Source organism: Harpia harpyja, chromosome 9, assembly GCF_026419915.1.
Source record: "Harpia harpyja isolate bHarHar1 chromosome 9, bHarHar1 primary haplotype, whole genome shotgun sequence".
NCBI classification, from domain to species: domain Eukaryota; kingdom Metazoa; phylum Chordata; class Aves; order Accipitriformes; family Accipitridae; genus Harpia; species Harpia harpyja.
This window is the reverse complement of record NC_068948.1, coordinates 3842943-3901519: the sequence shown is the minus strand read 5'-3', so window position 1 is coordinate 3901519 and position 58577 is coordinate 3842943. Positions and strand designations below refer to the sequence as shown.

Here is a 58577-nt window from a genome sequence, read left to right as displayed (position 1 = left end):
GATCTGCCCAGCCTGGTGGTAGAGCTGAAGGAGGATTTGGGAAGGTTGAGGAGTGTCAGGGAGCGTGAGAGGGAGATAGATCGGTGGACCCGCACCCTGATGTCCCTGAGGCAGAGGCAGCAGATGGAGGCTCCGCAAGAAGCGGAGGTTCCCCTGCCCTCCTGCCACCAGGCAGGAGGGGACCTGAGAGATGGAGGGGAATGGATACAGGTCCCTGCTTGGGGAGGCAGGAGAATCCCCTCCCAGTCTCCCACACCTTCCCAGTTGCCCCTACGCAACAGGTATGGGGCTCTGGGACTTGAAGACCAGGTCAATGAAGATCAGGGTGTAGGTGAAGCCCTATCTAGGGAGGTGCCTAGGCTCAGTGGGGCAGCCCCACGTATGCTCACAGCCTCTGAAAAAAGAAAAAGGAGGGTAATTGTCGTAGGCAACTCCCTTCTGAGGGGGACAGAGGGCCCGATATGCAGACCTGACCCATCCCACAGGGAAGTCTGCTGCCTCCCTGGGGCCCGGGTAAAAGACATTACCAGGGAACAACCTGGTCTGGTTCGGACCTCTGATCATTACCCATTGCTGGTTGTGCAGGTTGGCAGTGATGAGATTGCAGAGAGGAATCCAAAGGCAATCAAAAGGGATTTCAGGGCACTGGGATGATTAGTGGAAGGGTTGGGAGCACAGGCAGTGTTTTCCTCAATCCCTTCAGTGGCTGGGAAATACATTGAAAGGAACAGGAAAACACACCTGGTTAATATGTGGCTCAGAGGCTGGTGCTGTCGGTGGCATTTTGCATTTTTTTGATCATGGGGACGTTTACACGGCACCGGGCTTGCTAGCGACAGATGGTGTCCAGCTGTCTCAAAGGGGTAAAAGAACCCTCGCTCGTGAGATGGCGGGGCTTATAGAGAGGGCTTTAAACTAGGTTTGAAGGGGGTAAAGGATAAAACTGGGCACACCAGACAGGAGCCTGGAGGCAGCGTGCCGATGTTAGGGGGGGATTCGATGACCCAGCTCAAATGCATCTATGCCAACGCACGCAGCACGGGCAATAAACAGGAGGAGCTGGAAGCCATCGTGCAGCAGGACAGATAGGACTTAGTCGCCATCACAGAAACATGGTGGGACAACTCCCACGACTGGAGTGCTGCAATGGATGGCTAGAAGCTCTTCAGAAGGGATAGGCAAGGTAGAAGAGGTGGTGGGGTGGCTCTCTGTGTTAGGGAGTGTTTGGACTGTATGGAGCTATACGATTGTCATGACAAGGTGGAGTGCTTATGGGTGAGGATGAGGGGGAAGGCCAATAAGGCAAATATTGTGTTGGGAGTCTGTTACAGACCACCCAACCAGGTTGAAGAGACGGATGAATCATTCTACGAGCAGCTGGCAGTAGTCTCAGAATCGTGTGCCCTTGTTCTTGTGCGGGACTTCAACTTTCCAGATGTCTGCTGGAAATACAACCCAGCAGAGAGTAAACAATCTAGGAGGTTCCTGGAGTGTGTGGAAGATGATAACTTCTTGACACAGTTGGTGGGTGAGCCAGCCAGGGGAAGAACCTTGCTAGATCTACTGTTTACAAACAGGGAAGGACTGGTGGGAGGTGTGATAGTCAGAGGCCATCCTGGCTTTAGCAACCGTGAAATGATAGAATTCTCAATTTTTGGTGAGGCAAGGAAGGGGGTGAGCAAAATCACCGCTATGGCCTTCTGGAGGGCAAACTTTGGCCTCTTCAAGGCACTGGTTGAGACAGTCCCTTGGGAGATGGTCCTTAAGGGCAAAGGGGTCCAGGAGGGATGGACATTCTTTAAGAAGAAAATCTTTATGGCTCAGGACCAGGCTATTCCCATGTGCTGCAAGTCGAACCGCCGAGGAAAACAACCGGCCTGGCTGAATGAGGAGCTTCTGCTAGGAGTCAAGAAAAAAAGGAGAGTTTATCATCTCTGGAAGAAAGGGTGGGCAACTTGGGAGGAGTACAGGGATCGTGTTAGGTCATGCAGAGAGGAAATTAGAAAGGCAAAAGCTCAGCTAGAACTAAATCTGGCCACTATTATAAGGGACAACAAAAAATGTTTTTACAAATATATTAACAGTAAAAAGAATCCCAAGGAGACTATCTAGCCTTAAATGGATACAGAAGGGAATGTTGCCACCAGAGATGAGGAAAAGGCTGAGGTACTTAATGCTTTCTTTGCCTCAGTCTTTAATAGGGAGACCAGTTATCCTCAGGGTACTCTGCCCCCTGAGCTGGAAGGATGCAAGATCATTACCCTGAAGTTGTTATAATCTAAATATATGTGAATATGCACGTATATGTGCAAAAAAAGTGACATATAGAGCAGAAGTTAATCAACTAAGACTTCAATTCATTACTTTATTTTTTTTTTTTACATTAAAAAATTACAACGTAACAAGGGTTTGAAAAGCCAAGTAAACCTGATTTCACACACGCACACACTTGCTAAGTCACAGGATTCAACTGCTTGAAGTGATATTTTCTGATTTTCATCAGGATATTTTATTAAACAATATACACATTAAGAGCCTCATGACAAAGCCAGACACATTTTTTCCCAATCCTTAAGATGTGCAACTGAATATGCAAAGATTCTTGTGGAACTTTCAACTTTCCCCTCAGTTACATGAGACGTAGTTTTGTTCATTTGACTGCAATTTCATTGGATGTGTCCACCTAGCAATTGTCCAGTGTTACACACCATCTCCCCCAAGCAAAGTGAACATATTACATAGTATTGTACGTTTTGGTTCGTGGGGCCATAGGTAATAAATGGATCCCTTAGCAATTTCACCCACCCAATGGTATAAAACCTGATGAAGCTGGAATCAAGATGCCACAAACAATTACAAAGAAATGGAGAAGCAGGTCACTGAAAAAAGAATGTATAGCATCTGTAGTACGTAAACTTTATAATGCAAGATTCTTCAGCACGTTGAACTGCTTGAAGTGGGACGGATCACCAGTGCTACTGGCAAAGCAAAAGCAAGAACAGGACAATTTTAAGGCAAGTCCCAGAACAGGGAGCTATTTACTTTCTAGGCACAATTTCAAGCTATGTATCAAGGCTCCTGCTTTATCCTTTATACTGTCAGTAATTTATATAGAAGAGATTAACAATAATACAAAAAATAGTCTAAATATAATTTTTAAAGAACCCACTTTTAGCTGAATTTCATTACTTGCAGCTTGTATTTCATTACTTGCAGATTTATAAACATTTCTTAGCACTACTGTTGTCAGGCCCACATAAAGCAGTTCTAGATCTATATTGCTCTCATTTCTTGAAAGTAGTTTTGGTCGGAAAATGGTTAAATTCAAAATAATTCCTTCTATTACAGATCTTTCCACGTTTAAGCTCTGTTGTACTTGAGAAAGAGGCAACCTCCCTCATTCCTCTAATGTCTTTGTTCAAGGGATCATTAAGTTAACAGCTTTCCTTCTACAAAAAGTCTGTACAATAAAAAGGGGCAGAGCAAGACCTTACAAAGACAACTGTTTTCAGTTAATTAACTCCAATCTGCAGTACATACATTTTAATCTCACACAGGAGGATACAGTCACTTGGTCCCACTCATCGCTGCAGAGGACTAGATACAATCCTCAAACATCTACACTTAAGTTCCTCTAGAATCAATGCATTAAGAATTGGAGATGCATATCTGAGGGCAGAATTTGGCCCACAGCTGTTAGTCAAAAGTGTTGTTTACTGAAGATTTAGAACTTACCTAAATGCCATATGAGATTAATACTGCCAAACACAAGACATGCTTTTGTGAGCCTGGGAAGACATTTGGCAGGGGTGTAACAGTGCCTCTGATGTGTTATGCTGTTGTGTGCACCAGTCCTTTGAATCACTTGCATATGAGGAATGTGTGTCTGAAGTGGGACACAAGAGTACAGCTCTGTTTATTAGGACAAGCTGAAATATAAATTAAAACTGAATAAACCACTATTCCCTGAAAACTGGATTTAGAAGGCTAGGTCTCATTTGAGATCAACTTTCACCATAATGCTCCTCCTTATGATTGACAACTGCACCTAAGTATATACTTTTTATAAAAACACACAGGTAATTCTCCAAACTTTTATCAAATAAAAAGGGTTTAACAAAAATGGATAATTAATCTCATAAAATAAATTACAGTAGCATGACATTTGGCTTCTTTAGTGTGACCATGTACTTTTCCTCTTACCTTGCTGTTAAGACCATTACAGATCCAGTTCGCGTCTCTGAAAGTTAATGAGATGTCTGTGACAATAAACGTATAAAACTGCTTGCTACAAGCAAATGTCTGATATCAGTTTCACCTGGTCACAGATTATATGTAGACAGCCTTCTCTGGCCCCAAATAAATATTATATAGTATTCTTGCAAGTTCCAGCATAATTAGACTCAAACAGAAAACTCAGGTCCTCCTTTCTTTGCTCTCAGTAGAAGTCGCCTGATTCGAAATCCTGCAAAAGGATTAATCCACAGGAGTGAAGGCTGACCCCCAAAAACAGATTTCATTCCTTCCCAACGTAGTCTCCGCTCCCATGTTGGCTTTTCACTCTTCAGTCTTTCAATCTCCTGTATACAAACAGACATGCAGTGACGCACTGTTAAGTCCAAAGTTTAGTAAAGTCTAATAGCAGTTATCAAAACTGATGACTATTTTGCATTCTTTTAATGTATAGCTAGTGAGCCGATCAGTTTCTTACTGTTATTTATTTAGTAAGGAAGAAATAAGAATGGCTGATTTAGCCCTGTGGGTACAGGGCAGAAGACTTAGAACATAAAATGTGTAGAAGAAGGTTGGTCTACCTCTTCCTCCCTCAAACTAAAATACAAAATGACCAGAAAAGCTGACCTTACAGTAGGGGATCTGCACGCAACGTACCTGCACTAGAAGTTGTTTACTCGGTTAATGAAACCAGACAATAAGGCTTCCAAGAAGGCTCTTGTACTGCAATTACTGAAGCTAGGCTTACTCTCCCAAACACATTATTTTGATGATCATTTTTTGTACTTCCCACTAATGAAGGCTGCGTATTTACCAATTGTTTTTCACAGTTACTCTTCAGTACAGAAATACACTTTTAAACAGCCTCACATGAGAAAATTCTGAACAGCCACAAGATTCAAATTCCTTATATTTCCTGTCACTTATCCATCACAAAACATCCTCTCAAGGCTTAACACTGCAGATCTACGGGCAAGGGAGCCAAAGGTCCCAACTACACTCACACTCTAATAAAGTGTATAAAAGTAGAGGAAAGTGTGAAGTGTTGATACAAGATAGCTAGTTTAAGTGTAAACCTGAGAAAAGCAGACATTTCTCATGACACAAATCAGGCGTGATAGCTGAGAAGTGAAAGTCCAAACTGAAGTCAGAAGCTGTGCAATCTTTGTAATTGAAAAACCTAATTATAAAATTCATGTCCGAAAAGCAAATAATGCAAGAACTTCTGTTAGAAAGCAAACCCCAAGAAAGTATTTCAATCCTTACAACTGTAGAAAATAAAAATGCTGAGGTATTTCAGATTTGGGGTTTTGTCCAAAATAAGAGCCTCCCCTCATGCAAATAAAACATCTAAACACATCTTCCCAGAATAATCATTACAGCATACAAAAGTAGAGGTCTTTACCGTTTCATCATTGCATATTGAGTGGATTTGGGTGCCAAACATGACTGCAGTGAAAGTGAGAAACAGAAAACCCTCAAGGCACAAGAAGATCATCAGGATCACAGTTACAGGTGGGGAAAAGTCACTGCATTCTGTGAAAATGACATACGTAGTTATAAAAAAATAAATTAAAACAATCTATAGAGCATATTCATCCCCTCTTCAACAAACAGCAATAAAAGCTAAATATCTGACACTTGAAACAATATTTCACAATTAAAACAAAATTCTAATTTCTAGCACTGCAGCAGCTTTATTTGCTGCCCAGAGAAATAAAGAGTTTTCAGGAAGTAACACTTTTGTCTTCCTATACAGCATTTGGTACTGCATTACTGCAATTCTGCCTCAGTATTTCAAGGATCACAGAATGGTTTGGGTTGGAAGGGAGCTTAAAGATGACCTAGTTCCAACCCCCCCTGCCATGGGCAGGGACACCTTCCACTAGACCAGGTTGCTCAAAGCCCCATCCAAACTGGCCTTGAACACCTCCAGGGATGGGGCATCCACAGCCTCTCTGGGCAACCTGTGCCAGTGCCTCACCACCCTCACTGTGAAGAGCTTCTTCCTTACATCTAATGTAAATCTACCCTCTTTCAGTTTAAAACCGTTACCCGTCGTTCTATCACTATACTCCCTGATAAAGAGTCCCTCCCCATCTTTCCTGTAGGCTCCCTTTAAGTACTGGAAGGCCACTCTAAGGTCTCCCTTCTCTTCTCCAGGCTGAACAACCCCAACTCTCTCAGCCTGTCTTCACAACAGAGGTGCTCCAGCCCTCTGATCATCTTCGTGGCCGTCCTCTGGACTCACTCCAACAGGTCCATGTCCTTCTTATGTTGGGGCCCCAGAGCTAAATGCTCAAATAAATGTTTGCATGTAAGACAATTTAAGTACTCGGAACTGCACATATGTAAAGATGAGAGCAGCTTGAAGTTTCATGCATGACAAACGCTGTAAAAACTATCACCACTGTCAGTTCTGACTTGCTAGTTATTCCAGATGTTCCATTTTGCTGTGATTGCTTTATTGCTTTTTCTTAATTCACCACACAAAGTAATCAGGTTCTGACTTACACTTAAAGTCACATCTCTGGAGATCCTCTGATCAACTGATTAACTCAATTATAGTTAGACAAAGAAGAAATGGGATAGTATACAGGAAGCAGAATGCTTCAAGTAAAAAAGGACTAAGATTCCATCCATTTAATGGAATATCAATCAAAAACCAGTCACATGGATTCCCCTGTTGCTTCAGGTACCAGGAAGAACATATGATCAACCATCTTCTGTCAAAAGCACAAGATCAGAATGAGCTCTGGCACATTGGAACATTAAGAAATGCAAGCCAGAGGCCTAAACAAACAACTGGGACAGTTTAGGAAATTTCTTTTCTACAGGAGCCCCACAGTTGGCTCCAGTAACAGAATGAGGGAGAAATTTAAGTTTCAGCTGTCGTTCACAGAACTGTGGTGGGACACAAAAAGCCCAGCTAGCAGCTCCAGGTAATATAGCGCTGAGGTGATTGACGACCAGCTATCTGTTTCCTTCCTATTACAGAGGTAGTAAATTTTACTATGTGGAAAGGGAGTGAGAATGCCCTTGACAACCACAGCTCTTACAGTGAATGACTAAAGGAAAGAAAAAAAATATATATTAAAAAAAAAAAAAAGAGAGATGGGTAAACAGGTATGAAATATTTTCAGGACCTCACTTTAAAAAGATCTAAGTCCTGTAATATTTCATACATGGGACTGAAATAGGTGGAACGCTATGACTTTCCCTTAGTATCTGCTAGATTATGACAGTGAAAGTTAAGTATTTGCTTACCAGTCCACTGCCCTCGGACACAGGAGAAAAACTGAAACCCACACAGTATGAGCGCATGAGCTGAAATTAGGGCTATATACATCTGGAAATAAGAGAGAGTGCTTACTTTTGACTGCTGCCAGGTAGTAAACCAGACATTCCTTTCAGCCAGCCTTCACGATTGCACAGCGAATATACTTTCCTATTTCAATTTTTAATTCAATACAATGATGTAAAAACAAATTCTAATTAAGCTTGAATCTAAAACCATGGGCAACAATGAAAGTTTAAGGATTAGCTCCCTAAATCACAGTACCATTTCATTAATTGTTACTACATAAACCACAGCAAAATTAAGGTAGTTTAAAATAACAGCACTTTACAAGATTAAAATGAGTATTAGTAGAAATATCTTCCTGCTTGGAGAATATCTTGCATAGAAGTAAAAATGAAAAAAAAAACCCCCAACACAAAACAATTGTGCTCTTAAGCCGTTACTCACTACTAAGCACAACCAAAATTGTTATAATCAAGGTAGACTCATACTGAGATCAAGCTGCTGTTGATTTTCACTTACCGTAAACAGAACAAAAAATCTCTGATTTTTCTCCCCCACACAATTATTCACCCACGGGCAGTGGTGATCCATCTTTCGAATACATCGTTTGCAAATACTGAAGGAAACGAAAAGAGACTTCTGTTGAGAAACAATACTTTGCATTTTAATGTAGAAACAAGGGTATCCAGTGATCATAAGATGATGAGCTGAAATCTTTCTTGACAAACTGAAAACAGTGATTTTGTACACATTTCTTTAAAGAAACTATTTGCTCACTTACAACTCAGCTTTTGATTGTTACAAAACTGACTGTGTACATAAGATATTCTTCACATAAGAAAAACAATATTAATATGAGAATCACTGCATATCCAAACACACAATCAGGCGAACCTGGTAACTTGTGTTAGACACTTGCAGCACTGAGTGAGCAAAGCTTCAGTTCTTTCTAGATTTATTATTAAAAAAACACCTTTTCCTTCTGGAGAAGCTTTTTTAGACAAAGTAATTATTTCAAGTTTACAGACTTCCAAGTCGTAAATTTAGTTTGTGAATCAGAAAAAAAAAAAAAGGAAATTCACATCTTCAAGAGAGAAATTGTCACTCTTGAGGTTTCAACTAGCCACACAATTCTAAACATACACAATCAAAATCTCAACTAAAGAACAGCTTACAATGTCACACCTCACTTCCTCAACATAAACCAAAAATACTGAAACTGTAAGCAGCACGCATTCTTTGCCTACTTGTTAATGAGTATTTAAACACTACTGTTTGTTGCTAGTTCAGCAACTAAATGCTTAGTTTCTGCCCAGTTTTGAGCCAAGGTTATTTCCAAAAAGAAAAGTCAAATATTTCAATAACTTCATTCTATATCTGCTAGGCCATACAGCACCAGAGGGCTCATTTCTCTTATATTCAGGTCCATCTGCAGCCAAACATGAACAGTTATACAAGAGAAACAGAACAATTGCAACATGTGTTAAAGTTCTTCCATAAATCAATAGCTTCAGTAATGCTGGTATTTCATTTTCCTAGCTTTGTACTTAAGATAGCCACACACTCAGTGTTCCAGATTTTCCTGCAGAACATTCAAAATATTAAGCATTTTCATTACAGCAGGTACAAAGCCAAATAGACCTAAAAAATGCAGGCACTATTATTCAAAATCGTTTGGTTTTAATGCATGCTTATTTATGCATGGTATCTATGAGTGCTGCAGTGACAAGCCACAAAGCAAAGCTAAATGATTGTCACTAAAGTGAAGAAAAGGGATGCGTGTGGGGGGGGGGGAATCAATGCTCTGAGGCACAAAATAATTTTTAAGTCATCACATATGCATGATTATAAGGTAATTCAGCAAGAGGCAGAACATACTCCTGTGCAGGTTATATGGAAGAATCCCAAATCTCTCACTGCTTCTCTGAAGCTCCCTTTGTCCTGAGCTATCATAACTCAGCCCCTACATTCCCACTGCCTCTTGTTTTATGGACATTAAAGATGATTCATCTTCTGATGCAAATTACTTTTTAAATAGTGCCAGTTACACAGGAAAATCCCGATACCATAACTAAACACCACAACCATTCTCTAGTGCAGAATGAACAGGTATCATTCACGAGAAGGCACTCAGAAGACTCTCCAAAAAGGTTTTCATTTCACAGCCTGCTGCCTATAAGTTCAGCCTCTCCCGAGCTCTGTGGGAAGGTGAGCTAACTCCAGTTACCACAGCCATGCAAGCCTCCTAATGTAACACAGAATATATACTGTCACTCTAAAAGGAATATTAATGTGAAGTACTGAGTAAAATCACATCCAGCCTCAATCAAGCCAAACACTGGAGGATGTGAGGTGGGCAGGACTCATTTTTGCTCATTCAGTATTTCTCACAAGCCCACGCAGAGCTCTCCAAGACATCAGATGTCTGGAACCCTGCCTTCATTTCTAATCTCACACCACGATTTAATTTCCAGCCAACAAACTCGCAGCAATGCTTAAAACAGTGGTTCTGCCTTCTTCCTAACCCCGTCACTTGTATTCTATTCCTTCCCCCGTCCAAGCACAGATGTTCATGTGGCAAGAGTTTGGCGGGGAAGTCACTCCATTAGCTGCAACCTGGGTCATCTCACTCTGCACGAACACTCACGCCTTACACAAGAGGAAGGAGCAATACAGTAGTGAGAACAAGCAGCTGTGGACAAAGGAAGGTCTTTTCCAGCTTGGCGCTGCTGCTGAATGCACTCAGGCAACTGCAGGTGCAATTACAGTTTTGAATGCCAAGGACAACATTCAGAAAGACACAGCTAATGGCTGAAGAGAAACTGGTCTGGATAACAGAAATTCCCAGGAAGACTGATGCAAACATCTCAGTGACTTGATTGTGAATAAGTTCCCCATATGCAAACACAAGCACAGAATATGCTAGAAATAATGACAGCTGTGCTCCTTCAGTGAAAATGAAATAGCATTCACTCAGAATAAACCTCTTCCTTATGCTGAAAATGTTAACTGCTTAGTAAAATCTTAGTTTAATGTATTTCACTGAGGCTAGATATTTAGCTGCAAATAAAAGCTTCTTGTTCTTTTTCCCCCATCACTGATGTGTATTATGAAACTATTTTTCTTCCTTAAAAGAACTTCTGCTGCAGTGTTGCACAACAATTTTCATAACTACATCATAAGAGTCTCTTCTGTTAATAATTTACTACTCAAAACATGCACTGTGGCTTTGAGTGTAAGTATTTCCCAACAGGAACCAACATCAATTTCCATTTTCAAGTCTCTTCTATCAGCAAATTGCCACTTTGACTACTTGGGACTAGACCATCCTTTTAATGTCCTTGGAATGGGTTTGTAAGCCAATAAAAAGTTGGCAGTATAATCAAACAAACCTTTTTTCTATTTGGTTTAGCACTTCTGCAGTGCTAAATCTATAGCAAAGAGTCAGATTTTGGTAGCTGGTTTCCAGCCCATTTACCTGTCTATGCAGTATGTATTCAACAATCAAGAAATTACAAAAAAAATCCTTTGTTTTACTTAAGAAAAGTTAACAGCAACTACTAGTAGCACCTATTGTACAAGTAAGAGAGACAAAGACAATTAAACCAGATATCCAACTGCTGAGAAAAACATGACAGCAGGCTTAAAGGACAGCGCATACACTTTCAGGCTTTGGCTTTCTCTTTCAGATGTTCTGTAAAGCCAGTTACGCACTGTGCAAGCACGAAAACACATCCTTTGCCCTTATGTGGAACATCTCACAGTGTATTTTACCAAGGCATAAAAAGTAAAACAATTCACAAGACACGCAAAGCTTGGTCCCTTAACCAGTGGTTAGTGAAAACAAACCCTTTGAAAGTATGACAGACTTCCTTCACTGTAGACACTACCCATTCTTGCTCTGCTTTAACAATAAATGTCACTCAAATTCTTGCTATAAACAATGTATTTGAAGTCCCTACTTAGTTTATTTTTATTCATCTTCCAGGAAGAAACAATTTTTCAATCAACACCTCCTTAACTGGGATCACAGGCTACTGGAACATTCAAGATAACACAGTGCCTGCTGAGGATGATGGCCCAGATGTACTCAAGGGACTCTGCAGGGCTTGTCTGAAACCTATATAGCTGTTAGCTCCAGGTCTAACAGATAAGCACTGCCCACACAGAGCCACGCAGCTGCATGGGCTCTAGGCTGTCCAATACTCCAGCTTTTTGGCTCATACGCACAGTGCAACATAAGATGTCTTCATTCAGGGTTACTTCCAAATTAGTAAATCCTATCAGGACAGAAGATGTGGGAAATACTTTAAAGATACCCGCAAAGTCTCTGTAGGAACCAGCCTAAATCTGAGATGAGAAAATTAGCGAGATTCAACCTACACTTAGCAGAGGCTCTCAGGTGTCCCTTTACCGCATCCCATGAACACAATGCCAGGAAATCTGAACAGCCTGCACAAAGCTGTTTTGGATCCCCAGAGATTAACAGCTTATATTCTGCCACAAGAAAGCAGCTGCACCGCTTCCACCCTCAGGCCCACGGAGCAACTGGTACAGCTGTGTTCATGTAACGCTCTACCAGAGGTAATAAAGCCAGCCAGAACCAAACTCATTGCACTGGAAGGCAGGCTTGGTATCTGCATCCATGCGAAAGCTAACCTACAACACACATAAACTAACTGAAGATAATTCTATACTTGACTATTTATACATGCAACTTTCCCCTTCACACTCCAGATACAAAAACCCACTCACATCTGAGAGAAGAACAAGATTTCAGTGCCAAGGCTGAGTATAATGGAAATAGCTTCTCAGCCATAACTTTCACACAGATAAGTGACATACACTGAGACATTTAACTTAGAAACCACAAATTTACATAATAATTTGAGAGTCCTGACAAGACTTCACTCTGTTCTTTTGACGGGCACTCACTCAGAGACTTATATTTAATACGCCACACAATTCAATACACATCACTCCTCATACCTAGAGAGAGCCACCAGAAACATTTACATATTTATGTAAGTCTTAATTATGCAGGCACATCTAGTTTCAATTCTCACACAATAAACATTACAAATGCATATCCACAGTGCCTGAAAACTCAAAAGATTGAGAATTAATTAAAAATGGATACATTTACTGTCTCTTCCATAGCATGTTTAGTTCAAATTATCATCACTTCTGTCCTTACTAAAATGAATCTTCAATAAGCAGAAGTGCATTTAACCAATTATGCATACAACTTTGGTAAAATAATCTGTCAATTCACATATAACTTCAAATGACGCACTACAAAGCCAAGATGACACAAATTAAAATGATAGTTTAAAAATAATCTGTATTTTCTTAATTTAAGATTGCAGGAGTCATTTCTTAAATCAGCTTCTATCAGAAATTTCCTTGAGATTCTTCCCTTTGCTCTCCATTATCAACACTATGGCACAATAATTAGAATGATGCACAGGAAAAAATATTCACAGATCAAAAAGTATTTAAGACACCACAGTATGATTACTTTTAAAAACTCTCAAGTCTCTTGCTTCTTTCCCCTCAACCACATTCATTTTTGGCCATAGTATATTATATTTATAGAATACTCTGCAATGTATGAATTTGAAAGAAGAAATTTGTGGGAAAAAAATTAACACATAAATATTAGGAACATTAGTCCAAGACTCAATATGCATAACTGCTTTAAAGAAAACTATGGCATACCTGCAATGGTGTGCACGTTCAGGTTTGATACTACAGCACTTTGGACATTTGTAGATCACTTCTCCTGGTTTCAGTTGCAAATTATCCATGTATTCTTTAGTGGCATTTCCTTTGGGTACAGCCCCCTGAAATCATTTCCATTAAAGGACAGAAAGCTTCTTAAATGGTATGACAGTGTTTAAAAATACATTTTATAGACTTTACACCAGTAATTTCAGGATAATTGCTGAAATAAGTTCATTTATTCAAAGCTAGTCTGCCATAAGCCAGGATCATTTCCAAAAGAATAAATTACCTCTGCTTGACCTCAAATTCAGTTTCATTTCAGCAAGACTCATCTATGGCCAAGTATTAGCATAATTCTGATGGAATCTACTGTCACCAGCATACATAAAATGAAGAGGAAGACACATCTTTACATGCAGATACAAGCACTACAGGTACAGTATTTGCTGAGAAGTTACTCTGAACAAGCACTACTAAAAGAGACGTGCTTTCTTAGAGCAGCGTATGTTAATTGTCGTGATGTTCGATTATTAGGCCAAGCCAGCCACAAAAGTTAAATTAGCAACAACTACTTGAAAGATGTTATTTCAACTCTCTGAATCCAAGATTTAGCCACCTGCCCCACACACACAAGTTTTTGAGAACCAACAGTCATCCTTTTTTCCTTTATACTTAAGCTTTTAGCTTGCACACTGTCACCATGAACCGCCACTGGCTTCTTTATTCTACACCTAGTATCCCCTGCTGCCTTCTGCTACTGTGTTAGTGTAGCTACATGGTGAACAGTTGAAGGAACTGATCCAGAAGAAAAATAACCCATCAGTAAAAGAAATTATTTCTTAGTGATTAGTTCTCTGAGCTGTTCACCACAGAGCCGCATTAGCAGCTGTTTCAACACAATGAGGAAGATGATGAACAGACAGGAATAGTAGGCAGGATTGCTTCTTCCAGTAACAATATTAATCTAGAACCTCGCAAGACTGGAATCTAACTTTGGATTAGTAAGAAGAAAATAACGGACAGTACCACTGTCACCTTGCTTATTTATAGAGTTAAAAGCTCATCTGTGACAGTAATCGGTTTTGAAATAAACTGTGATGCAAAATGAAAGTGCAATTGCCTTTCTGTACCAACTCCTCCAGGCCAGCACTTACTTCACACAGGGATAGCCTTCTCCAGGTTGGCTTAAATTACCTGCAACATTCTATAATTATTTCTCATTCAAAAAAAGCCCACTGGCAACATCATAATTTTACACAGACACCTTAAGGAAGTTTTCAGGACAGAAACAAGAAACCAGCAGGCACTTCAGATTAATTGCAAAATACCTCTCTACTTAGGCAGAAAGTTTTTGTTGCCTACGGACCAGAATAAATTTTGTGTTTGTATTGCCTGACGCAGCCCAAGTTCTGCCCCAGATGAACTCTTTGGCTAAGCGGTGCTTCAAACTTGAGCCAGCTGGCCTTTGCAGGGGTACTAACTGAAAGAGTTTCTTCAACACTCATGTTGTATTGCTGAAGTATTTTTTGCAATATAAATGTTCTCATTAAAGTTAATACTTTGGTATAAACATGGTGAATTATCTCAGAGAGAACTCCTGAAGCACAATTTTACCTTGCTCCAAGTAAATTTATGCTTATAAAACACATCTCACATTCACCTCTTCATCTGTCACTAAGGATGTTAACTTCAGGCCATGCTTTTAGCATTTTGCTGATAAAAATATGCTCTACTTCAAAAACATCTTTCGTCGTCTCAGACAGTCACCAATTCCTTTCAATTAAAAATCTATTTTTATAGTTATAAGAGGAAATTTAATTCACGTATGTTTTGAGGCAGTTTATTCCCTTTTTCCTTCAATCTTAGTTTCTATCACACAGTCATGTCTTCCATTTTGGGAGTCAGCAGGAAAGCAGTGGAGGAAAAAAGGTAGTGATTCATCTCAATTTCTATCACGTTTTATCCATAAAGAACAACATAGGTCTAGAAAGACACATAGTTTTACCAGGAGATATTTTTAAGCAATCTATCCTTAAACCATTAACTTTCTTAGCTGTCACAGTCTGTAGAAGTCATAACATTTCATCACTGGGTGTGGGCTCATAAGCAAATCAAAGACGTAGAAAACCATTAACTACAACACCCTGCTGTTTTTTTGAACACTCCCATAACTTCTACATACACTGTTAGCGTCTCAAAAATCTGGAGAAAATAGATGGTTTTCCCCTCACCCTTCTCTCCCCAGATATATTCCCTAAAAAAAATAATAGATTTTAGTCCAAAATAAACAAATTAATCTCCTGAACTCTTGAATTGGAAAGTCCTAAGAAATAAGTACTTTCAAGACCTCTTACGCCTACGCCGTTCCAGTGTGGGTTCAACTTAAATCTCCCTTCCCACTGACTCCAAATACCTAAACACAAAAATGCATGAATCATGTAGGACAGTAGTTCTTACTTTAGGCCAATATGTGACTGACGTTTTTCACCATGTCTACCTCTAAAAGTTCTTTCATGTGCCATAAATGGAAGATACATTTCAAACGACACAACAGGATGAAGCTACAACTTCTTATGAAGTTTTGAAAATATATCTGACAAAAAAAAGTAAGAAAAATTAGGACAGAAAAGACTAAAGCTTTATTAGCTTCTTCAGAACCTGGGTTAATATTTTACAAATAAACTGTATTTCTCATGACCCTATCTCTCCCTTGTAAATTAATTTTATACTGCCTGCTCCTCAAGTCAAAAATTATTTATGGTTTCATTAACAGAACAAGAGGAAAAGTACATATATCATCCCTTCACTTTGAGGGTTTTGAATTTAACACTACTTTTCCTAGCAGGAGAAGACTGATATAATTTCTCCAAATTTCTCTGCAGGTGATGAGCCACATGAGAGAACAATCCAACGTCAAGGAACGATCGCATACTTACTGGATCAGTTAGCATAGTTCTCAGATGCGATGACAAAGCTAGTACTGCCAAGCAGTTAAAGAGAACACCGTTGATCACAGAGTACCAAAAGTCTTTGGAAGGCAGCAACATCACAAAAGTCACTACGAAGTCTGCATAGACAACCAGAAGCCATGTCATTATAGCACAGACCATACCACAGCCATCTCGGATGAACCAAACCCTCTCTGCCATGTCGGCCTCTGAGGAAGAGGAATCGTAACTGTCATTTTCAGCAAGAAGCGGGTGGTGCTCAACATCACGGAATCTGTGCCCTGATGACTGCATGGTTTTCTGGCCTTGCCCTGCAGGAAGTAAAGATACCATTATTATGCATGAGGAAACTGGAAATATAGGTGGCTCTTGTTTTTTATTTCTGTAAGATAAAACATATCCAAGTGTAAAATAGATTACTGAGGTTTTTTTTTTTGATCTAAACCTGAACAATTCTACGACTACATAAAGATCAAATATTTCCATAATCAAAAGATACTAATTTAAAGTTTCATCAACAATTTTGTAAGCCATTTACTGAGTTTTATAAACCCATAACTTTTATTTTTATATCACTGTATTGGGTTTGCGTGGCAAGGTTTTGGTAGCGGGGGGGCTACAGGGGTGGCTTCTGTGAGAAGCTGCTAGAAGCTTCCCCTATGTCCGACAGAGCCAATGCCAGCCGGCTCCAAGACGGACCCGCTGCTGGCCAAGGCCAAGCCCAAGCCCATCAGTGATGGTGGTAGCGCCTCTGGAAGAACAGATTTAAGGAGGAGGAAAAGTTGCTGTGCAACTGCAGGCAAAGAGAGGAGTGAGAACATGTAAGAGAAACAGCCCTGCAGATCCCCAGGTCAGTGCAGAAGGACAGGGAGGAGATGCTCCAGGCGCCGGAGCAGAGATTCCCCTGCAGCCCGTGGGGAAGACCATGGTGAGGCAGGCTGTCCTCCTGCAGCCCAGGAAGGTTCACAGGGGAGCAGATATCCACCTGCTGCCCGTGGAGGATCCCACGCCAGAGCAGGGGGATGCCCGAAGGAGGCTGTGACCCCCTGGGAAGCCTGTGCTGGAGCAGGCTCCTGGCAGGACCTGCAGATCTGTGGAGAGAGGAGCCCACACTAGAGCAGGTTTGCTGGCAGGACTTGTGACCCTGTGGGGGACCCACGCTGGAGCAGTCTGTGCCTGAAGGACTGCAGCCCGTGGAAAGAACACACGCTGGAGCAGTTCGTGAAGAACTGCAGCCCGTGGGAAGGACCCACGTTGGAGAAGTTCGTGGAGGACTGTCTCCTGTGGGAGGGACCCCATGCTGGAGCAGTGGAAGAGTGTCAGGAGTCCTCCCCTCCCAGAGAAGGAAGGAGCGGCAGAGACAAGGTGTGATGAGCTGACTGCAACCCCCATTCCCTGTCCCTCTGCAGGGGGAGAAGGTAGAGAAAATTGGGAGTAAAGTTAAGCCCGGGAAGAAGGGAGGGGTGGGGGGAAGGTGTTTTAAGATTTGGTTTTTATTTCTCATAATTCTACTCTGATTTGATTGGTAATAAATTAAACTAATTTCCCCAAGTCAAGTCTGTTTTGCCCATGACAGTAATTGGTGAGTGATCTCTCCCTGCCCTTATTTCGGCCCGCGAGCCTTTCGTTATATTTTCTCTCCCCTGTTCAGCTGATGGTGGGGAGAGCGATAGAGTGGCTTTGGTGGGTACCTGGCGTCCAGCCAGGGTCAATCCACCACAATCATGCAACTTCAATGCTTGACAAAGGGATTTTAGAATGGTTTCATTTCCATCTTGTTGTGCCCATAAACCATTCTTCCCATTTTGTTAAAAATGCAACTTTCTTCTTTTATCTCAAACTAAAATGGCAAAGTCTTCGTTAAATTACAGCTCATGTCTCTCAGAAAACAGCAAATTATGGCACCAGACTGTTGACTTTTCACACTGCTCCAGCAACCCAGGGAAGAGCAGAAGGAAGAAACAGAATGGAAATAAAGCCGTTCTAGTACATTGTTCACAACAAAAAACACAGCAAGTTAGAAAGCAGCTAAATTTGTTGACAAAAGTGCTATTGTGTTGAAAAAAACCACAAACCTGTTACAAAGATGTATTGGATAACTGACAAAATGGTCTCAGACCAGACCAAGCTTAAGGGAAATAAACAGCAGTGGTTAAATTAGCATGGCATTGGATTACACGAATCAGATTTTCAAAGAACACATTAATTAATTAAGTTCATGAAAACTCTTTTAGGGCTTTGTTGTTGTTCCAATGTGGAACAAAAACAAGACTTGAAACCTTAATTCTGTTTTCATGAAAACTATTATTTTCCAGACATCCCTAACAAGCAAAGATATGGAATGGCAGAACTGAAGTGCTATCAACAAACAGGAGACAAATTAAAGCTGAAACATTATGCATCAGGAATAGCTTGCTCCTTTAAAAGTATACTGTGTTCTAAAAATTGTATTGATTCATGCTATTAAAGGCCATGTCTGAGAGAAACTTGAAAGCCTTTATATTGATTGATGACAGCCACGCAGAAGTCTCTGGTTTTTACCCTTATTAATGGTAGCATGTATGACTGGTAGGAAATATGGCACTTCAATTTACATCCCAAGACCTTGAATATAGGATCACTTTGTTAATGTAAAATGGTCAAAGTGACCGTTACCAGGTAAAGAGACTCACACTGAGATAGTTTTCAGATGAAGCTATGTATTTCTAAACCCTTTAAAAAACTCTCAGTCCCATCTACCAGGAATCAGATAAACATATTCTGCCCAGTAAATCTTTCTGATCCTTAAGCCTTAATGCTAGAACTTAGGCAGGAATAATCCAAGAGACTAAAAATGAAAACAAGTATATGCAGATTGCAGTGTAGGGATCCTAGAGAAACAGTTAAAATAGCTAGCTGAGATACTCATAGGACACAGTTAAGTGTGGGCTACATTCTCTGGTTGTGAAACAGAACAAGCTGAAGTACAGCTCTGGTGCTTGGATCTAGTGGCAGTACTGCAGAAACAGCCAAATACAGTGCATTCACATTTAGGGTAAATTCAACCAAATTCTCAATGGCAAAAGTACTAACTTTGCCATTTTTTAAGTATTCCCCCGCCCTTTTTCTTTTTGTTTAAAATAAGTCATTTGGAACATTTTTTCAAACAAAATGTTTGGATTGGGGTTTTTTTCCACCAAAGGACTATTTAGAAACCCTAGTCCTTCAAGACCTCCTGCTGCACAGATGTTTTGAAGTGTCTGAGAGGAATCAATGAATCAAAAACAACCTCCTAATTCTGAAACTTCTTACAGAACACAAATTTGGAATTCCTTCCAGTTAAGGTGCAATACCCCAGAAAAAGAAATATACAATTATTTTTCAGTCAAGGCAAGTTTTCAGCTGCTCAAATCAACAAGTTACCTTAAATCAGAACAGACATCAAGATTCTGAAAAAAAAAATAAAAATTCAGTATTTGTGTATGTCATGACAAATGTGAATTGTAGATCAATTCTGCAAGCAACTCCTTTAGCATACAAATGAAATGGCACAAAATTATTGTATTTGTTTTGTTTGACTGTATTAAAGACAGCCAAGAAATTTTTTAGCACAACAGAAAAAAACCCCACATACCTCACAAACGTTTTGTATGTTATTCTGACATCATGTCATTCCTTTGGGCTATCCTAGGCTATTCACATAGTCATATCTGATGTAATCTGAAGAGACATCATCAACAAACTGATTAGTAAAGCACTCTTGCTTCATCAGGAAAATAATGTTAAGCACAAATAATATACATAGATAGTAGTACTTTGAAATACACTGCATGTACTTACAGCAAACAAGCTTCTGACCAAGAGGAAAAAAACTTTGACTAAGCTATCAAAGAACAAACGAAAAAACTCTAAACAGTGTTTCAAGTAACATTACATCTGTCCTGTTCATTGTTTTTTAAGATGAGTTGGATATGCAGGTTTTAGCATTAAAACTAATGTATCCAAAGACCTACTTCTGTTTCCTCTTTGCCACTCCTGTATGACTAAGAATATGCAAAAAATAATAATCTTACTTGATTGTCTTCAGAGCCTACAGCAAGGTTTTTGGTTTTTTATTAATAACAAGTATACATGTCTATCACTATTTTTAGATTTGTACGATAAGATAGGAAAAATTGTTTTAACTCTAATTATTAGAGCAAGCTATGGCCAATTTAAAATAAATTTTAATAAGCTACTCATTCCAGAATCTGTATATAAAAGAAAATGACCCACAACTATGCCAAAGAGAATATACACTTAACAAGTTCTCCTTGCTAGAATTCCACCACATAGGCAAATAATTACCATACAACTTATGACATACAAATCAGTATAAGGACTGAAATGCTAGCATAAGCTGTTCTAACCACGCTTAATTTGACAGTACGAACGTTCCATGATCTTGAATCACATTCCTTCCTTTTCACAAGGACATAATACTCAAATCCAACACAGACTGTGTAAAGTAAATGAGCATCAGTAGTTTTAAAAGTGTAGAAGATTTCCTTTTTTCATAATGAAAGAAGAGGAGGAAGAACTTATTTTATTTAGAAAACCAGATACTTCAAAGCTTGAAAATTTTAGCAGTTAACTTTTGGAAATCACCACATGGCATTTGGAGCAGGACTGCAGCACAAAACCTTGAGTTAGATGTCTATTTGGGGAAGAGAACAGAAGAGGTGTGGGCCTGAATTTCTGACTGGTAAAGTTAGTGATCACATGCATACTGCACAGAAAGCACTGCTGCACTGGTTTCTGACAAATTAAGTTGGGATCCCTGTTCTGCACAACAACATTGACTGCCATTGCCGTTCTCTCACTCAGTCCTACTGCTGCCAACTGTAACATCTGTCTGGCAATTAAATCCCCAATACATGATCAAGGAAAATTTTCTTGCTTTGTTTTATATATTACAGGATAAAATGACTAGCTTGCAGTAGGAATTTCAAATTTGTGTCTGATTAAAGTTGGCTAAAGAAGTACCTAGGTTTATTTCTTCAGTTGTTTTATTTTCTAGTCTTTAAAATAAGGTTTGTGACACGGATGCTTCATTCTTTTATTTGGAAGGTTAATTTAAATTAATATATTTTGACAGTAATGTAAGGATTCTGACATTTAACAGCTACAGAAAATATGAAGCCACTTACTTGTAAAGGAAAGCTTCTGAAACTAACTTGTTCGAAAAAATACTCCAAATACAACATTACTGATGGAGTTCTTCAGTATACATTTTCAAATTTTCCCAATTCAAAGGGAATTATACCAATGCAGACTTCTCCTGAAAATGAGAAGCCTCTTGTGTTATTTAAACAAACTCATATATTCTATTGCAAGCCTAAAAGGTAATGCAAATGCTTTTTATGCACATATAACTGCATGAAGCTACTGATTGCTTTCGCTTTTGCTTTATAAATAAGCTTTTATACTTTTGTTAAACAAGTTTTCACAATATTGTGAAATCCACAATCATTAAGTTGTCATTGACATGGCATTTTGTGGAAGCTAAGTACAAACACACAAAAAAAAGAGAGAGGTTGAGTGTGTCACATTAACTTGCAATGTCACCCACCCATTCTCTGAGGTGAAGATGACAAGCAGTAGAAGAAGACATGCTAAGCCTCTGCAAGTGAAATATTAAAGTCAGAGTAATCATCTGAAATTGTTAACAGAGAATTTATTGACCAGACAGGGACATTATTTGTTCAGTCAGTTCCCTAATGGTAGATGCAATTCTGTGCAAAATTTCAGTGTTTATTGTAGCCTCATCAGTTATTGGTTTATGTGGAAGTGCCACCATAGTTCAGCTTTTGCGAGAATAATAGATTTAGTCATTCTCATGTGATTTCCCCCTCCCTTTCCATCTCCCCTGCTCCTGTATGTCATTCTCTTCTCCAGCTGCCTACACCATTACCCCCCACCTTGGTCCCCTTCAAGGGGAAGAAGATCAATGTTTGAAAAGCACTTAAACTTTATGAAGAGCTAAGCACCCCCACTGAGATGCTCACAGCTTTCCTCTAGACTATTAATTTATTTGCCTCAATGCCTGTCCTAAGCAAATTTACATTGAGTCCTTGTTGTATACTTGAAGTACAAACCATCAGGACAAAGCATGACACTTCAACCTCTAACATGCCAAGCAACAGCTTTTATTTTGACCTTTTAAAAATCTTTATCTAGCATTGGAAGATAACACTAAATTATTCAATGTTTCATGCAAAATGTCATCTGTTTGCACAGGTGATTGTATTAAACCTAACCCAATGCAGTTCCACTCTTAGGTGTTATTTGAAATTCTCAGGTTGAGAATGTCTCATCTGACCTGCACCTCATTGTTAACGAAATGTAGGCCCAAAATGCAGATGTATTACTAGAATAAAAAAACCCAAACCAACAACTTTTGAAGATACTACATTACAAACTCATGATCACTGCAAAGATGGTCTTGTAAAATGACTGTGCCTAAGATGTTTTTAGTTTTCCAGTGGGGCTAAAGAAGCTCCACGGGAACAGCAAATCTCCCTTCTCTAAGTTTACTGGAAGAAGGTTACCAAGGGCATTAGGAAGACGAATGTTACCATACAACTATTGTATCAGGAGGCCCCTGCACTGTTAATTAAATAAAAAAAAAGGGCACTTCACGGTTAAGCACAGTCCTTTTCCCCGCTATTTTTTTTGAGGCAGAAAGGAAAAACATTGTTGTAGGGAAAAAAAAAAAAATCTAATTTTTCTTTTTTTTTTAAACAGATATACATATAAGAATTTATATACAGGCTAAAAATCCATCAGCTGTCAAAGCCTAAATCTTTTTTTGGTCACTTTTTCCTTCAAGCTATACAACAGAAAGTTCCTAAGATTCCTCGTATTTCAGTTACAACGCAATAAAGACAATGCCTTTACTTCAACATTTCTGACTGTGTACTGATATGTCAATAGTTGTAGGGACACTAACAGATACTGCACAGTAGAATAATAATCCCACAGCACTTACATACAATGGATTGAAATCCCACCTAGAAAGCACAGCATTGGTGGCAAATCAAAATCACAGAACTGTAGCCTCATTAAAAGGTTAGAGTGTAAACATTAACTTCAAAAACTGCAAAAATTTTAAGTAAACTAAATGGGCACACCTACTACTACATCCAATTCCACGGGCAATTTGGACCATTCATTGCAGACAGCTAAATATCCATCAGATAATGTCTAGACATAATCACGCCTAACTTAAGTGAATAACCTACTTTTTATTACAGATACATGCAATCCAAACTGCAAAGCCATTTAATAAGTAAACTGTGGCTCATTTCAACCTCTCAGTGACTTCACAGCAAACAAATAAAACTACTGCAACTACATCAACCAGTAACTGCACTGAAAACCCTTTAGCTCAGCCCCAGCAAGAGCCTAACTCTGTACAAGGAGCCCTTCGCTAGGGCTTCAGGGTTGACCTTTCTCAGCAACCATAACGTGTAAGAACGGCTATAGTAGCAAGTATTCAGAAGAACCAGTCCATCAACTACAATCCCACTTTAGCCCTGACAGACTCAACTTTTTTTATCTGTAATTACAAAGAGATAGGCCCGATTTCAAGAATCTGGGACATATGTAACTCCAGAGAAGAGCAGCTGAAATAGCTTGTGATGGCAACCCATGATACAACCCCAAAGCGTTATCATCAGCTTATCCCCAAATCTATCCCATACCCTCAGTGGCATAGCTCATTATCTCTCTAAATCTTTGTTGCTTTTGCTCTAACTTAATATATTTTGTACCGTATTTATCCCAAGAATTTCCTGTTTATGCCTTCTAGCCCTTCTTTGTACTGACCCATACCTGCTCTACTGCAGGCATACAGTGACACTTTACAGTGGAAACACATAACTAATGTGATGCTGTTTATATGCAAACACCTGGCAACACATTCAAGAGACAATCTTCAGTAAGTACCTATTTAACACAGTCAAGTTGCAAGCTATTGTAATGATTCTCCTTACGCCAGTCTCTTATTATACAGCAAGTGCCAGACCACAGGAAAACACTAGAATTGTTTCTTTGCAGCTTTGAAAAGGGGATATGCTTCTTCTAAATAATCTCAGAAAAGGGGTATATAGAAGAAGTACTTAAGCATAAGTATGGATGTCTTACTAGGAAGCTGGTCATCTAATTATTTATGTCTTTATGCCGGTGGCATCTTTATAAACATCCTCAAAACCCAGCAATGACAATGCAGGGTAAAACAAGTTATGCAAAATGAAAGAAAAACACTATGCATGTCTTCAGAACACATATTTAGAAAAAGTATTGAAGAGCTTTGCTATCGGCAATAAACCCGATAGATTTGTGACACCAAGTCACTTTTCCATAAGCACAAAAATAACATCCGAGGTGTTCAGCAAGGTATCTTTTTGATAACAGATTTTTTCCCCCACAGATGTGGAAGTCAAAGGAAACATATTTCACGAGACTTTGGTGCCCAGCAAAGATACACACTGTCCGATACACAAAGAGTTCAGAGCTACAACAGGAAGGACAGAACACTTCTAGATTAAAGAACAACATTTACTTGAGAGAAGGACATGAACACAATCTATGGCTGGGCTTTGTATCTTAGCACTTTTGGAATAGGGCCACAAAGTAAAATTCAGATTAGACTCCAGAAAGCTAGATGCTTAAACCAGTATCAGTATTGTTATGTGGAAACTGAAAGTTTTACTCCTTTGCCAACGGCAACTGGATGAATCACATTCTACTTTAGAGGATACTTTTTCAATTCTAATTTTTGCATTCATCCATATACGCTATATCCTCACACTCAACTGAAGATAGCTTGGGTATCACGTTCACTGATTGCACTGTGATATCAGGCTGGCAAGCACATTTTTCTGTCAGTTATTATATCCATATCCACATGTGATTCTTCCTTCCAGGTTCCAAAAAGTAATGTCATAGACTGTCATGGTTTAACCCCAGCCGGCAACTAAGCACCACGCAGCCACTCCCTCACCTCCGTCACAGTGGGATGGGGGACAGAATCGGAAGACTAAAAGTGAGAAAAACTTGTGGGCTGAGATAAAGACAGTTTAATAGGTAAAACAAAAGCTGTGCACGCAAGCAAAGCAAAACAAGGAATTCATTCACCACTTCCCATTGGTAGGCAGGTGTTCAGCCATCTCCAGGAAAGCAGGACTCCATCACCCATAACGGTGACTTCGGAAGACAAACGCCATCGCTCCGAACGTCCCCCCCTTCCTTCTTCTTCCCCCAGCTTTATATGCTGAGCTTGATGTCGTATGGTCTGGGATATCCCTTGGGTCAGTTGTCCCGGCTGTGTCCCCTCCCAACTCCTTGTGCCCCCCAGTCTACTCGCTGGTGGGGTGAGGCAAGAAGCAGAAAAGGCCTTGGCTCTGTTTAAGCACTGCTCAGCAGTAACAAAACCATCTCTGTATTATCAACACTGTTTTCAGCACAAATCCAAACCATAGCCCCATACAAGCTAATTAACTCTAGGCCAGCCAAAATGAGCACAGACCAAAGCTGAACTATTTTCACTAGCAATTTTCAATATTGATTAAAGGAGTGTTAAGGCCTTTGTTTCAATGGTTCCTCACATCAGACACACATAAAGCCTCATATTTCCTCTACATTCTTCATCTTCAGCCTTTCAACCGCTGCGGAATTCTATCAGTTTACTTTCCTCAAAAGTTCTATGTCTTCATAAAAGGCATAAAAAAGAAATCCATCAGATATACATGATACAAAATATACTACATTAGAGCAAAACCAAGCAAGTTTTAGAGAGATGAAAAATATTATCAATTTCTTTTAGCCACAAAGAGCTTTCAGCTATTTAACTCTAATCTAAAACCACTAAAATTTTACATCAGTTTCATCTACTAATGAATCAGTACAGCTCTACTTTATCTGTCAATTTTCAAAGTCCGAGAGCATCCACTTCAAAAGATCCAATTTAAGACTGTTAATGTGAACAGTCACAGCGACTTCAACCTAATTATGTCTTCAGCACAGCAAACAGTTACATCACTGTAATTCAGCATCCTGATACCATCATACAACTGTACATGTAGTACAGAAAACAGCCAATGATTTCCCAATCCTTTTTTCATGACACGGATCACATACGTGCTGTGCGGTACGAATCTACCCTCTCGTTTTTCAGAGTGTGAACTATTTGTGTTCCCACTTCCTGCCAGCGCTGTTCTTCCCTCCTGGAAATAAGGAAAACGAGCACCACATAAATCAGCAGAACTCCCTAGAGCAAGTGCCAGGGCACGACCGAAAAGCACCGTGTGTCAAATGGTTGCCGTTCCCTCCCCTTTCAGCTTCCCACGGCGGCAGCTGAGACTCTACAACACAAAGGTGCTGGGGCACAGGGACACTTCCACGCACTTGTTTCCACGGATGACTTCCATTTTTTTTTTTTTTTTTTAATAACCCGAGAAGAGGCAGGAGCACAGCTAAACCCTAGAAAAGACCCCGTTAAGAACTGGCACCAAACACCAGCGGGGACGGAGACCGACGGGGCGCCCAGCCCCTCCGCCCGACCTGCCCCAAGAGAGGAGCCTGAGGCGAGGGCCGGGAGAACAGGGAAGGCCCGCGGCGGCGGGCGCCCTGAGGACGGCGGGTGGGGGGGGGAACCGGCTCGGTGAGGAGAAGGTGGCCCGGGGAGGGAACGGGAGCGGATTTACCTCAGCGGCGGCGGCCCCGCTGCCCTCAGAGCTGCGGCTGGCGCCGTACCGGCGGCGCGGTGGGGCGAGCCGGGGCCGGGGCCGAGCCCCCCCGCCGCTGAACCCTCACCGCCGCCACCGTGCCCGCCGCCGGCCGCTCCGCGGAACCGAGGACTCCCGGAAGCGGGAAGGGCAGCGCCGCAGGAGGCGGAAACCGGGAAACCCGCACTGCGCAGGCGCCCGCGGACGGAGGAATAGGCGGGGGGGGGGGAGCGGTCCGCTGCGCGCATGCGCGCCCGAGGCGGGACGTCCTTGGCGCCCACTGTCCGGCCGGGGGGGGACGGAGCGTCAGTGCGCATGCGTGCGGCGGCGGGCGCCGTGCAGCGCCGAGCACCCTTCGCCTGAGGGCGGGAGGTCGCGTATATCCAGTATGCGTCACCCTCCCCGGCCGCTGTGGCTGGACGTTTTTCTCTCAGATTTTTCAAAGAATCACGACGTGAGGGCAAAATCGGACTCGTAGGCTTCTGAGGTGATGCCTCGGTCGCAGAGCGAAGGCGCGCGGCCTGCTGACAGGGAGGCCTCTGCCTCACGCTGCCCAGGCAGAGCCCGGGGCCGTGAGGGTGGGCTACGGGCCGCGGCCTGCCCGAAGGCACCGTGTTACTGCGTGCCCTTGGGGACCAGGCACCCGAGGGACAGTCCTGCGTCCATCCCGCTCGAGTCTTCCTCACCAGCAGCGTCGCAGCGGCAGCACGTCTACCTGCACCTGCGATAACCGAATACAGATCCAGTGGCGTTTACTTCAGTCCTTCCGTGAAGGGTTTTTGCTTTATGTCTGCACACGGTTTCGTGGTGATGCTTCATTACAGTCCCTCGTCGCTTCAGGGAGTCTCAGGAGGGTGATTGGCACCTAAGTCAAAAGCCTGTTCTGTGGCCGTTTACTAAATTTGGTCAACCTAGGCTTCAACATCAGCCGTGAAGTTAGACAGATTGTCTTAGATGGAAATACTACTGCATGAGACTCATTCAGAATTTCCCACTGCCTGTTGGGAAAAATAGATACCCAGTAGCTTTAAAAACTAGATGCAAAATAGCAAACCTTGCAGTGTGTGAGCTGAGGATACATTTAAAACATAAAGATAAAAAAGCTGAAGGGTGACAAACAAATCAGGATAACTCAGGCACGCTTCTGCATCCTGTTTTTCGCTTGTAGCATGAACACCATCTAGTGGGACATGGGCAGCAAGCACATAAGGGGTTGTGTACGTTGATAAGTACAATAAAATACAGCTGCCCACATGTCTAGGTGTGTTTCTAATTTTTTTTTAAATTTCCTTCTGCTTCTGTGCTGAAATACTAGGGACTTAGAAAAGCTTGGGTTTTGTGTGTAGTCCTCTGTTTCCCAACAGCCGGGTTTTACATACTAAAAGAAATCAGTTAGTCAATGCCAATGTCTCTGCTATTCAAATAAAAGTATGTGTACATCTGTAGCTACAAAATCATAAGAGCTGATCTTTTTCTAAAACTTCCATCTCCCTCCATGTTTTCCCTTAATATAACTAACATGTCATTTACCCAGGAATAAAAATGAAAAGCATTTTTTCTTGGGTACATACTTATAGGGCTGCAGTGCTGATTATAGTGAGCTTAACCCTTGAGAAAACTGAAACGCATTGCCTTCCTTGTGCTTTTATCTCAGGATAGCTGATAGATGACAGTTACCCAGAAGTTACAAAAAAGTTAGGTACTGTGTTGTGGTTTTTTAGCCCTGTCAACTAGACAGGACTCTGCGTGTTGTCATACCCAGGAGGTTGTATACTTCAGCAGTTCCCACACACGCTTTATCAGTGAGAACTTCTAATTCAGTGGAAGTTTTGCAGTCGATTTTGGTGGAACTGATGTTTAGTAACTTGTCACCGAGGTGTAGCTAGCACGTTTGTCCACTGGATGGTGCATCACTTATTTCTGTAGCCCTGGGGGAGCCTAAATAGTGTTAGTCATACTGGCCATATGACATTGGCAAACAGTGTATATCCAGATGCTAATGCAGGGAGAAAAGGTCTATAGACAAGGCAGTTATCTGACAATTTTTTAAAGAAACATCACATACAATGACGTGCAACTTAAATATAGGCTGAAAGTGGGAAATTCTTTCCCAGATCTGAGCTTTCTTGAAATACAGGCATGTCTGGCTCTCTAGTATATACTAGAGATGTGAGTCTAGCCATTATTTCTGGATATAGTTCTGAAAATCCAGTTACATTTGCAGCTCTCTGAGGAGGAGAGGCCATGATGCAGTTTTTTTCTCTTGGCTTTGATTTCCGTTCAGACACTGCTAGAGAGACTGGATAGCTTTGCACAGCAACTACAGTCAGTGCTCACTGCAGTGCAAAGACCTTGAGAACCAGTTTGGACCTCAGAGCTACACTTAATCTGATTTTGCAGGCCCTTGATTTCTGAGGGTGCCAAAGTATTTTTTCTGATGGAACATAGTCCTAACATACCAATTTCCTTTGCCAGGCAGATGGATTTAAAAGAGGCAGTGCTGTTTAAGGTGTTCACTATGCAATGAGAAGTTTGACGGCCAGTATTGCAGATGCTTAAGAGCAAATTAGCAAATTTATGCCAACCAGAAATGGTTAAATTCAGCTTGCTTTGTTCACAGTATTTTTAGCGCTGTGCACCAGTCGCAGGTTCCTCATTCCTCCCGAACTTAAACAAATCAGGTGAATATTTTCCTGCCCACATTTTTGCTAAGTGTGTGGAGCAGACCTTAGACTTGTTTTAATATGCACAGCGCTGGTTTTGCCATGCTAAAAACATTACCAGACATGTCAGGACTTTGGTACTTCTGCAAGTCCTGCTGGTTTGGAACCCATTTCCACAGCAAACAATATTGCCAAGATAAATTGTTTGCCAGAGATAACTTCAAGTCCTCAAACAAATTACCTAAGAAATGTTGAAACATAATGCTGCATGAAGCAAATTGTTTCCATGCTTCCTGTCCTCGTAGGAAGGAACAGAGCTTATCTCTGTTACAAATTCCATAGAGACAGCCACAATACCTTCACCGATGAGTTGGTTAGACTATGGGAGTTTTTGAATACTTCACATATCAGAGGAACATATGAAATATTCATGCCCCGTTTATCCTCCGCTCAGAATTGCAAACACTGAAATTCAGATGTTTTGTATAAGGACTCCAACAGTTTGGCAAAGGGCAGTAAAGCTGCTGGTGGATTGCATTAGGAAAAAAAGGAAGAGTTTACGAGAATCTCACATTTGCCATAGGCCCTTACATCTCAAGCAGACTAGAGCTGCTGAGGGTTTAATTATGGGCATGTTTGTAAAGTCCCAAAGGTTTGTCATGTGTGTGGATCTTTCCCCATTGAATATTGCTTTGTGTCAATACTGTGTTTAAATTTTAACTAAAAATAAATGCAGTTTTTCATAATTCATTCCCTTTGCAGCCTTTCTCTGGACTGAACCATATCTGCTGTGCTGCAGGTGCAGGGTGATAACATTGTGACACATCTCCTATTTTTAGACCGTTTTCAGTCCCTCCACGACACAATCTGAAGTAGGAAAACAACCTTATTATCTCTCTGGCTCTCTGCCTACTGTCTGCAGTTAACTTTAAGACGTACCCCTTGAATATTAACTGAAGCAATGGTGATTTACAGAAATAAATTTCTGAGCCTCATTGTCTTAATCTCTGGTGCCTTCTGCTTTTTAGTCCCTGCCCTTCTGCTTTTGATTTGATGTGGTCCATGGATAGCAATAAAGCAATACAGAACAGTTGTGCCCGGTCTCAGAAAAGGGGAACTGTGTAAAAATAAGGAAGCTTTTTAAGAAGGTAAAAGGAACATCTAAGACACCAAAAGCTTTTGAAGGATAGATAGAAACATGATCATAGAGGCAGAGTAAGTGCGCATCAGTATCAAAAAAGACTAGATAAAGGGCAAGAAGAAGCAGCAGAGCCAAGGAGTTATTAAAAGCAAGTTGCATTCAAAGAAGAAAACCGAAAGAACCATAGGCACTGATCTGTTAAACAGAAACCACAGCAGAGGTGGCTCTAAAACCAAATTGAGGGACAACAGAGACGAGGCATAAAAATGTACAAGAAATGCTTCTTCAAGTAACAGGAAGTCTGCTGAGAAGTCTGTAGAGCTAACAGGGAGTCAAAACACTCAGAAAACAAAAGCAAGCATGGGTTCCGAGAGCCCCATCATTCTCCAAAGTGAGGTCAGCTACACTTCAACCACTCCTGAGAGGCTGGGTTTATTTTAGTGTAGGGAAATGAGACTAAATGCTTCCTAATTGCAAAAGGAATAAAAAGATCTATCGTGCAGCCAGCCAAAAAAAAGCCTTCAAAAATACAGCTTGTAGAAATGGTACCTACAAGAGGTGCTGAAGGGATGCCCGCTGCGATTATTTTTTTAATTTTTTTTTTGGTACGCTGGATGAAATGGGCTGCCAAGCCTTTTCCCTGCCCGTTGGCCGGAGCTGGCAGCGGGAGCAAGCGAAGGACCCCCGTACGCTGAGAGCCCAGTAAAAGTCTACAACTGGAATTGGGATCCGAATCAAAGAGCTGGGAACATCCACAACCTTCAGCCTCGGCGAAGAGCCGCTGATATTGCCCTCATACCCGCCGATAGCCCCAGGGGGGAGACCCCAAACCCACCTCTCCCGCACCACAACACTTAATCTGGAGGATTTCCTAGAAATTTGGCCCTGCCTCTCCAGTGGGAACTGCCTGAACTTCCCTTTGAGCTCTTCCATACAGCCGGGCGAAACGCGCGCCGAGATCACATTTCTCGGGAGAAAAAAATTTAAAAAGTTAAAAAAAAAAAATTTTTTTTTTTTTTTTTTTTAAAAAAAAGGAGCAACTACAACTCCCCAGCATGACCTCAGCGCTCCGGCAGCCGGGACAATCCCCCTCGCGGAAATGACCGCGACCGGTCCCGGGACGCCGCGGTGAGCGGCCCCGAGGCGGGGTCTGGCGGCTGCCGGGGAGCCAGCACCGCGCTCCGCGCCCCGCTCCGCGCCCCGCTCCGCGCTCCGCTCCCCACCATGCTGGGGCTGCTGGGGCTGCTGGGGCTGCTGGTGCTGCTGGCCCTGCTCGGGGGACGGCGAGCGGCCGCCCCCGGCGCCTGGGCTCCGCTGAAGCGCTGGGCCCTGGGCTGCCTCCTGCTTTTCCACGGCGCCGGGAGGCAGCGGGCGGCCGGCGGAGGTCCCGCGGAGCCGCGGCGGCCGCGCCCGCTTCGCCCCGACCCCCACGTGAGTGTCCCGTCCACCCCCCTTACCCCCCCGGTATCCCCAATCCTGGGACACCCTTCCCCGGGACCCCCCTTGCCCGGGACCTCCTTCCCCGGGACTCCCTTCCACCCCTGTTATCTCCCTGCACCCTGGCACCCCATCCCCAGCATCTCCCCCCCCCCACCCCCCCGATCCCTGGAACCCCCATCCCCTGGGACCTGGAACCCCCCTGGAGCCACGCCACCTCCATCTGCGGAACCCACGTCCATCAGCGACCTGCAGCCCTCTGCATCCCCTGCACCCCAGCCCCTTGCATCCTTCTGGGACCTGCATCCCTCGGGTACCCCCCATTCCCTGCATCCTGGTGCCTGGCACCCCCACTGCCCAACCCCCGAAGCCTTGGGACCCACACCTTTTCTGCGCCCCGCCGTCGCTTCAAGACATCCCAGGGAGGGCAGGTTGGGGATGTCACCTTGGCTGTCCCTTGCAGGGAGAAGGTTTATCTCTAATCAGACCAGATGATGTCGATGGGAAAAAGCAGGCACACTGCGGGACACAGAAGCCTTTGATTTTAGCACACTTAAGTGAATTGAATCTAATTTTCCAGGTGGACTTGTCTGCTTAATAAATAATAAACCCTCTACCTACAACCTGCACCTTGCCTGTGTTCCTGTACCATCCCGTCAAAATACTCACTGTGCCTAACGGGGAGATTTGGGTGGGCTTTGCTTTATTATTTGGTGAGAGGGGGAAGCAGAAAGGCTGATGAGACAGGATTTCCCTCGGTTTTCCTTGCCTCATCAAGATTCAGCTTGCAGATGCCAGCTGAGATTTTGGATGCTAAGTAATTTCTGTGAAAAATCAACTTCTTGCTAACATTTCCTGGAGCCTTCTGGGAATCCTTAAGTCATATTATTTAACAAATGCATTGAGGCTTCTGCTTAGCATTTAAAAAAAGAAGATCCTTTCTCTAGCTTTTCCTTTCTACTAATTAAGCTGCTGCTTGGAGCGTTTTGAAGTGTTTTGCCAGTCTTGACCAGATTTGATAGGGCAGGAGTGACACCACCTTCCAAATCAAACTGACATCCAGGGTGGTTTGAGATATAGCCAAGGGCTCTGTGCTTTCCTCTCTGCTCCTCCAAGCAGCAGCACTGGAGCAACACTTACAAGAGAGGTCTAAAAATGGATCTGGAAAATACTTCCAGAAATGATGTCTCTGAATTTTTGCACTGGCATCCAGCAGGCTCACTCTGTGTGTATTTCCAGACTCTGTGCCCTCAAAATCCCACCTTATCTGTATGCATAAGGGCAATAATAATCTGATTTTAGTATTTTTTTTGCATTTTACAGTGAATAATTTTTCAGAAGCAGAACTTCATCCATGCCCAAAGACGCATTCATAAATCTTAATTTCCATGTTCCAGCTTGTAAAACATCCCTTTGAGCGAGTTCTGCACAAATACGTGAAGATGTACATCTGCATTTGAAGTTGTGGTCTTCTGTGCCTAATAGTTTTTGAGATTCGCGGTGTTAACTGGCCCTACAGCAGCCCAGCTGCTAATCATGTTAGTAAAGTGCTGGTTTTCCTCTGTTTTTCTTTCTTTCTGTTCCTTTTCCCATTTTAGTTCTACGTTTCCCCTAAGTATAAGTTGTCCTATATACAGTTTGAAGCTAGGTGGGGAAACAGCATGGTTGTGGCTCAATTTCATCCTCACAGACACTCTTTTTGAGGGCACATTTCATAAGGATTTTGGTCAAGGGAACTTCTCATTGCAAAATAATCATCTTAATTCAGGATAATATTTCACCTTGTCCGTGGCTATCATGCAGTAATTATGTTCCCTCTCTAAAACTGCTTCTCATCTGCTCCCTCTCTGCTTTCTGTGTCTGCCCTAATGAGGAAATGGGCAAATGAGAAAGGAAAAAGGCTTTTGTGTCAATGTGATTATTGTACGCCAGATTGCCTAAATGTTATGGACCTCTGTCATTTTCTGAGCCCATGGGCTGTCCTGTGTTACGAATGAGGCTTCACTGCTGCTTAGCAAAACTCTCCGGCCGTTCGCTGGGCTGCCTGCTATTAAATATAAAAAGTGAAAGTAAGATTTGATTCCCGAGAAGAAACCTACGGAAAACAAAGAATTACTCATCTTCTCCCCCTCCTTTCCTGCCTCCGCCTGGACCTAAAATCCATTTCCCTTTCCCTAGGCACTCGATTCGGTTTACTTCACCGGCTTTGCAGAGACCAACAAGACCTTCGTGATTGCTCGTCTTGCGAAACGTCCCGATGGGATCTGTGAGATGTGGCTCTTCCTGAGGGTGGATGGAATAGGAGAGTTTGAAGTAAGTGGTGGATGTGGGATGACATTCAAGAGCAGTGCTTAACTCCTATCTTGAAGCCATGTTAAGATCCCAAGCAAAAATTCATGTCCTCTGCATCTTCACTACATTAACATCCTAACAGTAAGACATCAGTGCTGTGTCTAAAGGCAGTGTAGAACTGGCCAGATTACTGGTTATGTCTAATTTTTTGAGTAGGTACCTGACACTCATTCCCTTTTTCCCATAATGTGCACAAAACGTATTTTCTGAAAAGTGTCTTGGTAAGTCTTCCAGGAAGAATTTGAGCATTCGGTCTTTCTGGTAATGTGCAGCACCTCGTTAATAAGTTACGTTGTATGGTTATGGTTGATTTTTTCCCCCTTTTTAATGAGTGAATACTATAAAAAACATTGTGGAATTGCCTCCATAAAAGAGAAAGGAAAGCTTTTAGGGAGTTATATGTACATCTGCTTCATTCTTGCTAAAAAGAAAACAGTGTTAATCATATATTTTGACTGCGGATTTTCTTTTTTCTTAATAGCTGACTACATAGTAAAGAAGGAGGGAAGATCTGGCATAAATCCCTTTTCACTCAACTATGTTTATGTTCACAAATTTGTTTCGCTGAGTAGCCATGACCAGAAAAAGCAGGAGACATCCTATTTGCAGTAAATAATAAAAGAGAAGATTGATATGCATTATTTTGTTTTCTAGTAATATTTAGTATAACGATACTACTTTGTGGCTTTGTCACTTAGAACTGCCAGCCAAATTCAGGACCTTCTTAGGTCCTTCACTACAGCAACAGGCTTAAGCTCTCTTTTAGTAAGGTGGCAGCTTTAGGAAACAAGACATGGTTTTCAAAGAGCAGCTGAAGAGTTTGGGGAGCTTGCACGCAGTAGAAATTTAAATCATTTTAGAGTTTCATCAGATTCAGTCTAAAAATAAATTTACCCCCAAAGCCCTGTATCAGCTTGGCTGTAAGCTTGACAGTCACTAGCGTAAGGAGCTGAGTTCTTGCAGTGACCTCCCGTCACACAAGTAATTCAGTTGTATCATCTGAAACAATAATGTGTTATCTTATAACTCAGGTGGTTTAGATGCAATTTTCCCTCTCTGAAAATCTGATCACCAGAAAGCAGGTAGAACTGAAAAGCCAATTCAACCAAATGTTCCTCCTGCAGAGGACCGTCAGAGCAGGAGTTGACCCACATTGCATCCTCACAATTGAATTAAGCAAGTGTTTTCCTGAAATGTCTTTTTAGCACCCACAACATCCAAACATGATGGTGAGTGATGAATCTGAAGAGATTTGGAGTGGAGGAGGGCTTACTATTGAATACTTAGAGCCCCAAACATGCTGGAAAATAAGCTTCGACGGATTACTCAGGTATTGCAGCACTCTATAGTTTCATTTATCTACGTTGAAGACTAAGGTTTTTTGAACACTGTCTGGAAATACATTTAACCGGCTTGAACCAAAAGCTATTTGGTAACAATAGCACGCATTGGTTTTTATGGAATGAAAATACAGCTACTAATACATAGCATTACTATTCTACCTTAGCACACAATAGTATCATTCTTCTGCAGTCTCTCCTATTGCATCCATTTACAAACATGTAAGAAACATTTTGCTGTTTGTTTAGGAATGATACGCAATCATAGTGCTTTGCCTTACAGAAAAGGACCCTACCGACAGCAGTGGAGCGAAGAGGAAGGTGAACTTGTACCAGTTCAATTCTCTTTCCAGTAAGAGTGTTTCACATTTGCTTTGGGGTGTATAGTGAGTTCATGGTTAGAGATTTGGTTACGGTTTTCAAAGGGTCAAGTGCACAAAGTAACACATGAAGCCCTCGCCTCTGCTTTCTCTTTCTGTTTATGGACTCTGTTTGTCTGATAAAAAATTATTTGCTGTCAAAGTAGCACAGCATGTCTGGAGTAATGCTGCATTTGTACCTCTGAACAGACTACATGAGAGACAGCAGCATGCTTTTCCTTGGGGCTCTGCCCTGCCAGCTTCCCTTCCTAGGTAATCTGTTGACTCTTGTAGGCCGTTGTTGCTCTTCTCGGTTTCCTTTTGTTTGCCTCCTTGAAAAGTAGTTACATATTTAAGATGACAAAAATCAGAATTTTCCAATAACCATAAAATACAAAGAGTGCCACTGTCAGGGTAGCAAGTGCACAATTTGGCCTAGTATGACCTGAAAGCTAATAATGTCTTTTATTTTTTTTCCTCTCTTTTCCTAGTTGGGAGAACTTCACAGAAGTCTTTAACTTTAGTGTCGACAGTCACCCCAGCACATTTGCACGTGCATTTGCCCAGGAACCGTGGACCATCGAGTTCTTCCAGAGGGTCAAAAAGTGAGAGGCGACATTAATTTCTTCTGGGGTTAATAGTAATTTTTCTACGGATCTCTTCAGGGTCTGTCATATGTTGGTTTAGGTGATTTTAGAAGGTGGGTTTAATTTGAATTGAGCTAATAAAGAGCATGGCTCCTGTCAGGTGTCTCCTGGATTCATTACCACACCAGACCGGGCAACCTCTAAGGAGGATCCTGCACACAGACAGGATCTTCCTAATATGTGGGTAGAGGGATCTGCCCACAGTTTTGGTCTCTAAAACCTTGAGCATTAAGGACTATTTCTTATTCTGTCTTTTTTCATTGCTAACAACCTGATTTAGGTCGCTTCCAAAGTCAATGGTGCAGGTATATCAAAGCAAAGGATCGAATATGATCGTGTGAAAGGAGAGCCAAAGTGGGTGTTTTAATTACTATACAAGCTTCAGAGAGCTGAAAATACGAGAAGAAAATATGAGTATCAATAGCATGTTGTCTAAATACAAGCAGAGAGTATGTATAGAATAGTGTGCTGTCTTTGGTGATACCTGATGACTTCTAAGCAGCAACTGTTTGGTAGTACAGCACTTTTTCAAACAAAGGGCATTTTTGTAGTCTGTCAGGGTGGGAATTTGTTGCTGTTTCATTCTCAGGTGTCTCATAGACATTGTGTAGTGATAACTGGGAAATGTAAAAGTGGTTACTAATGTGGAAAATCTGGCATAGCCATGATCCAGATGCTCTATCTCCTTCGTTTTGGGATGTAAGTCCATCAGATTGGCATTGAGGCTGCTTGAATAGGAGAATCGTTGATTTTGCCTGTGCCAATTCACTCTTTTCTTTCTTCCAGACAAAGGGAACAACATTTCCGACATGAGCAGTGGGGCCAGTCTGTTGGAGAAATTGAAATAGAAAATCATGAGAAAACTGAACTTTCCCTCAAAGGCGTTCGGAGCCACTCTTACGGTAACAGCACCAGAAGCAATTCACTCACTTGGTTACCTTCCCTATAGCTGGTACTGGTAGGACAGTGGGACTAAAGATTATCTTTAAAAATAACCAATTTCATGACTGGGCTTGGAGTTAAGACATTTCAGAGGAAATGCCATTACTGTTCTGGGGACATGCATATGCCTCCCATGTTATCAATTACTGGATATCTCTTTATCCAAAGTTAATGTCAAGTCAGGTACTATTAGTTCATGTTTTCCAGCAACAGTGAACTTTAGGGTGGGTTATTTTGTTCTTTTTTGCAGGTATCCGGGACTGGTCTGAGATTTACCGTTATGTCATGATTTTGGCACACTTTGAGGTGGGTATTAACATGCCAATATGCTTCTTCACCATGAAAATGGTGATGTTCCTGAGCTTGTCAGTTGTATTTAAATAACTAGAAATAAGGCATTGGGAGCATCCACGGTGTGCAATCAGAAGTTCTAACTGGTGCCATCATGAGCCCGTATCAGTGTTGGGAGCAGCTCTCAAAAGCAGAGCCGTGTTTGTAAAAACTGATATTTTGCTGCACAGGTTGAACCAAAAGTTGTTTTGGTAACTTGCAACTGTTTGTTTTGGCGTTTTTAAAGAAAAATTAGGTAGGTAGCTTTACAGGACACATTCTCAGCTGCCACAAATATCCAGCACTCTGTGGAGTTGGTGCAGTGCTGATTCACACTGATTGAGAGCCTGAGGTGTTTGAAGGCATCCTAAGCCTTCGTGACAGCAGTCGGCAAATATTTCTGCCTGTGCTGAGCTCTAATTCTTTGCTTTGCCGTTGTGGCTATGCTGGAGGAGAGTCAGCGCTGTGGCTGCTGGGAGCACACAGCCTGGGGAAATGCTGAATGCTGACCTTACAAGCTGGCATGCAACCCAAACAGATGCTCCTGAAAAGGCCTTCCTTTGCCAACACAGGCGTAAAGAAATCTGAACTCTCTATTATAGGCAGCATTGCAGGAGTTAAGGCTGAATTCAGAATAAAAGTTCTTTTCCCAGATATGTGGTGGCCAGCACAAAAACTCACCTTGGAAAATCCCGCGTATGTGCAGATCCAGTAGCTGCTGTGATTGAACATATGCCTGTGTACCTTTTAATAAGACTGTGCTTTTGCACTGCAATGTATATAATCAGGTAGTAACCTCTCCCTTTTCTTCATAGTTATTCAGGACTCAAAATAACTGCGGCTCTTCCTTTCCTAATTAAAAGCCATCTGACTGTTTGTTAAGAAGGAATTAAAGTTTACCGCTGATTGAAGTTTGGAGTACTCATAACCTGAGTGTCTGTACATATATAACATCACAGCCTAGGCTTATATTTGCCTCAGAGCAGCCCAAGTACAGCGTGAAGAGATTCAGACTCAAGGATGGAAGAGAAATGAATAAAAACATGAGATTCCTCTTTCTTAGTTAGCGTTTTTCCTGTATGCTGCTCTCAGGCATAGATAATATAGGTTAAAAGAGATTTCTGGTCAAAGCAGGGCCAACTTTGGTAGCTTGCCCATCAGTTTTGAACATGGCTAGCTGACTTCTATGCATGTATTGTTTCCTTCCTCCTCTTATGTCTGCTTGCTGTGGACTTTCTGTTGTCCTTAACATCCTTAATTTGTCCTTAATGTGTTTGGTTTATATTCTTGGACTCTCATTTGCAGCCAGATTTTCAAGGATGATGTAGAGAAGATTTAAAAGTATAAAGTCATAGCAGGCTGCATAACCTGAGATATATCCAGTGTCGTCTTGGTCAAGTCAATGGATGACCCACAGAAATGAGTCCGGTCAAATTAGACTGCTTTTTCTTTATCGCTCTCTTACAGGATGGGACTGCGGCACATTTAACAGTTATTAATATGCCAGCTACCACAACTAAGTAAGTAACCACAGAAGTTTAAGCTGCTAAAAACATATGTCTTAAAGGTGGCAGAAGTTGCTCTGCAGGATGCTTATATGCACATTCTTGCTTTGAACCTGTACAGCCCGATTTCCATCCACACCTTCTTGCTCCCCACTCCCTCCACCCAATTTTCCATTTGAAATCAGTCACAAGGACAACGTTTACCTTCAATTACTTCCTTTCCATTCAATTACTATTTGGCTGATTCAGCTGCCTGTCTTTCTGTCTAGATGAGTTAGAGGTACAAATTGAGCACTTCCAGCTATTTAAGAAGGTGTGTCTCTGTAGTGGGGCATTATGCAGGGAGCCCTGCCTCGCTGACTGGTGTTCTCTGCATCCAGAAGCTTAAAGACCAGCGTTCATGGCCGTGGGACCAAGTGGGACCAAGTGACCTGCCTGTCCCACCTGCCCACCACAATCCTTCCTGCAAGCCTCATCTTTCCTGCATGCGTGGCTTCCCCCGCTCAGCATTTGCAATATCCCACAATATAACCTTTTTTATTTATTCTTGCTGCTTTCCAGGGATGAAGGCCATGCTCAGCGTTGAGCTCCCCTGGAAGGCCAATGTGCTGGTCCATTTGAATTTGGTTGAACTTTAAATCTGCTCCATTTCTTTCCCCTTCAGCCTCACTGTAGGTTATGTCTTTTTCCCCGATGGGAGGAAGGCTGGCATCGAGTGGTCCAATGCCTCACTGGCTGAGATGGCTGATGATGGTGTTATCAAGGATGAATATGGAGTCAGTTTTACTGCCGGTAAGCTAAATGTAGCCCAATTATATCTGCCTTCAGCTTTTTGGCATGCAGCTAATTTGCTGGAGGAAAGACTATTCGGTGAAATTCCATGTGATCCTTGGAGCAAATTGGAAAGCTAAATGCATCATCCTACACCCTGAGAAATTTACCTCTGTGCTTAAGTCATATGTAGTGTGTCATTGGTGAAACGGTGTTGTGTCCACTGCAGGATCAGGGCCACAGGCAGTTGTACCAGAGGGAGAGTTACAGTTTCTATTTGTGGTGACTGTTGCTTATGCTAATCCAGATAAATGATGTGATTTTTGCTTTTTTGGATGTCAAAATGTGTATTATGAGGCGGATTCAGCTGCTCTGGAAATACAGCTTGATCAAAGATTTTACTTAATTTACAAAGCAGACAGGAAAACTATTGCTCTTATTCTTATTGCATAAGAAGAAACCATATGCAAAAATAATAGATCTTGGGATTTTTTGAGGTAAAATACTACTGAAAGTTGGAGACATTCTTCCATTTTTACTCTTATCAAAGGTGGCAAGTACTTTGATGTTTCTGCAACGCTGGATAAGCAAGCTTGCCCCATGGTGTATAACGGCCTGACTGGAAGCGGCGTTTTCCACGAGTGCATTGCAGATTTCCGACTGAACGGGTTAACGCAAGGCTGGGGCTTGGTTGAATTTTATTACAGGTAAAATAATGACAGGCAAGAAGAGGTAAAGAATTCCCATCCTCCTATATTGATGTATGTGGCTACAGCTCCACAGATATTTGAAGCATAAATGCACAGATTTTTTATCTGATGTAAATATATGTTGTTCATTTAGTTAAATTGACAAACACTCTATATATTATTTGAAAAAGAATGATTGTGCAAGCACTTCATACATACAGACAAACCATGGACACTTGTTCAGTTGTTTGTGGTATAGGTTTATGTAGGATTTTGTATAGGTCTCCATACATGAGTTGGTGGATGGTCCATTCTGGAGACTCTTATTTAGGCAATCGGTCACATTATAAAAATAATGAGTCCTCTACCCCAAACAGCAGGCTAACCGTTTACAGGGTGAAATTTGCTCACACAAGTATTTGTCAGACTAGAGCACAGAACAGATAAATGTTCAGAAAATCAATACAGGCATGCCTCTTTTAGGGCAAAGGATTATATCGAGAAAGTATGTGCTTCTCAGTGAAGTGCTGTTTCTCCTGCCACGTGATTGTCACAGTCTTTTACTGGAGCCTTTTCCCTATTGAGTCTTTTCTCTCATGAAAAAAAGGCAAGTTTGGTTGTTTACATTCAGTTTGCTTTTTAAAATAAACACTAATTCTTGGCTGTCAGAGGAAGTGCCATAGATGACTTTCAGGAGATTGAGAGCTCAGCTTCTTCTGAAAACCAGACGTATTTGAAGCACATCAAATAGGCCACTAAACTGCCAAATGCCCGCTGGTTGAACTTAAGAACCGTGGCTGTAGCTGCTGCCAGGTACCTGCTCCGCTCCCTTCACTGACTGTCAAAACCTGCATGGTGGAGGAAGTGACCCAGCACAAAAAATCTCAGCTAAAACCCAAACAAGGCACCTTCTGCAAGTCTGGACAGTCCTGGACATTTCTAGATCCGCCCCAGGAAGGCTTAATTTGGCAACGCTGACAAAATTCCTGTAGGCTCCCATCTCATATCTGCTTCCAAATCAAAACCATGTTAGAAATTAAAGAGTGGGTGTCTGGTTCTTCCCCCTCGCCGCAGGACGCCAACTCACCATCGCTGCTCTTCTTACAGGGATGAAGCCGCCCAGCTGGTTCCAAATTTGCAGCTTGGTTCAAAAGCCAAATGACCCGACCTTTCCTCCTGGCACCCTGCGACCGACAGCTCTCCCCCTTGAGCATTTGCAAGTTTGTCCCAGCATCGTTAGCAAGCAGCAGCTTTCAAAAAAAAAAATGTTACTCCCTGCAAAATGCACAGTTTTGGGTGTGGAACTCATTGTCACAGGATGCTGTGGAGGTCAAGGGTATAAAAGGATTTGGAGAGAAATGAGATACGTTTTTAGTTGTGCAGCTTTTAGTGGTTGCTAACCATGGTGGTCTGGAGGCAATTTAAAGGAAACCTCTGAACAGCCGATTGCGGAAGAGTGCACTAGGAGGGATCGCTCTATGCTCTGTCTTTTGGTATTTTTCCTAAACTGCCAGCTGCTCCCCACCGTGAAGACCAGGACACTGGGCTACGTGGATCTCTGACCCAATTTAGCAGTTCCTCTGTTCTTTCAGATTTGTTTTTGAAATAAAAGCTCTATCTTTCTGAACTCTCTGGGTTTTATAGTCGTTAAAACATGGGAAAAATCTATTAGAGGAAACGACACTGATTTGATAGTCTTGTCTATGACTGTATGAGAGCTGAACTGGAACAAGTAGGAGAAAGCACATCTAAATGAGGTGTCTTCTAGGAGTAGCATTAATGGCCAATTAAATAAGTGGTACAAACATATTTTTCCCTGGTCTGAAGGAAAGCCAGGGCCTGGTAGTCCAATTTAGAAGATCTGAATTTCTCATCATTCTCTTGAACTTAGATGCATATTAATCACAACATTCCTGTTAGTCACTGATAGCTGCTGGCCCAAGGTAGCCTACAGTGTATTCCCTACCTAGATGCATCTTGCCATTAAGTACTGAAAATTGAACAATACTTACGATATGTCAAGAAAGAATAGTTATATTGGAAGATCTGGATAGAAGGAATTAAGGAAAGATGCCTCATTCTCTATACCAGGCAGCAACGCTATGCAACTGCTGGGAGCATCATGAGGATATGTTGTAATAGTACCTCCACTCCATTTAAGAAAGTAGTGAAATCTGGGTGCGTATATATATATTTATAATCTCTGCTTAGGCTGACACTGGAGGATACTTTAACAGACTTTAAAGACTTTCCCCTTCCTGAGATAGTTCTTGCACTATTACTATAACAGCATTATATGCAGAATAGGTGCATGAATGTAAAATTGTTCAGCCTATATATATCATGGCATGACTGCATGTTCAAATTTGGGATGCATTACTGAACAAGGCTGGGATGATGCCAGCAACAGCCTGATATGATGTAACAGGCTGATTTTATCAGCAGTCTCTTCTACAGCTGTGCAGTAGGGTAGAGAGATTCCCACTCCCTGATTAATAACATTGTCCCTGTTCTGCATTTGTGCCTGTGAGCTGTACCCCACCGAATGCACAGATTTGTGGTCCAAGTGCCGTGCCCCTCCTTGCAGCCCAAACCATCAGCTGTATGGGTAAAGCAGACTTACGATTGCATTTCTTTCGGTATAGTCATTGATTGAGACCTTTGGATTTTAGCTGGACTTCTATAAATACTTCCTTAGTTACAGTGGTATTAAGAAACGCATTCTTGTGAGTCTTGCATAAACTTAAAGATGTCTTCAATCTGTCTGTGCGCTGGTAGTCTCAATGCACTGAAACAGAGAGCTTCTAAATTACTCGAGACAATGGTACTCTGACAGAAGGGAGGGCCTCATGCCTCTTTTTACACATAAGAAATCAGTCAAATAGGTAATTTTAGAAAGGTTAGAAAAATAACTATGTTATACATTACAGTTTGTTCCTACTAAGTATGTGGCTTGTTTTGCTATGATCTCAGGAACGTCTGTTCCTTTTTTCTGTGGAGTTTTTGTCATCTCTTTCCTTTTTTTTTTTTTCTTGAAGACTAAACCATTACCATTTAGAAGAAGGAATACAGGCACATAATCAGGTGCCTCTTTGGAGGTGTTGGACAATGTAGATAATAAGAAAAATTGTTAATTATTACTCTGGAATGATAGCTTGAGAAATTGATGTAAAAAAAGTCCCTGTCCAGGCCAAAAATTAAAAATCCATCCCATCAAGGAAGGTATTGATCTGGCTGTTTCTGACCCGCAGAAACTGGGCTACAACTGGGGATGCTGTGGGGCAAATGGCAGGTATCTCCCCCAAATCGTAGTCTCTGAAGTTCATGTTCCTGCGGTGGAGGAGGCAGAGGAGGATGACGTAACCTTCATCTCTCTCCTTTTGTCCTCTTGTTTCTTTTGGTACCAGTGGATGGAGAATTAGAGCACTCCTGAGTTCAGTTTGGAAAAGTTCAAGCAGGGTACAGAAAATGATTAATAAAGTTTTGAGCTGGCAGGTTTATTTGCCAGGTGATGAACTACTGGTACGGTATTTCAGCTTGAAGGACTGAAAAATTGACTGTCGGGGGTTTTCTCCCTGGATTTCAAATTAGTTTATAGTGAGCTTGTGTCCAGGACACATGGAATAACTTATTTAATTTAAAATAAATCTACCAAGCCCCACGCTTTGACCATATGAAGTGGTCCTTCTCTTGTGGCTCCTTTCTCGGTGGAAAAATCCATCCTGGGAAATGCTTCTGCAGCCCAAAAGCATTAATTTTAAGCAAAAAAAAAGCAGTAAATGGAGGCAAGTCCTGGCCAGAAGTGAAATGTAGCATATGATCTGCTCTCGTCCGGCATGAAGAGAGGCAGCTGGAGCCCTGTCGGGATGAGCTGCTTTCCAGCATCTGCATTTTGCACGTCTGGGAGGAACTGAACACCTGTAATTCCTGCTGCTGTCAATGGGCCAGCGCCTGACATGGCAAAATACTTGCATAAAATACTTGCACGTCCCACTGGAGCTCACATGCATGTTGAATTTCAAGACTCAGGCACTTGTAAAGAGGTCATTTAAAGGCTGTCAGCCCCAAACTAAGCAGTTCCCATCAATCTGGCCTTGGCTACTGATGTCTAGAATGGTAAATATTTTACTAGGCTTATTTATTCTCCTTCCTTTTTGCAATCTTTCATGTATTCGTAGTATAGATGTAAAGGCCATTTTCAGTGACACTGTATTTCACTGGTAAAAAGAAAGGAAGAAAAAAAATCTTTTTTTCTCTTTGGATTTATGTCCTAGCTTTACAGTTGGTGAAGCAAAATGTAGCCCAGGGAGTTCTGTAATTTATTTAAAAAAAAGTGCTATATGGCTGAATTATCTCTGCAAAGCAACCAATTATTTCAAAAGTAGACTTTTCCCTCCATAAGAACAAGCTCAGCAGCCAAATGACTCAAAGACATTCCAGACAAAATGACTGATAACAACCCACTCCCTTCTCCCATGTACTGGAACCCCGACTGCCTCACGCTCCCTCTTGTTTACCATAAAAAGCCACATCAGTCTTTCTCCATCCAAAATTGCTCTTCCCTAAACTGTGGCTTTTTATAGTTGCTGCTCTCCTAACGTACTTAGACTCAGAGCTCAGGTGTCTGAAGCAGGGCCTCCAAAGGGATCTGTTCTGGGGGGGTTTTTGGGTCCTCCCCCCCATTTTGAGGCATTTTCCTTTCCCGGTTGAGGCTGTAACTAGTTACAGCATTGATTTTTGCTTTTATTCAGCATAAAAAGCTTTACTAAAACCACAGTGCAAATGAAGTTCATTCTAATCTGGCCATAAAATTTTACGAGGGATGTAAATCAAAGGGAGGAGTGGCAGCTAATGCTGTGGAAGAGTTGAGCCCTGTTCAAGTTTTCTCTGTAGGGTTAAATCCCTCCAGGAGCAATTAGCCTAACAAGCTGTTTGGTCCACTTATAAATAACGTCACCAATGGAGACGTCTGGAGGTGTCTGCTCTGTGCACAAGAGACTTTCCAAATATGCTGAGTGGTGAATGACTTTTTTTTCTTGATCCACAGCATGGGGGTGGAGATGCATATCTGACATGTCCCAGCAGCTTCGCTCACATATTTGTCATGTTTTCCAGGAAAGATATAGAGGGGTAAGGAGGAGTGCCATGCTCTTCTGGAGTGTCCTCCTACATTGCTTGGTAGCTGTGCACGGGACAGCATTTCTTAACTGCTGACCCCAAATGCTTTGGTCAAAGTAACTTAGAAATGGCCCTGTGCACAATAAACCTGGGAATGATTCATGGCTGAAGTCCTTGTCACATCTTCTGGGACATCTGAGACTGGTGAGGGACTTCTGGTTGCTATAGGTGTTAGAAATGTGATTTGCAGAAGGAGGTCCATCAGATGCCATTTGAGCAAGAAGGCGTTGACAGGAGTGAGGGTCTGGGTGCAGCCCATGGCTGTGCCAGCCCTGGAGGGCTGGGGCACGAGGGAGAGAAGTTTTACCTCTACAGAGTGTCTTTTCTGCAATTATTTGTCTGGAGAGACTCAACAAGGTGGAAATTTCTTTTGGATGTGACCAAGTGACTTTGGTTTCTGCATTCAGGGGCATCTCTGGCACATCTGGGCCCCACCACCTCGACTAACTCTATAGCCTCATTTTTCCCTTCTGCTTGAGAGATGACCTTAATTCTCCTACCTGTACCATTGGCTTGAAGCATCTTCTTGGGTTTGGGGTTTTTTTTTAATTGTCATCTGCTTGTCTTTCTTTTTCTGAAATACATTGTAAATCTCCAGCCTTTGTGGTCTTATGATTATGGAGGAATCTTCTGCAGCACGTAGAGAGCTCACCCCATAAAACTGGCTTTATAAAATGCTAATTAGATGTTTTCAGTTGCAAGGATAAATAGACTGCCCATATCCCTTTAAAGTTTGATTTTTAAAAATAGAGCTGAAAGGGGCTCTTAGCCGATCTCTGCCAAAGCATGAACTCCACCATTGGTGAAAAAAACACCCACATAAGGAGAAGACAGCCCTGAATAATTACAGTAGCCTTAAGCTGGTACCTTTAACCATCAAAAATGGAGACTTTCATAAGCAAAAAAACCTCAGCACAGATGCTGCCTTGATTTCAACCCTCATATGACTCTGTCGTTTGAGTTTGCTCACCGAACCCAGGAAATTTCCATGTGTCAGGAGGCATGAATGCTTTTGGATGAGAGGATGAAAACATGGGAAAAGGATGAAAGGCCTTTGGTCTCATCCTGTTTGCACCTCGAAGGGACAGACCTGCATTCTGCATATCGCATCCAGTGCCGAAGAAGTGCTGTTGTGGGTGCCTAAATGTGCTGATACCTCAGGGTGAGTGAAAACGGTGATCATCTCTTTCAGAAGGAGTTCCACCATAAAATCTAAGTTGCTTGACACCAGGTTTGGTCACGTCCCATGTCTAGGGGGATAGGATACGACACATCCAGACAGGACTATGCAGCTCAGCACCAGTAGGATAAAAATTCAGCTCCCTAGAAATCCCAGTAAGCCAAGGTGCCAGGGCAGGGCCAAGCAGCTGGGGCAGGAGCAAGGGCAATGTCATAGTTGAAGGCATGGTAGCAAGCACACGTCTGTGGTGACATGAGCCAATATTGTGTATATAGCTATAAACAGAGAAAAAGTGACCATGAGGACATCTGGAAGCTGACTGACTTACACCTTTCTACAGGTCAAAAATGCTATTTGTATTTTTTCTCTGCTCTTAAGGCCGTGAAAGTAGCAACTATTCAGGCAAGGAGACAATGATGTTTTTTACTCCCGTCACCCCTTTTCAGTGGAAATCGCAGTTTTTTCCTTCGGCAAAACAACCCAAATTATGCACACTTGATACGTTTTGATTAACTTTTTAAACCTTCCTTTTGGATGAAGCACGGGAAATTCCACTGTTTGTTGTTTTTGTTGTCAATCATGAATGTCCTTTGAGTAAGGGCTGGCTAATCAGTTGATAAGGAATTTAAAAAATTAATTACAGGCCCCCAAAGTTTAAGAATATTTAATAGCGTTTTGCAGAGATGAGGAGTGGGAAAAGCTCTGAGGTTACACAATGTGCTGTGCTGTTGGTTGTCTGTACTAAAGCATCCAGATCTCAATGTTTCCTTTCCCAGTCTTGTTTCTGCTGTTATTCTAAGGCATGCAGGCTTCTACCACATGTTTATAAGCTGATAAAACCATAATGCCAGGAATGTTTTCCTTCCTCTATTAGATTAACAAAATAAGTGACTTTTCAGATACAGCCCTGTTGACCATACTCTCTACACCAAAACAATAGTTGTGAATAAATGTCATAACTCACGGAGAGGTGAGAAAATAAGAGTTGCTCGGTGTAAATGCCGATGTGAGATGTATCTGTGCATCTCCACGCTGATGAGAAATGTTCTCCTCTCCTGACGGTGGTCTTCTCGCGGGAGCCCCAGTATCGCACCACTGCTTTGCTGGGCTGGCAACCCTCAGCCGTGACAGGAGGGGTGACATAATGTTCAGTTCAAATATCTAAGAATAAGTCCCATCAGACATGACCGAGTCCTTCTGCAGCTGCTGTTGAGCAATTCATAATTGTACATGTCAGGCAGCTTTCTGACGACAGGGGGTTTGACTCCCATTAAGACAAAGCAGCCACACAAAATGCTTTTCATAATGAAGAAGGAGTTTTTTAAATGATCTCTAATGAGATTTTCCCAAAGCCATAAATACGCTCCTCTTGATCTGTCGTGCAGTTAGAAGAGCCGTGTGTTGTGTGAGGCTTTCAGAACAAACACCGACATAGAAGAATTTTGGGGATGGGGAAGAGCCTTGAGCCATCAGAGCCAATTACACTAAACTGCCAAAATACATAAAGCATTTCATCAAGGGAGATCAAAGTGCCTTTCATGGGAAGGAAGAGCTATGGTCTGTCTTTTACCCATGGGAAAACTCGGGGGAAGAAATTGTCTGGCCAATTCTATAGCAGCATTCTTTAAATATTAACCCGAGAGTTTACTTTACATTCGTCGCAGCTTCCCATACGCCCTCGCAGCCTCTTGTGAGCTCTGCCCAGACCTACAGGAGCCTTCACGCTTTTTGGGGTGGGACATGGAGCAGGCAAGATGAAGAAGGGGGGAAAGTCTGCAAAAGAAACAGAACACAGTCAAACCCGTGAGCGAAACAAGGTAGCACCCGCTGTAGATATCTGCTGTGTATTACATCACGTAAATGCTGTGCAATCGCTCCCAGTAAAATAGTTAAAACTGCAACTGCAAAGAATGGTGAAATATTTTTGCAGAAGTTGTGTTGCATGTTATCTGTTGGAAATTGTTGCTTTGGACTGTGAAGAGCCCACTGGCTGTGAAGAATCCTCAGTTTTAATATATATTATGAATATACCATGATGATAATACCAAAGTTTTTCCTTCAGATCACTGCTAGTCTTTGGGTTTCATAGTGATGACTGGATCAGCTCAAGCAGCACAGTTAGCATTATCAGGATATTTAGTGGAGCACCTTGTTCCTGGATAATTTGGTATTCTGGAAATGATGGAAAAGCACTGAAATGAGTAATGATTAGCTCAGTTATCCCTTGCCTTAATGAACTGTGGATGAAATGTTCCTTAAACAATATTTCCGTGTTTTTACATTTGTCTCAGTGAGAAAAGGACGTAGTGGCAAAGCATGCAAAAGAAGTGCAGCTCTACACACAAATGAACAGGCATGGAGTGATGGTCACAAGAAGACTCGGGATCTGTGTTCACACTTATGCTTTCCAAAACACAGTAGTTTCCCATGGACAAGGCAGTCCTGATATAACCGGAATACCAAATGTTTCTGCTGTAGGAAGTGGTTATGGAGTTTGGTTTCAGCTCTTGGATCCTGACTTTGGCCAACGCTAAGCCCTTCAAAGGCTCATGTAACATTTGGGAAGTGCTGGAGCACAGAGAAGCTCTGCTGATGTTTGAGGCTTTTCTGTAACTGGTATAAGCTGGATGATGAAGACCCATTTCTAACCATCTCTTTCTCCCTCAGGCTTTCTCAGCTTCACTGATGAGCTGTGATTCTGCACCCTCTTTTACATGGACTCAACTGACTCTGTCTCAAGGGAAAAATATCAAATCATTACATGGAGATTCTTTTCTGCATTTATTTTATTTAAATCCTCCCTCACTCACACCAGACATCTGATTTAAATGCTATTCGTTAGCATTATTTAGCACTATTTCAGAGAAAACAATATAGTTTATGGCACTTTATTAGTTCTCACTGACTGAGGAGCAAGGACCCTGGGCAATTTTGTGCAAGTGCATGGACGAACGGGTGCCGGGAGCAGGAAAGCACCCAGATGTGTTCGTTGCCTTCCACGTTAGCTGGAGCTGCGTTGACACAGCACAGTCGGTCATGGTGGAAAGCTCCTCCGCATCTCTTGGCAATGCCGTCCCAGAGGAAAGCATCACCCTGGCCGTCTCTTTGCTCACTTCGGGTTGCTTCTTTCTCTTTTCATGAGTTCGGGATGGTTTTGCTGTCTCTCCCCCTTCAGTCTGCTGGGACTTGCACTTCCAATTTGTCTTCTCAAACGACTCCGGAGGGTGTTTCCGGGAGGACCTTGTCTCTTGAATTTGTTTCCCCTGTCTGATTCACAGAGCCCGAGCTTGTTTGATCTCCCAGGGCCAGCATTTCCAGCAGCTCCCTGGGGCTCCATGAAAGGGGAGTAAGGAAGAAGAGTTCACATATGCTACACAGAAATCTCCATATTTTAAAGGGTATCCTGTATCCCTGCTGGAACATTTTTAATGGTCCACAAATCAGGAAAAAAAAAAAAAAAAAGTTGAAAACCACACTTAAGGCATTCATTGTTCAAAGCCCAGATCTTCTGGGGGCCGCCGTCTTCGCGAAGGCTCCACGGGGCTGTGATCTGAGGACGTCTGTGCTGAGATCCGACTCCGAGACCCCGCTCGCCCAGGGCTGGGTGGGGGTGCCGCTCTCAGGCACACAGTGTTTATCTTTCAGGGATACGTTTCCATTTTTGGTAAAGGAAGCAAGCGAAAATATTTCCAAGGAAGAATATGCGAAGGTATTAGCTATGGAGATTTATGCCCTGCTTATGACAGCCAACGGGGATTTGGTGAAATGTGTGTTAGAAGAGGTAAAGACTTATTTTATTCCTCTTTAAAACTCCTAGAGCAGAATTCCACTCTCCTCGTGACATCCTTTGATAAGACTTAACAGTTACCAAGGTTGGCCAAGCCAAAAATGGTTGCTGGGATTTTCAGAAGTGCTTGGTAAAACCAGCGTTAATTCAGCGCATTGCAGCTTCTGTCTTCCCTTCACGTTCTCCGTTCGTACCCTCTGCGAATCCCAGCCACTGTGACTAACATAGAAAAATTCAGAGCTCCAAAATTAAAGTCTGCTGTCTTTAAGCAAGCTGTTTGATATGTGTCTTCTGCTTTAGTCTTTGGTCACAGGGTGGTGAGAGGAATTGCCAGGTGCTGAGAATGCTCCAGCTCTTCAGCAAGGAGATATATTTTGTGGGAAGGATACGCAGAGACTGGATTTAATCTCACCTGTACTCAGAACAGTTACGGAGACTGAAGAAACGATATCCCACAGGAAGTAAATGATGGCACTGGCCAACGAGTTACAACTCACTGTTTAGACAAACGGAAAGAAACATAATCTTTTCTTGTGAAATTGTGAGAACGGATTCTCCAGATGTGTCCACTATCATCTATAAATACTTTCAGAATATGTTTGTTCCACAAAGTCTTCTTGCAATGGGTTTTACATATAAAAGCATTTGTGCTGTGAACATTTGGTAATTCTTCTGTTTCCTGGTCAGGAACTGACTAAAGCAGAAATAGTTGGTAATTATACAACAAAAATGTAATTTCATTTGATTTCTGAATGTTCCAAATCAAAACGTACCTTCTATTAACTACTCTGCAAGAATAGGACAAATGTTTGTAAGGAGGTCAAAATCGATACTAGTGTTTCAATAGTAAAGTTGTACAAACCCTTAATGATGTTGACAATCTAGAAAGGTCAACTGCTTGTAGGGAATTCCCATTATTTCAGCAGAGAAATTGCTAAAGTAACCACTCATTTGCTAATGCATCTTTTACAAATATTCTCCAGCATATTAGAGGTCTGTAGTTAAAACTTAAAAAAGTACTTGACACTTTTCCTGTCCTCCCCACAGCTTGCAGTGCCAGCAGTGCCACCGTTGACTGACCAGTTGTTTGGTAGTAGATAAGATGTTTTCACAAGGACGAATACCTATTCCCCTCTTTATCTACCGGACAAGCAAGCAATACTTGCTCTTTGCCTTTGTTGCTCTCATAAGCCAGGGGCTAATGTATACTTTTTCTACCGAAGGAGAGCATGGATGCAACCCCTTGCCGCCCCAAATTACTTCTTCCTCCCCTTTGGAGACATTTGCCCACCCCTCCTGCAGGTGCCCCATCCCTCCTCCTCCTCCTCCTGGCTGAGGAAGGCCAAAATGTGCCGGATCCAGAGGGGGCACACATGGGGAAATCCGCATGAGCTGGTGAAGGGACATGAGCATCCAAACATCCCTCTCATTTCAAAGCAGAAGAGGAATATATGGAAATATCCTGAGATTATACAAGACTCTAGAGACCTCTCGTGGACAAACACATTTGTTTCCTTCATGTTACATGTTTGCATTAGAGATAGGTTGCATTTATTTCCCAAGCCTTAACCCCGTGTGGTATTATTAGCAGTCCACGGTGACGCAAAGGCTGATTCTGGCCCTATGGTGATGATCAAGCAAATAATACTTTGAATACTTTTTATCTACTTTCTCACTTTGCCTTGTTCTGCAATTTATTTGTATGTTATGATCTTTGTATTCTGAAGTGGTATACGAGAGTGAAAAATCATTCAAATTCACATAGCTGCCTTATAGCTCTTGACCAAGATGGGTTTGTCTTTTTCTTAATATTTTTACTTGTTAGACAATATAGATTCTATGGGAGGAAGAATTAAAACAGTGACCCTAAATTTTATTCCTATGTACATATTGTTGACCAGAAATTATTTAGAATGTGCTATTTTTTCTCATCCTAAAAACCTACCGAGATTCATCAATTTTGTTGACTCCCCCCCCCCCCCCCCATTTTTTATTGTCAATTTTTTCCGCTGTCACAAAGCAGAAAATTTCCATCAACCAGAAAGAAATCTGGGGTTACCAAGCATTTCTCAGGCTGGCAGGAGTTGTTCAATGGTTGAAAAGCACCACTCTTAAACAAGAAATAAATCAGTGATTGAATTTTTATTTACTGATGAAAAAAAATTCAAAATTTTTCCGTGAGAAATGTGTTAACCTGGTTGGGTCCAGGCCCCGGGAGGTGCGTCCTATGAGACGAATGTTATACCAAAATCCACATGTCTGTACCCATCTGCCAATGCAGGGATAAATTGCTTTTTCTCCAGAGATTATTCAATTTTTTCCACAATCCGCCTCATTTTCCAGTTCCATCCTTTCCTCACTTAGGTGAATTATTGGTGACCCTTGATGCTTTCACTTAACAAAAAGCATAAGGAGAAATGGCTGTTTTCTTCACTGCCCTGGCTTTGCATGAAAGTGCTGTAAAATTAAAGGCAGACAAAAAGTTTTATATTAAGGAGATATAATTAAGGAGTGCACTCAGTTCTCAGTGCTTATCTCCAGCCTCTGTGAGCAGCCCACTGTGTGGAAGTCAAAGGCAAGGTAATTTTTCTTTTTAATATTGCAATAACTCTAAGCTATTTTAAGAGAAAATCTGCTGACAATTTTGGACAGAAAGCTACATTTAAAAAATAAATTAAAATCTTGGCAGGAAGCGCCTGATTTCGCAGGAAAATTTCGATGTACCGGAGAGCTGAAAACCAAACTAGCGGGACATACTTCAGCTGAATACACTTTGATTTTTGCCAGGGGAAAAACACAGACTGGGTGCTTCCTTTTTAATGCTTTTCTGCCATTTTTCTGTAGGGGAAAGGACCCAGCAATATTTTTTCATCTTCCTTCATGGCTTTGGTTGTAGGTGCAAAGCTCTAATGGGGCAATTGGGAAGAAGAGGATAAAGCTGTTGAGGTGTAGAGCTAGCTCCCCTTTTCCCAAACCGTGCTAGGAATGCTTTATATACTGTGCTCTAAGCAGATTTTAAGTGGATTTTTAAGTGGATTTTAGAGGAAATGTCTCTCTTCAGTGGGTTGCTCTACTCAGCCCCTACACCTGTGTAATTTTAACCCCACTTTTTAATTTATTCTTGTCCCTGTGCTGACTATAAGCCAGCATATTCTCACAATAAAATTCTGGGTATTTTTCAGACATCAGGGAAAGGCTGGAGCAATGTGGTAGTGGGACTTTTTAATTTTTTTTTTTTTCTGTGTTTTCTCCCTTTTATTGCAGTCCTGGATGTCAGCTGTGTCCAGGCCAGACATGGATCTGGAATCCCAAATTCTTGCCCCGTTTTGCTCTCTATTTTTGCCTAAAGCTTTCTCATTTCAGTTTGACAAACCACCAAGAAGTTTGAGTCTGGATATTATTTTTTGTGGTACATCTTATCGGCCAATTAGTGTTTTAATTTAAATGTACAAGTGCCTATCTCTCCGTTCACAGTTATTCTGCCTGATATAAAACAATTGTTCGGTTACAGACTTCATGAATCAATGTTATCACGACTCGTGAAGTATCTTATTTGCTTTGTGATATGAATGTTTAGCATATTTTTAAATTCTATTTTCTTGGTTTTTACTTTTATGTGCCATGAAAACCAGAGTGATCTCAGCAGGCTATTTTCCTGTTGTTAAGCCCTGAACCCTAATCTGAAGGAAACAAACCCAGCTCCTCTTATTTTCAAACAGATAAGATTTGCGAGGTTATTAATCACAGGTTCAAATGGCTACACTGGGAATTGAAAATGATATACAGTTTTATATAAAACTTGTCAACATTTATTACAGAGACGGACCATCCGTCCAGTGGGAGCCTTAGAAAGTCATTATGTGTCTGGTATATGATAAAGAGCGATTTAACTGCATAAACAGCCATGACATCATGCTGAACTTACATGTTCTTTCATCTGCCCCTAAAAGATACCATTTCTTTTTGGCTATTGCCTGAGCTTTGATTTTGCATGGGGGAGTTCTTTCTCCTCCCGTGTATCACTTAATCTATTTATCCTTTTTTTTTTTTTTTAAATAGAGCAAATTGCTGTTGTGTGTTTTATTTTTCTCAAAGATCTGAAAAAGCTTTCTGGCTGGATTCAGAGGATTAGCTCCTGGGCAGGTGTAAATCAACATTATCCCACAGAAGTTGGCTTCCGTCAGACAAGGGTTTAGCTCGTGGTCTTTAATCTTGGTGAATTTGTACGCTGGAAAACATGAAATTATATCCTCCCCAGGTCCTGGTAGGCGCTGAACACATTGAAAGAAGATAATATTCAGATCACTTTATTTCCTTTCTCAGTGTTGCTCCTCAGATATTAAAGCTATTTCATGGGTAACCGATACATTAGGGCTACCCGACCCACTGGCTATACCGACAATTAATGACACAGATAACGTAAAAAGGAGATTAATTTCTTTCTGCTGTAACTGCCATAAGCATTACGAGTGCTGAACAGCCTTTAGCTAGAAGGGCTTTCAGCGTGCCGTGTAACATCACCATTACTATGACAAAGTAGTTTAAAGCCCTCATAAATATCCCATCAAAATCTTCCAGTGACTGTTCAGAGCTGAAATAAACTGCCAACATTGCTTGAAAAGGATTATATATATATATATATAAGTGCAGAGGTACTTTGCAGTAGCTTGTGGTGGGAAGGGATCCCTTGCATGGATGCCAGGGTGCAATCGCAGCTGCCGTGGGACACCCCAGACGCCCTCCCCATTTACTGCCAAGGACTGTGCTGGAGTAGCTGGTGATAAGATCACAGTATGCAATAAACCTCCCAAGTTCCTTCCAAGGGATAAAAGATGGGAAGCGAAGTGTTTTAAGTGCAGCCAGATTGCTGTCCTAGGCTGGGGAGAAAAAAGAAAAAAACAATGAAACTGGTATTTGGAAAAGTGGTCTCTGAACCCTGTAAAATTGTGCTTGGCATTGAGAAATTAAGTTCTATGGAGACTAATAAATATAGATTTTTGCAACTGGTAGTGCTACAGCCTTGAACTGGCATCCCCGGGGCTGCGGGTACCGATGGGCAAAGATGTGTCAGAATTGAAGCGGAGAAACCGAGATAAGAGTCTTGCAGAATGACAAAGATTTCTCATGTTCCTTTCTGTGATTCCTCACTCCAAAAGGACAAAGTGCTGGAAGACTGCTAGAGGATTGATGGATTTTTCCCTCATGCGTACAAAAAGGTTGTTGTTACAGCAGAGAGGAAGAGCAGTGTGTCTTACACCAAAGGTGTCAGGGTGTTTTTTGCAAATTCATGAAGGAAAAATAGTAACAGTTTGGGTTTTTTTAATCCCCTATTTAAAAAAATAATCTTCTCTGACCACCAGCCATTCTTCCCTTATGCGTATGCTTATTAAACACCATTGAAATTGCTGTTTGGAGCTCCTGTACTCCACTCCCATCCCTGATAGGGTTTGTGTCACTTCTAAGTAGAAATTTCTTCAGAAATCATCCTGGATTGTCCTTCAGAGTAAAGGATAGTCTCCATTTTCCATTTTTTCTGGAGGAAACAATGTGTTTTCTATTGCTCTCTGAACTTGATGAACATCTAGTCCTTCTTCCCTGCATACCTGCTGCAATGGCAGAATGGTCTTATAAGGTTGACTATAATCTGGCAGAAAATACCCCCAGTCTTTAAAAATCTCAAAATATCAATAAAAACAATGCAAGGAGATGAAAGAAGGTCTTATTGGAAATGAGATTTCCACAGGGCATTTCTCTGTCTGCCAAGAGATGGATGCTGAAGTCCCCTGAGATCACAGTCACAGAAGTTGTTCTTGGGATGTGACCATGGTGTAGTTAGCCGTAACTACGTCAGCTTTGAACTGGTCACTAGCTAAGCTCCAAAATATATACCCCACATCTCAGAGCAGTTTTAAAGCCTGCCCTGAGCTTCACATCGCCATAGCTAAGTATAGCTGATCTGCAGGTGTAAAACACTAGTGCAAAACACTGACAGCAAACTCTTCCCCGCGGCGTGGCTATTCAGTGTAGATAATCCTCCCTGCAGCCATCAGCTGAGGTTTTTCCTGTTGCCGCTGTCGTTAAAGTACTATACTTGCTGTTATTTGGAAGAAGACATGGTCACGAGCTGGCTGCTCGTGAAGTCCCTGGTGGTCATGAGTAGCTGAAGTGGCTGTATCTGAGGATAACATTTTTGGGGAATAGGAGTGGTTTGCATGAGTAAAGCATCTACAAATGGGTTTTCTCAAAATGCACACACTGCGTTTAAAGGGCAAAGCATGTATGTGGGAAGAGACATTTTGTTGAGGGTTTCGCTGTCAGTGCTTTAGTCTTACTGTAGGTATATTTCCCTGAAATGTGCATATGATTTTGAATTTCAAGGGTTTTTTTAATACAAAAGATGACTCGATTATTGGCTAAAGCTGATGCTGTAAAATGCTCCACTCTTTGGTAGAAAAAGGTTCACTGTTTATGCAATTCTAAATTCATCCTTTTAAAATAAAATTTACAGCCTCCTGAAATGGCTTGCACAGACCTCCCAGGCTTTGATTTCTTGCAGAGTTTTTGAAATGCATATTAACCCCGAGACTGGTAACGGACTGAAATAATTACACTCAATGGTAGGTGTTAATGCCTTTGACATTGCTTGCCAGTTGCCTTCGTGCTTGTGCGAAATTTATGTACCAACTGCCCACCATTTTACTGCCAAACTGTATTCTTGCCATTCCTCTTAGGGATTACCCTTCATGCCATGAATCTACTTGTTAATTTATCATAGCAATTCTTCAAGTCAGATTTATTTCAAAGAAGAAAACAAGGCGTGGGCTAGAAATTGCTCAAATTATGGTGAGGTTTTCAGAGAAGGTTAATGCGTAGCACCGGGCACCCTGCGTGGGCATGGCATTGCCTCGTGCATTTACTGTGCACTGATTGCAGGACAGAGGAAAAGCTGGTGAAGATAGCTGGGGTGTGCTGTAACTTCAGGCAACGTGCTGAAAAGCAGCTCCAGATCTGCTGAGACAACACAGATTTGGGAGGACATCTAACAACAACAGCTTGGTAAACCTCCACCTCTCAGTCTTTGTCTTGCCTAGGGAAGACGGGGTTGTTGGTTTTCCAATCCCCTGGGCTAAACATTAGCTGTGCCACTGCAAAACCATAATGGAGATGAGAAAATTCAGTGTTTCTGTAGAGTAAACTCAGCTATGGTGGCACTAGGTCCATCTCGCAGATGGAGCTCACTGTCAGCACACCTGGAGCCTCACCTTTCTTCGCTCGATCTCATGAAATCCATTTCTT

General features: G+C 41.9%; 2 protein-coding genes across 6 annotated transcripts; one reads left to right on the top strand and one right to left on the bottom strand.

The window, feature by feature from the left end:
• Window positions 1-2336: 2336 nt before the first annotated feature.
• Window positions 2337-27107, bottom strand: ZDHHC7 (zinc finger DHHC-type palmitoyltransferase 7). Of its 5 annotated transcripts, none has more exons than XR_008236554.1 (9): window positions 26940-27107; window positions 19826-19911; window positions 16201-16523; window positions 13259-13383; window positions 8057-8153; window positions 7501-7582; window positions 5639-5769; window positions 4204-4580; window positions 2337-3929 (listed from the first exon to the last, which is right to left on the bottom strand). XR_008236554.1 is itself a non-coding variant. In XM_052796279.1 (9 exons), exons 4-9 carry the CDS (start codon window positions 16504-16506, stop codon window positions 4404-4406), a joined length of 918 nt encoding a protein of 305 aa, XP_052652239.1. In that variant the 5' UTR covers window positions 16507-16523; window positions 19615-19640; window positions 19826-19911; window positions 26940-27107; the 3' UTR covers window positions 2337-4403. The 5 variants fall into 5 exon arrangements, 3 of the variants coding, with proteins under 3 accessions (XP_052652239.1, XP_052652238.1, XP_052652241.1); XR_008236555.1 differs by having other exon boundaries at window positions 2337-3886; XM_052796279.1 differs by adding an exon at window positions 19615-19640 and having other exon boundaries at window positions 2337-4580.
• A 4740-nt stretch (window positions 27108-31847) lies between these two features.
• Window positions 31848-42763, top strand: LOC128146449 (uncharacterized). The gene is made up of 11 exons (XM_052797833.1): window positions 31848-32195; window positions 34380-34514; window positions 35759-35883; window positions 36177-36245; window positions 36744-36857; window positions 37686-37801; window positions 38092-38147; window positions 39639-39691; window positions 40341-40468; window positions 40998-41154; window positions 42244-42763. The coding sequence occupies exons 1-11, from the start codon at window positions 31989-31991 to the stop codon at window positions 42296-42298; spliced, it is 1215 nt and encodes a 404-aa protein (XP_052653793.1). The 5' UTR covers window positions 31848-31988; the 3' UTR covers window positions 42299-42763.
• Window positions 42764-58577: the final 15814 nt, after the last annotated feature.

Excerpts from the sequence above, each read along its gene's own strand:
- ZDHHC7 (XM_052796279.1), bottom strand. The coding sequence starts at position 16,506 with ATGCAGTCATCAGGGCACAGATTCCGTGATGTTGAGCACCACCCGCTT. Across the intron at positions 13,384-16,200 it reads GAACTATGCTAACTGATCCA|GGGGCTGTACCCAAAGGAAA; the intron begins GTAAGTATGCGA and ends AAATGATTTCAG. Across the intron at positions 5,770-7,500 it reads TGTCCGAGGGCAGTGGACTG|AATGCAGTGACTTTTCCCCA; the intron begins GTAAGCAAATAC and ends TCATTTTCACAG.
- LOC128146449 (XM_052797833.1), top strand. The coding sequence starts at position 31,989 with ATGCTGGGGCTGCTGGGGCTGCTGGGGCTGCTGGTGCTGCTGGCCCTG. Across the intron at positions 37,802-38,091 it reads CGTTCGGAGCCACTCTTACG|GTATCCGGGACTGGTCTGAG; the intron begins GTAACAGCACCA and ends TCTTTTTTGCAG. Across the intron at positions 40,469-40,997 it reads TGGAGTCAGTTTTACTGCCG|GTGGCAAGTACTTTGATGTT; the intron begins GTAAGCTAAATG and ends CTCTTATCAAAG.